General features: G+C 32.8%; 3 protein-coding genes across 7 annotated transcripts; 2 read left to right on the plus strand and 1 right to left on the minus strand.

The window, feature by feature from the left end:
* Window positions 1-12,242: 12,242 nt before the first annotated feature.
* On the minus strand, window positions 12,243-15,739 carry LOC18440577 (uncharacterized). Its single transcript, XM_088850611.1, has one exon. The coding sequence runs from the start codon at window positions 14,875-14,877 to the stop codon at window positions 12,721-12,723; it is 2,157 nt and encodes a 718-aa protein (XP_088706737.1). The 5' UTR covers window positions 14,878-15,739; the 3' UTR covers window positions 12,243-12,720.
* Window positions 15,740-38,173: 22,434 nt separating this feature from the next.
* LOC18440575 (uncharacterized) lies at window positions 38,174-53,348 on the plus strand. Of its 5 annotated transcripts, none has more exons than XM_088850624.1 (9): window positions 38,174-38,463; window positions 39,735-39,796; window positions 41,297-41,351; window positions 41,639-41,737; window positions 46,501-46,627; window positions 46,781-46,897; window positions 51,957-52,049; window positions 52,531-52,561; window positions 52,881-53,348. In XM_088850624.1, the coding sequence occupies exons 5-9, from the start codon at window positions 46,601-46,603 to the stop codon at window positions 53,057-53,059; spliced, it is 447 nt and encodes a 148-aa protein (XP_088706750.1). In that variant the 5' UTR covers window positions 38,174-38,463; window positions 39,735-39,796; window positions 41,297-41,351; window positions 41,639-41,737; window positions 46,501-46,600; the 3' UTR covers window positions 53,060-53,348. The 5 variants fall into 5 exon arrangements, 4 of the variants coding, with proteins under 4 accessions (XP_088706750.1, XP_088706742.1, XP_088706745.1 ...); XM_088850616.1 differs by having other exon boundaries at window positions 46,501-46,587; XM_088850619.1 differs by lacking the exon at window positions 52,531-52,561 and having other exon boundaries at window positions 46,501-46,587.
* Window positions 53,349-59,156: 5,808 nt separating this feature from the next.
* On the plus strand, window positions 59,157-60,362 carry LOC18440574 (RING zinc finger protein). The gene has a single exon (XM_011627389.3). The coding sequence runs from the start codon at window positions 59,515-59,517 to the stop codon at window positions 59,899-59,901; it is 387 nt and encodes a 128-aa protein (XP_011625691.1). The 5' UTR covers window positions 59,157-59,514; the 3' UTR covers window positions 59,902-60,362.
* Window positions 60,363-67,606: the final 7,244 nt, after the last annotated feature.

The raw sequence follows: 67,606 nt of genomic DNA on the forward strand, positions 1-67,606 counted from the left end.
CTTCCCCTACCATCCAGCCGTTCAATTTTGATCGAGAGAGCCACTCACAATTCGATCTTAGATCCGACGTCTCAAAGTATTTTATTTTTAGTTTTTTTTATACAAATTGCATGAATATATAAAATTTGGTACGTGCCATATTTTCATTGGGGCGCACCTATAAAAAATATTAAAAATAATTTTTCGATAAAATATAATGACTAAAATACCTTTTAAAATTTTTAAGGGTATTTTGATTATTTTATTTTATTGAAAATATTTTTTTATATTGTTCGTTAGTGCGAGTTTAATAGAGGATTGGACATAAAAAATTTGATGTCAAAATAGTTTATAGAAAAAAAATTAAAAATTAAATAATATAGAGACGTGACTTTTTGATTTGACCAATCTTAACCCTCCAATCAAAATGGACGATTGGATAAGGGAAAGTACGTAAGTTTTATGGTGCAGGAGAAGTATAGAAAGCTTACCCACTCTCTTGAAGTGGTAACAACCATACGCGTTAAGCTTTTCTTGTACTTCACATCACTGTTGGAAGATGAGTAGGAGCTTCATCAAATAGGTTGGTAGTACAAGGCAAACGGTGTATGATATGGAATCTAATGATTTTGTTTTACTTGAATATGTTAGTTGCTAATGTATTGGCGCTATTAGTTGCCAACACATCATATATTGAAGGTACATTTTTTATTTGTTTACTTTCTCCTTTTTCTGTATTCTAGGCACGTTCTCTTTTGCTTTGCTTTCATAATTTTCTGTTTAATTTTTATGGCTTAGATTTATAGTGGTACATATCTATAAATTTGAATAGGTCATAGAAGTTCTCTTTTTCAAGACAATACTTGCTACAAAAAAATATTGAGGGCCAATATTCAAACAAAAGAAATAAAAAAGAAATATATTATGGGCGATCCATAAGAATATTGAATACTATTTTTAAATTTTTTATTTTTTGACTTCTCTCTCTTCTGATTATGATGTGATGGTCAAACTATTCTTGCATGTCAAAATGGTAAAATTAATAATATACTGCCTTGCAAGTAGGTGATCCTTTGGAATAATACTCATTTGTTATAATTTGCAATATGTTGTCTCGAGAGTTAGTGGTTCTGGTTTCCTTTTAAAAAATTTTGATATATTTGGGTCACATAGTTACATTATCAGTTACACTTTTCTATACGGATCATTTGCACATTCATCTTATTAAAGGAAGGCAGTTCAGAAGATGAACTGGCCTTTAAGTTAATATGTGACTTCTGAGTAGAATTTTGTTTTTATAATGCATATGCTTATGCCATTAAAGTTCTTTGATGCATGCTTACTAGCAAAACTAGCAATTAAAATTCATACATAAAGTATATGCATGTTTCTATGTTATGTATGTATCAATGTGCTTGGATATGCATGTATGTATCATGTGTAAACTTGGAAAACCATGAAAATTGTCAAGCATTTAATTCACATAATATTTAGTTTAAATATTTGGTTGTCTTGAAACATTCAAATTAAATTGGATGTTTGTAGTTCTAAGTTTTTGAAATTTTATAAAATAATCTCATGCATGGGTCTCAAACTATTGAAATTTTGAAATGAAATCATTCTGATCTAAGCATGAAAATTAGTATTCATTAATTAATACGTAAATTAATTTCATTTAATGGATGAACATCTAATTAAAAAGCCATAACATAGTACACTTGGTTGAGGAGAGAGAGAGAGAGAGAGAGGATTCCATAGAGTAGAATATAATATTTACTATTTTAAACCTGAAACATTTTAAAATCTCATTTCTTTCTTTCTTTTTTATTGTAAGTTCGATTTATTGCCATTTTTTATTCATCTGAATACCATATAATTTAAATTCACTTGTGATTAGTTTTCTCTTAATCTAAGATTTATAAAGAAATTATTCAATACTAATTTTCATACTATCCACCCATGCATGCCATAATTTTATGATTGCATTATTTAGTTGCAACCTATAAACAACTAAATTTTCACACTTTGAATTTAATATTTTGAAATGTTAAAATAAATAATGTTTTTTTTACTATTAAAAGAAATAATTATAATATGTGATACATTTTTAAAATAATGTCTCATTCACTTTTTAAAAATTATAAAAATGATTAACGTTGTTCTTCATAAAAAATTTCATAGTTCGTAAATAATTAATGACAAATTTCTTATTTTTTCAAAATAAATTTTTAAAAAATCCTTAGAAACTATGCATATATTTCTTTCACTGACAATAATATTGTTGTTTTATTGCTATGATGTTATATATTTCATTGCATTTCTATCATATCTTTATATGATTACTTACGTGATCGTTTATTTCATTCTTATGTGCGTTTGCAACGCACATGATCCAACTAGTTAAATAACTAGTGTCACAATAATGATAAGAGACCTGATTCAAAAAAAAATTGGATTGTATACCATGAGACCATTCATTTTTTTGAATAAAATCGTCACAACCTTTTTAGCCATTGCATGTGAAATCTAACATATTAAAATGTATTACGGCTTTTGAGAAAATTTGTTTTGGACTTTGTGCTCAATTAATGACACATCACCACTGTCCAATTTCACATCTAGTGGTAGACAATAATTGTGACGTTATATAAAAAATAAATGGTCTCATCATATACATTTTCATAAAAAAGAAGTGTCATTTATGTGTAGCTCTACCCACACTTATGCAAATGCTATTCCCAACTGTCTGACATGAATGATGGTTGAAATAACTAGTCATAATATGCCTTGGAGCATCTGATTGTGATCGAACAATTCAGAGTGTTTTATTTTAAATTTTTAGTTCATATATCATTTTGACATGAAATTTAGAGTACACTCTTTTATATAGGGTTCACCCTATCAAAAAAAAAAAAAAAATATTTCACAATAAAACAATTGACATTGACTCCCCTGAGACTTGGAGGAGTAATTTTGTTATTTTATATAAAAATATTTCTCTTTTATTTTTACTAGGTGTATCTCCAATAAAGAATGGACACATCCCAAATTTCATATCAAGGTAATTTATATAAAAAAATTGAAAGCAAAGTAATGTTAGGCACGACATTCTGATAGAAATTACATCCTATTCGGATGCACCGCTAGAAATAGCAATCATGTATGTTTATATGCAAGTGGTGTATCAAATAAGCGAAGCCCTATCTGACCATTGGACAAAATATGATCTTTACCATGTTTCCCTGATAGAATGATCATGACCATCAAAAAAAAGATGCTCCTTCATCGAATGGCCTACATCACTCCCATGCTTTGGAAAAATGTTTAGGAAAAGAAAAGCGAGAGATAGGAAATAGGAGATAAGGATGGATAGTCATCCCGATACAGATTCTTGTTGAAAGCTTGACTTCCCGGAAACGCAGGCTGCAGGTGGGGCTGTGCCCATTCCCCCTCTTCTTCCGCTTTACAACCGGAATAAGGAACAAATTCACCCTACCTGTCGATGAACAGATTTGATAGGAACACCTGCTAGCAAAACGAGAAAGCAATGTCCTCCTCCTGCCCGATCAACCAATCCCCTCTTTCATTTCATCGACATCTATGTTAAATAAGGAATTGCCTACAAAGAGACCATTTACCTTTTAGAGCGGTTTGTATAGAGCCGAGGCTCTAAACAATTAAAGTAAAGCCCACTTTTAAATAGTGCCGAGAAATATGGTTTTATGGAAATATTTGTGATAGCTTTAAAATACATTTTCATTTTTAATTATAAAATTTAAAGCTTGAAAAATAATGCTGATGGAGCTGATCTATAAAAACTTTAAAATCTTGAGAATTGACGGTCCAAAAATGCGTTACAAGATGCACTATTTTCAAAACTTGAAATTCATTTTTTTTCTCATGTCCATGCAGCTTGATGTCGAGATGATCAATTTGAATATATTTGGGTAACAAAACAACCTCTTCTCGTGAAATTTTTTATGTGGGCTCTAATTTGATTGTTTAGAGCCTCGGCTCTATATAAACTTTTTCCTTTACGAATTTTTGTACAAAGAGATCACAACTATTCATATCAAATTGGATGAGTTTGTGTTACTCATCAAGTCCAAGAAATTTTTTTTGAACTATGTGTATAATCAATAACCCTCTTACAACCACCCATTTTAAAATCTAAAAGAAAAAAATGATTGTGACCCCCTTTACAAGGTGTGTGTGTGTATATATATATATATATATATATATATATATAAGTCTTCCCAACATCGATAGACGAAAATGAAAAGTAATTTCGCCTACCATCATCACCGTCTAAAGTTCATCTCGTGATTATGATTGTCCGGTAGTATTTTAATTTTAAATTATTTTCTATAAATCAAAATGATATGAAATTTAGAGTGTATGTATCACCTAATAAAAATATAAAAATAATAATAATTCATAAAATAACCAAAATACCCTTGAAAATGTTTAGGAGTATTTTGATCAATTTATTTTATGTAAAATATTTTTTTGATATTTTTTATAGATTCACTTCTTTTTTTTAACACATGCTCCAAATTTCAAATCATTCCGATTTGTAGAAAAAAAATGAAAAATAAAATACTACCAGATAATCGTGATTGTGCGATAAACTTTGAACGGTGATGAGGGTAAGCAAAATCATTGTTCATTTTCGCCTATAAGCATTTTGTAATATCTTCATATATATATATATATATATATATATATATATATATATATATATATATATATATATATATATATATATATATATATATATATATATATATATATATACGATCCTGTGAGCTAGTGGGCTTATTATAAAAAATGAGCCAAATGGCCCAGCTGATGATCACGAATGCACGATAGTGTTTGAATTTTAATATATTTTTTATAAATCCAAATCACTTGAATTTTAAGCATGCGTTCATTAAAAATTGGTGAATCTTCAAAAAATATCAAAAAAATATTTTACATGAAAACAATTGATCAAAATACCCCTGTAAAGTTTCGAGGGTATTTTGATCAACTATTTTTATGCGGATTGTTTTTTAAAAATTTTTATTAGGTTCGTCTTGATGAGAATAACATATGCCTAAAATTTCAAGTGCTTTGAAATTTTAGAAAAAAAATTAAAATTTAAACACTACCAGATATCCGTGATAATCAGATCGGCCCATATTCAATCTGAACCGTTGGGCTCATTTTTCTTGTGAGCCTAAGTACTCACAAGATCATATATATATATATATATATATATATATATATATATATATATATATATATATACAGGAAAATATGAGCCTAACGGCCTAAATTGAATATGGGCCGATCTGACGATCACGGGTGCCTGATAGTGTTTGAATTTATTTTATTTTTTACAAATCCAAAATGCTTGAAATTATAAGTGTGTTCTCATTAAAAATAGGTGAATCTTTTCAAAATATATATAAAAAAATATTTTATATGTAAAAAATTGACCAAAATACCCCTGTTCGGGGGTATTTTGGTTAATTTATTTTTTTCGAATTAGTTTTTTTATATTTGTATTAGGTGTGGCTTGATGAGAAGAACACACACCTAAAATTTCAAGTGATTTGGATTTGTAAAAAATAAAATAAAATTCAAACACAAAATAATATCGTGATCATCAGATTGGTCCAAATTTAATCTAAACCGTTGGGCTCATGTATTTGGACATTGTTATTTCCACACGCACTTATGTACACGGGATTCTTGGTGTTAGATTCGATGAAGCTCAAAAGATGCCATACTTTGATAAGGTGGGGACTACCATTATGGTGAGCCGCAACCACCACATGGAGCTACATCAACCCAAATGACAAATTAAAAAAATATATATTTCATTTTTCATTTATATGAGACTGCACGTGGAGAGAGATTTTTCCAAACTGTTGTTGTTGAGGGAAACATAAACATAAATAAATAAATAAATAAATAAATAAATAAATATATATATATATATATATATATATATATATATATATATATATATATATATATATATATATATATATATATATATATGGTACAAAATGGTCATTATAATGAGATCATTTGTTTTTGGTATAAAGTGGTCACAATTAATCTTGACCATTAGATGTGAAATTAGATTGATGCATTTATTCCATTGACCAAGCTATCAAATTTCACGTCGGATGATTGTACATAATTGTGACCACCATGTATAACAGGTAAATGATCTCATTGTATACAATCCCCAAAAAAATAGTTTATATCTCCAATGTCGTATTTTACCCTCTTTCATCTATTCAACTTATGTTTGTGTATGTTAATGAGTAGCAAGAAATTAAAATAAAAGATATTGGCAATATGATAAATAGTGACTCTCTCATATGCATTTTGATAAATTTCTCTAAAATGAATGAGAGTATGGTGTCTATTTACTCCCTCGGATAAAATCCCACCTAGAATTAATTTTAGGACCCCAAATGTTTGGGATGTAATCTCTCCAACCTATAGATTAATTTCAATAAAGAAAAAATCATAATTATACTGTCTATGTACTTAAAAAATAGAAAGCATGAAGATTGAATAGAGACCATCCAATTTTTAGATGGTCACATCTAAGTGTTAGAATCCTTAAATTTTCAAGTTTTCTTCTGAGAATAATCATCTACTAATTCTTACATAATTTTCAAAATTTTATATTGAAAAAATCGTCCCAAATAGATCTTCTGACCGAGGGAATAAAAGTAAATTGTGCTCCCTAGGAAGCATAGCAAAGATATTCTTTTCTCATTATATCTTGGGTTCTTCCTTAAGGGGTTATTTGGGTACGTGAGAATCTATTACATGAAAATAGATTACAATAAAATATGACATTTCCATTTGGATACACTTAATCATAAAAAAATGGAAAGAGATTATGCGAGATTTCCCAAAATCAGGAAATCCATTATGTATGATGATAGGTTAAAATCCTATTACGAGAAATCTTTCACGTGCGTTTTTGCTTACCCTATCCTTGTTTCAAAAAATCTTCTAGCCATCTCTTTTCATAATAATTAGCTGATCCTTCCCTTTTTAAGCTCGTCTCCTTTATCTGAAGGCATCAGCTATCATATGAAAATAAAAAAAATAAAAATAAAAATCTGTAATCAATGATAAATTACACAACACAATCATAATAAAAAAATTTACATAACATACCCTCCCTTTTTAAGCTCGTCCCCTCGTCTCAAGGCATCTATGTTATATAAAAACAAAAATAATAGAAATAAAAATAAGTAATCAATGATAAATTATACAACACGATCATAATAAAAAATCATCATAAGAGATTACTAAAATCTCAATTGAAATAACATAAAAAAATTTACACAACATAATCATCATAAGAGATTACTAAAATCTCAATTGAAATAACATATATCTTTAGTCTCGTCAAATACCTCAAAATTTTATACTGCAATTACCAAACCTTCTAGTTTACTAATGAAACTTCTTCCCATTTTTTAACTCGTACCTGACAGATTTTGAATTTAGTATCATAAATTTATTATTTATTTGAAATTATATAAAGAGACATTTAAAAGACTTCTATAATAAATAAATAAAAATAAGGCTTATCATAATAAAATCAAGTTATTCCAATCATATTGTTCCAATGACTTATCACGTTGAAACCAATGTCATGTTAGAAAACATATGATTGCATATAAGTGCCAAAGGCACTTAAAATAAGTAGGAAATAGTGTCATGACCGTAGAATGGTACAAGTTATTAGTAGAAAATATTTTTGGAATGGGGATAATGTTATTATTATAAATCTTTTTAGAATGGTGTGATGATGATTTTAATTCAGTATTTTAGTGGAATTTTGTGACAAAAAAAAAGGAAATGATAATTCTGAAGTTTAGTGGAATTTTGCGACAAAAAGGAAAGAAATGATAGTTTATAGGCACGTACTGGTAAAATGTCGGTAATGCATTTTCTATTTTTCTTCCGGATATAGCCAAACAATAACAATGTATTTATCAGGTTGCATCTAAATACTACCAAAACAGTAACAATTCATTTACAGGTAATGTATTACACGGTAATGTATTACGTCAATAATAAATTTCACACACAATATATTTCCAGGTATCCAAACGGCCCCTAAGTGTTTATCCGATGAGAACTGGCCCCTTGGCCTAAGCGATCAGGGTAACAAATTCCACATTGTGACATATATAGTTTCATTCTCACATAAGTTAACATTCATAAATGAAAAATATAAAGATCGGATGGATGTGGATCTCCCAACATGTATAGCTATAAGGCTTGTGGAGGCACATGGAAAAGGTATCATACATAAATGAGAAAAAAATCCACCTCTTATTAAAAAAAAGACAAAAAGACTACTTGTTCCAGTAATAATCATTCGATGTGCTAATCAAATCAATATTATTATTTGCAACATAACATATAAATAGTTTATAAACAATTCAGGTAAAAGAATTGAGAGAATACAAGGAAACCATGACGCTATAAATAATAAAGCTATCGCTGACCCTTCTTTTTTAAAAGTAGAACTAATCCAGAAAGCAGAGGGACCGATTTTGGGTACTTCACATGGGAGGGTGCATATTCCATAAATACCAAATTTTCTCCCTCCCAACTACCCAAAATTTGACCATCAATTCCAACCCAGTAAAACAATTTAATTTATATGAAAGAAACAAATAAAGCATTTTAATAAATAGGATAGAAACAAAGCACTCTATTTTTCGCCAACTATAATTCCGGTCCACAATGAAACATACAAAGGTTGAATACAATAACCTTTTATCATATTTAAAAAAAATAAAAAACAAAAATAAAAAGGGGGATTGATCTATATTTTTTATTTGTATGATTTATATGTTGTTGGCAAAGATTGGTCAGTGTTTTTATGTCATAAATCCTTGTTTTTGACATTTTTCCTTCTTTTTTTTTTTTGGTGGATTTTTAAGATGCCTCCAACTATAAATCTATTTTTCAATTATTTTTCAACTTATTTTAACTCCTTTAGATTATCTTTTGTTATATTTTGCTTTTAATATATTTTTTCTTTTTAAAAAATTGTATCTTTCTTTTTCCAATTTATTGAACACTTAGCCATGTGTAGCTAAATCCTGAATAACTCGACTTAACCAATAGGCGAGTTCCTTGGCCAAAGCGAGTCTGAGTACACTGTGTGTTCTATACAAGAAAGTAATAATCGCCCATATCCATAACTATCACACTTGGAATCAAGCAGCTAGGTGTATGACATTTTCCTGCAAACAGTTGAACGCTCAAAAAGATCTCATACGTTAAGAGCAATCCAAGACAACCCCTAGCTGCCCCAATTTATGGGTAAGAAGGGAATTTCTTGTACCACAAGTAAAAGGTCTAAATTTTATACCTTCACAAAAAATATCAATAAATATTTTTTTGGTAGAATTTTGCTGATCATTGAGCTTATATTGTTAATATAATAAAGGTACTGTTTCTATAAGGTTGTAACTTTAACCAATCCAATTAAGGCGTACCTTCAAATTTTATCAGAACATGTAATTTAGGTGTAAACAATTTTTAGAATTATCTGAAAATCTATTTGTATATTTAATTATAAAATTTTAAACTCCAAAAATAATTCAAATCAAGTAGATTTATAAACATATGAAAATCTTGAAAATAGACGGTCTAGATAATGTACTGCAATATGCACTATTTTTGGGGGACAAGCTTTCTATGCTTTCCCTACAGCATAAAACTTCTATACTTCCCCCTATCCAACCATCCATTCTAAATGCACGGCTTAGATGGCCGCAATCACAATGTCACCCTCTATACTATTTTATTTTTTATTTTTTTATAGAAAACATTTTGACGCCAAAATTTTGGCGTCCAATCCCTCTTGAACTCCCACCTATAAAAAATATTCCCATTAAAATAAAAGTACTAGTGGCTCACTAGATCTAAATTGAACAGGTAGATGAAGGGGGAAGTATGTATCTTTTATGTTGTAGGGGAAGCATATAAACCTTGACACAAAATCTTTTATTTTTTCGTATTCATACATCTTGATGTCGAGATGATCAATTAGAGGGTTTTCCAACATTTTTCGATGGATTTTTTAAGTGCATCTTTAATTCTACATTTTAAGGTTGCAATCTTATATAAACTTTTTTCATTTAATCATAATGGTGCTTTTTCATAGTATTATTGGGATTAAATTGGATCAAGGGCAGATCTGGTCTAATTAAAAATCGGTCTAATTAAAAACCGGTCAATCAAATTGGAAAAACCCCACTTTAAAAATAAGAGAAAACATTGAACAATAATATAAAAAAAATGTATACGATGAGACAATTTACTTTCGGTATAAGATCACAATTATCATTTACTGTTAGATTTGAAATCGGGTAGTTGAGGATGTGTTATTGTTTGGGCACAAAATCTAAACTACAATTTCTCGAATGTTGTGATATCTATTGGATTTCACTTCAAATAGCTAAAAGTGATTGTGATATCTTTGTACCAAAACTAAATCGTCTCATAATAATACAATCCAATGCAACCACACTTTTAGAAAGTAATGTTTGTGGTATTTGTAGGACCCAAAATTTTGCATACACAATCTCTTTATCTCAATAATCAATCTAAAAAAAAAAAAGTTTGATTTAAACCCTAGATATGGTCAAAATGAGTTACCTCCAACAATGAATCTCGACCATTCATTTGGTGAATTTCAAGATCTTAGCATTTACAAACTCAAAATAATGTTTTTCTTTTTTCACATTGTTGATCTACTGATGATATAGCTATCTAAAAAAATTGGAAAAGAAAAAGTCTTTCTAAGGCCTAGATCTAAGCATCTCACAAAAATAGATGGCCTATGTTAATTGAGCTAAAAACATACTTTCTAGCTTGTGTTTTCAATTTTTCCTTTTTTGTGGTTGTTCATTAGAATGAAAAGAGTGTATATTTCAAAATTTGGATAAAAAAAAAAATGTCCTAACATGATTTTTGAAGGTTGTTGCATCATATTATTATACAACTTTCATGAAATCATACCCGGTTGCATTATACTATGATATAAATAACATGGGGTTTCTATGAGTCAACCGACTCATATTGTACACATGCAGGCTCCCAATTAAACCATATTAATAATAGATTTTTAATCTAAAAATTTAGGGATTCATGATCTAGATTAAGATGATCATGAACATGAAAAAAAGAAGAATATGATCATGAACATGGAAAAAAAAACAATTGTACACGATATAAGCCCATTGAGTTTTTTACAACGTTGTTGAATCAGCAACCTCTTGCACTCATGAACGACTTTTTCCTAAAAATGTTACAAAAAATAAAATCCAACTTTGGCGCCCACTAACTGATGAACGATTTTTTCCTAAAAATGTAACAAAAAATAAAATCCAACTTTGTCTCGTCAGAAAAAACTGGTCAAAACCAACTTCTCCAATAGACTAAATTGGTCAAACATGGGTTTTGATCGATTTTTAATCAAGGACACATGTTTTATACAGGCTAGCCCGCATAAAATCTCCACCCTCCAACCAATTTAGAGGGTGCTAGCCCGCACGAAACAATTTACCCATCAGACCCAATTGGTCCAATTCTAACTACGGAATTATGTTAATGAGAAATAGACAATGAGCCACTGAGCTGGGCTCATCTAGACCATCATTTAGTGAATGGGAATGATCTAGACCTTCACACAGAAATGTGGTCCCATACCAGTAACTATAGTCCATATTATTCTCATCCACAGTAGTAAGATCCAAAAGTCCAAATGGATTAAATCATTTCCCCAAATGAAAATGTTTCGATTCACGTGACAGTTTCCGACCCATTAAAGGCCTTAAAATTCCTCAAAAAAAGAGTTCTAATCCCGAGCCATAAGAATCCAATGACTCTGAATGAAAGTTGGTTTCTTGAAAGAAAGAGGAATCCACTATATTCATACATTCATACGCACGATACATAATAAAATTTGGAAAAGGACTCTACATATTTGACATTCGAGATAATATGACCAATAATCCCTGCAAATTAAATTGCAAAGTCAAACAAACAGTTGGGAATGAGCGGTCACTAAAAAGAAAAAAAAATTTAAAAATACGACATGAATGATGAATAACTATAAAAGATAAAGCGACAAGGAAAAGTGGGATTTAACATGTATGACAAAGACACAATAGGATCCAAGTGGCCACAAAAATAAGGAAAAGGCAAAATAGTAATAATAATTTCAGTATATAAAAAAGAGCAATGTATTACAAAAAGTTGCCCAACATTATTAGTTGATCAGCTAAAATTATTTTTTAACTAGATTTCAACAAAATTTGGATATTATTTTGGATTAGAAAGTTGGTTGTGTTTTGGATCACACTAGCCAAAGACAAGACACGTTGAATTAATTGTGTGTATTGATAAATTTATCAAAAATAATTGAAAATTGGGAATAACAAATTCAATCCCAACTCAAATTTTCAGTTTTCACACGTTCACGAATGCCCCGCCGGGCATAACCGTGATATCCGGACCACTGAATGGCAATTAATTCTGCACTGCCTATCCCTGCGCAAACCCAAAAAGAGCAGGGAGTATAGTATCCACGAACGAGCTTGTGTATGGGAGGGGGATTCAATTTTTTGCACAAAGGGCAGCAGGGAGTATAGTATCCACGAACGAGCTTGTGTATGGGAGGGGGATTCAATTTTTTGCACAAAGGGCATCAAGCAGCACATGGGCGAGCATCAGGTCCACAAAGTACTGGTGGCCCACGAGCCCATCGCGCCACCGGGCTCGAGCTGGGGCTCGGCCGTAGTGCACCCCATCGCTGCACCGGTTGTCATAGTGCCATGGATACGTCATATCGAAACCATCCACCACACCATTGACGACCCCTCGCTCTCTCAGCTTCTCCAACGCCATCCAATTGTACACCTCCATCTTGTGGGGGTTGAATGACAGGGCCCTGGCATGGCCCCCAGCTGCCACCGTGGTCCTATAGAACACCTCCACATGGCGCCCAACCAGCACCTCGGCCCAGAATGCGGCCGCCATCGTGGCCGCCTCGGCGAATGCCTTTGGGTTCCGGTAATTGACACCGTCGTGGAGGCCCGAGTTCATTACCATCGCATCGGGGACCGATTCTCCAGTAAAGTACGAGCGGAGAAGGTTCCGAAAGTTCTCGTTGTGCAGTGAATCGAGGCCGAGGTAGTTCGACGTCTCATTGTGGTGCCCGTTGAAAATGCTGGTTATCCGGACCGTCTCGGAGGGTTTGTCTGGGTTGGTGAAGTTCAGGTCGAACCTGCGCGCTACAGACGCTACATCCGGCCGGTTCAGCACGAAGTTAAGGAGGTTGCGAAGCGTGTCCACATGGTTCGAGTCACCCCAGAAGAAGATCCACCGATTCCTTAGACACTTCCATGCGTCTTTGGCATTATAAAGCCGGAAAGAACAGTGAGCCGAGTAAACCCACCCGTTACTCTCAAGCGAGCCGAGTGGACCAGAGCACCACGGCTTTCTGCACGGGTGACTCGGTCTCAGGCACCTAAAGCGGCCGGAAGCGTCAATCTCACAAGGCTCAGACCGGGAGAGTCTGGTCCAACGGCCCGACCACAACCCTCGCCGGAAATCCTCCTTCCCGCAAGTTTTCAGCGCTTCGGGGCCGTTGTTCCGGAAGCCGTTATTTTCAAATCGTAACGTTTTGTTGAAGACCTCTTTCCTAACGGCCCAACGCTCTGGAAAACGCTTCATGCCTTGATAGTTTCGAAAGAGGAGGACGATACTTAAAACGTGATCGCCAGCGAAATCGGGGTGGACTTGTAGAGAGAGGGTGTAGGAGCCGTTACCGTTATCTTGGAGGGGCGGCCGTGATTTCCAGGAGGCGCCGGAGAGGTCAGTTTCAAAGTAATCTCCGCCAGAGCATCGCGGTTTTCCAGCGATATCGTAGGCCGAGACGGCAAAGGTGTGGATTTTTCCGGCGGTGAGTCGCAGTTTCCCGGCAACTTCGAGGCCGGAAACGGTGACGGATTCCGTCTTGGTGTCACGGCAAAATGCGGGGGCCGTTGCTCCCGACATGCTCTCCAAAAACCTCGCCGTTACGTTATTTTCCTCAGGAAACGATATCCACTCGAAAACGCCGTTCTCTTCTGCTTTTTTTGCAAGGACACTAGCCGGAAGTGTCAGATTCCGCCCGTCTGACAACGGTAGAAACTCGTTGTGTGTCAGATTCCGGCCGTCCAATGCCGCAAAATCCTCCTGTTGGGCCTCTGAAGAAGCTTTAGATATTGAGATTACGCTCTCTGACAACGTTATGTTCGGGCTATCTTCACTTGATGAAATTACTGGAAATGTCAGGTTCCGGCCATCTTCACCTGGTGCAATCTCCGGAAATGTAAGATTCCATGCATCTTCAGCTGACATGGTCATTGGTAAAGTTACATTCCAGCCCTCTTCCACTGACGAGGTCGCCAGAAAAGTCATATTCCGGTCATCTGTTACTGCAGAATCAATCGGAGAAACCGGATCCTGCGGCTCTGAGGACGGAGAAACAGCCATCTGCGTCAGATTCCGGAGGGATTCAGGCTTTGTAGTGGCCGAGTGTGTCAGATTCCGGTGCGTTTTGAAAGGGGCACCGATGCTGTAATTCCATCGATTTTTCCACACCATGACTGCGTCATCAATGGAGGAACTATCAGCCGCCCATACAATAACAACGACCAAGAAGAGAACCACTATCAAACTCGACAGACTTCTCGGAATGAAGGAGCTAGAGCGAGAAAGAATTGGAACTAAGGAGGTAGAGCGAGAAAGAAGGGGAACTGGCCTTGAAAGGCTAGGAGACAGGCCCTTTTCCGGCATCTTTTTGCCGGAAAAAGGTTACAGAGAGAGAAGGTTCGCAGAGAGAAAGAGTAAAGCTTTAGGGCACAATCATTGAGAAATTCGACCTGTGATTCTCACCAAAATGAAGCAACGAAAGTGGCCAAAACAAGCCCCCTGGTCTCTGAGAATAATCACCTATAAAATCAAGCGCCTTTTCCCCCTGAAACTGGTTCTTCAAGCCCAGTAAGCTTCAGAACCGCTGTTTTTTTCTCAAAACTCTAAACCTCGAAAGCACAGAGCTCAAATCTTCATTATCTCACCTGGAGCCGCAAAAAAAGCTTCGACACTCATCCAAGCTTTGAATTCCAGGATTTTCCACTGGTTTTTTTCCGGCCAAATTCGAACTTGTTAAAAACAGTTCAGCCCATTTCACAGCGCCAGTAACGAGCTTCAATGGCTACGGTTTCAGAGCTAGGGTTTCGATTTTCACTTTTCCACTCTCCAAAAATTCACAGGGAAAGCCAGGAAACCAACTATAGAAATTCCATGCGATTGGACTGCATAAATACGATGGGATCACCGACGATTGAGGAGAGATCCTGACAAATTCGGACACCCTGTCGTGATAAGCAGGGGATATTCCATAATTGGAAAATAACAAAAAATTGAAAGAAATGATTAAGGTTGTTAATATTAGATGGAAGCTTCAATGTTTATTGGAAATTTAGTCAAAAAATAGTCATACAATCTAAGAATATCAATGAGGCAGCTAAAAGGTTGTTGATCTTTGAACAATAGCTAAAAGGTTGTTGATCTTTGAAAAACTATCTCCATTTAAGCATGGAAAAAAAAGTTGATATAAGGTTGCAACTTTAAAATATAGAATTAAGATGCACCTCAAAACCCTATCATGTTTTGATGTTGGAAGACCCTCTAATTAATCATCGAGATGTATGAATATAAAAAGAGAACAAAAATTTGAGTCCTATAAATAGTGTATCTTGCAACAAATTATTTAGACGGTTCATTTTCGAGTTTTCAAGATTGCCTAAGTGTTTATAAATCTACTTGATTAGAACTGTTTTTGGAGTTTAAGATTTTATATTTAAAGATGAAAATTGATTCTCAAGCCATCCTAAAAATATTTTACATCAAAATTTTATTTACAATAAAATTAGGAGATACGCCTTAATTTGATCGTTTAAAGTTGCATCCTTATACAAACCACACCCTTTTAAGTATAACTCTTCTTGATCTGTGCTCAAACTAATGATGCTGTGTACTTCAAATTCCGAATTAAGCGATGACATTTTGATAATTTGCGAGTTGAGTCAATTAACTTGGAAATCTAATTCTATAAATTCTGAACTAAAACATGCGTTACTGCAAATTTTGTCTAGCATGATCAAGAAGGGGAAATTGGTCTTTCAGTCCAATTCCAGGCCAAGGTGGTCAAGGTAGCTAATGTAATGCGTTACAAGTTTGATTCTCACCAGTTATCAATATTCAAAAGAAAATGAGGCTTGTGTAACCTTACACACTTTATACAAGTAAGGGGGGACTTTAAAATTAAAATTTTAAAAGATTGCGGATTGAGAAAATCTAAAACATTTGAAAATTTATTGAAAATATATTATCTAAATAACTTGTTAGAAGATGCAGTATTTTAGGACTTTGTTATTTATATCCATACATCGGATTCAGCAAATCTATAACATTTGAAAAATCTTGAAAACACATTGTCTAAATAACTTGTTAGAAGATTAACTATTTTCAGGATTTTATTCTTTATATCCATACACCAGATTGAAAAAAAAATCTAAAAATATATGAAAAAACTTGAAAATAGATTATCTAAATAACTTGTTATTATCTTCAAGATTTTGTTTTTTATATCCATATATATCAACGTCCATATGATTGCTTTTTTAACTTCAAAACATTATTGTACTGGATTTTTTGAAGCACACATTATTTTTTTTGTGCATGGTTGCAACTTTATATAAACTTCTTCTAAAAAAGAAAAAACTTTAAAATACATATGCTAAAATACAACAAAAATACATCAATACATATCTTGTTATGTAGCTAAATATGATACTTTATTATTGTGCGCAGAAGCTCTAAACCCAATGGGTTTATTTTTGACAAATAAAGTATGAGAAATAAAGCATAAAATACATACTACTAGAACACAAAGATTTTGATTTTTGGTCAATAAAGTACGATAAATAAAGCATGAAATACATGCCGCAAGAACACAAATATTTACCCGATTCACCGCAAAAAGCTATATCCACGAGCATGACAAATTGAAATCTACTATTTATGAAAATTATATCAAAGATTTTGGGATATAAAGTTACCTCTCTAACCTCGACAAAAACCAAAGCGAGCCAACAACACCCATACAGACAAGAGAGCAACAATAAATTGACCTTCTCTTTAACTACAATAGGAAATTACCGAAATCTCTAGCTCTTCAATTTCTCTTTAACTAAAATAGGAAATCCTATTACCGAAATCTCTAGCTCTTCAATTTCTCTTTAACTAAAATAGGAAATCACCAAAATCTCTAGCTCTTCAATCTTGAGGATAAGAGAGCACCATCACAAAGTTTCTATACATTGGAAGAAGCTTTATTCTCTCTAAGTACAAATTCCCTACAGTTTCATCATATATATATATATATATATATATATATATATAAAGTTATGAATCCATAATAAATAGATAGCTTCTTATAAATATTACATATATCTCAACAACCACCAGATATATATCCAAGAGTCTTAATTTTTTTAGATTTTTTATTTTCTTTAAAAAACTTATCCATATCAATCTCAATCCCAAATGAGGGATTTCTTTACGTAATTGATTTTGGATAACACAAAAATATGCCTTGAGTTTGAAATTAAGAAGGACTACGAAGATTTAGATCATTCAGCTCGAGTGCTTGTCTCATTTTAGGGTTCGAAACTTTTAAGTTTCAAACTACTTCATTCATAATACAGTCGGTTCAAAACTTCAAGCTCTAAGCCTGATATCGATAACTGGTTTGAAGTTTGGTGTTTCGAACTTATGAAAAAAAAAAAAAACACAAAAAATATGAGCACCAAGTACAAAAATATAAAAAAATAAATGTTACTGATTATAGGAAATACTAAGAAAAACTTCCTATATACACTGATTGAAATTTTTTTAATATAATTTAATAAATATAAAATTTTAATAAATGACGAAACTACTTCCACCGTTTTCGGTCAAAGTAGAAGTTGGCCTCAAAAATGTGCTTTAGTCCATTCTATGATGGGCACACTTCCGATATTTATGAGGATAACAGGCGTATTTTCTTTTGGAGTTTCCTTCTTAAGTCGTTGCCAAATCAATAGGTGGTATGGAAACGTGTCGAGATCTTGTGCCACGCGTTTTCAAATAGAGGGCCGAGCTTCGTTCTTGCACCTATTTGCGGACAGCGCCAAGACGACGGCGATGGAAACGGCGAGACGAAGAGGAGCGCCGTTAAATGAATTAATTTATTGATAATTAAAAAATAGGAGAATGAGGAAATAAATAAAAATAAATGAGAAATGAGGACAATTCGGCAATGGGTGGTTGAATCGAGTCGTTTTGTACACACACGGATCTCTTTTTTACCGATATTTTAAAGGAAAACGTTTATATAGAGCCTAAGCACTAAAGTCTATACAATCAAATTAGAGCCCACCTCAATAATTTTACTAGAAGAAGATGTTTTGATTTTCAGGTATCCTTAAATTGGTCATCTCGGCATTAAGATGTATGGACATAAGAAAAAAATAAATTTCGAATTTTGAAAATAGTATATATTATAACACATTTTTTTACTAATATTTTTCAAGGTTTTCGAGTTTTCATAGATTTGCTCCATCTATACTATTTTAAAGCTTTAAATTTTGTAATTAAAAATAAAAATATATTTTAAGGCCATTACAAAGAATTTCATTATTGAAGCCACATTTCTTGATACTATTTGACGGTGTACTTTACTTTGATTGTTTAGAGCCTCAGCTCTATGCAAATTGCACCATTTCTAAAAAACAAAAAACCAAAAAGGACACACAAATTTGAGATTTTGGCCGAAAAAGTCTGGCCGATTAACTCGGACTTGAGTATTAGTCAAGTTCGAGTAGTCTTAATTTGACAGGTCACCCTAGACATAGCCCTAGGGTATACGAATCGGCAGATTTATTGTACAAATCAACCAATCTATATATTAATCGGTACTAATCAACCAATTTACAAGATTAATTGGCAAATTATAAAAAATAATTGTGTGACTATGGCCTAAGAACTTCACACGGTAGTATTCCTACTTGGCAAGGAAAAATTGCTGCCCTTTTTACAGACTCCACCGGACGATGATTTTTTTCCAGTTAACTCTGATAGCAAAACTCAAAAAAATTCCAAAACCCATTATTGATATTACTACTTTTGAAGTATGTTTTTTACTATTGTGTAATATGTAATGGGTGTAGTTTCTATAATGTTGCAACCTTAAACAATCCAATCAAGGTACACATCAAAATTTTATCATAGCAAGTAATTTTGATGTAAAAAATTCTTAGGATTATCTCAAAATCTATTTTCATATCTAATTATAACTTTTAAACTCAAAAAATGGTTAAAATCAAGCAGATCTATAAACATATGAAAATATTGAAAGTTGATGGTCTAGATAATATGTTGCAAGAAGCATTGTTTTTGGGACCTCAAACTCCCTTTTTTTTTCCATAATCATACACCTCGCTTTGGAGATGATCAATTAGAGGGTTTTTCAACATTAAAACAACATTTTCCGAATAATTCTACATTTTAAAGTTGCAACGTGATCTGAACTTTTTCCATATGTAATTTCCTTTACTTGTTCAACGAAAAACTACCGCCTCAAGTGCCTAAATTTTTGTCAAGAGTCCAATTATGTATGTAATTTTGTTTCACTTGTTTTATGTGATAATATAAAAAACAACACGTATAAAATTTCAACATTTTTTTACAAATTTCTTGTAATTTTTTTGGGTCTTTTACCCTCAGTTTTTTAACATTACAAAACTTAGCATTAATCGGGCCGGCTAAGTCAAACTCAGCCCGACTAATTGGCTCAAGCCATGACCAATTAGTCAGCCCGACTCGATCTTTCCTATACTAGATTTTGGAACAAGGGTAAGGGTCGTCTCAAGCCATGACCGATTAGTTGGCGCGACTTGATCTTTCTACACTAAATTTTAGAACAAGGTTATGGTTTGTTGGAGGTTCACATCTTACGGTGCACTTTTAAAATTTGAGTTCTGAATTCCTAATGGTGGCGTTAAAATTTATGATCAATTTTAATTATAAAATGAGTAATGATACTATGAGACCCTTCTACACCCATTTGAATAGGACCCCAAATGATCATCATTAAAATTTGACACAGATCTCTAAAAAAGTTATCAATATACCCATTCACCTAAGTCTCATACCTATGTAATAATTTTTTTAGATATCTATGTCAGAATTTAATGGCGATCCTTTGAGATCCTACTCACATGGGTGTAAAACAATATAGATCGAGCTTATCTATATACTCTTAAAAAATATTGAAAACAACCCTTCCAGAAAACTTGTTAAAATATGCATTATTTTTAGGATTGATTTTTTTTCTTTTTATATGAATTTGGTATTCGTATATCTTGAAGTCGAGATAATCAATTAGAAAGTTTTCCCATTTCATATCATTCTTTTTTATTAGATTTTTGAAGTATACTTTACTTCTATAGTATAAGGTTGCAGCCTTATATAAATTATCCTAGACGCTTTCCTTCTTTTAAATGCTCATTTTTCAGCATGATTTTGGAAGTTTTCTCTTCCTTTCTTTACAAATGGAAAATAATACAAAGAGATGGGTACGTTTTCTGCAGGGCCTCCACTATTAATTTTGGTTTTGTAGAGCTGCACCTCATAAAAGATAATTATGATACTGGGGGTTCTCATGATGGTCAACAAACCTATTTTCGCTGTAACTATGGTACAAATTTTTATGGGTACAAGACGATTTGAAATGGATAATCCAAATAATGCATAGCAAAATGGGCTATTGTTAAGATTTAGAAAAAAGTTTATACGGCTTTAAAAGATCAAATTCGAACGTACCTCAAAAATTTCACTATAAGAGGTTGATTTAATGCCCAAATATCCTCAAATTGATCATCTCGACCTCTGATACGTGAACATGAAAAAAAAAATGGATTTCAAGTTTTGAAAATAAATACATCTTGTAATGCATTTTTTGACCGTCATTTTTCAAGATTTTCAAGTTTTTATATATTAGGTTGATCTACACTATTTTTGAAGCTTTAAATTTTATAATTAGATGTGAAAATATATTTTCAGGCAATCACAAAGATTTCCAGTGTTGAAACCACATTTCTCGACATTATTTGCAGGTGCGCTTTACTTTGATTGTTTAGAGCCTCGGCTCTATGCAAACGGCACCCATTTGTATTTTCAAGAAAAAATGGATTTACATCTATATGAAGCCATTACCCATGAAATACTTTTCATTAGTACAGACCGCACCATAGTTATAAAGATTAGACATTACCCATGAAATACTTTTCATTTGTACAGACCGCACCATAGTTATAAAGACCAGACCGGACTGGCCAATCGTAAAAACTAAGTTTTAAAGACCGGACCGGATCGTAAAAATTGAATTTTAATTCCATCAAACACTTTAACACATGAGATAGCCGACTCACCAAACACACATTTTCCTTGTTTCGTTGTGAAATCACTAATATGGTATGGGTAACCAAACAATGGAAGAATCATTTGAACTTTCACGTCCAATCAATTGGAAAGCTATGAGAAAGCCTTAGTGGGGATGATTGTTTGTTGTAGAGGCGCATTTGGGCCCTCTCAAACATGTAGTCATTTGGAATATTGGAAAGTTAGGCTATCGAAATTATTGAAGTAGTATACAAAGAGACCATTCACTTTTAGTATAAAAAGGTTACAATCCATCAAACTTTAAATCGAGTGGTTAAAAAAATATCATTGACTAAAGTCAAAGTTAAAAAAAAAAAACGATTTATTGACTTCGTGACATACCCAAGTCATCTAATTTTACATCTAATGACTTAGAGTAGTTGTAACCTCCTTGTAGGATAGATAAATGGTCTCATAGTATACAATCCCAAAATTATTTAGTAAAAATTACCTAATTGGAGTTACAGTCTAGCACGGTTTAGGAGTTAGAATTCTTTTGTTATATGTTACTTTAATATATATATATATATATATATATATATATATATATATATATATATGAGTAATTATCTTATAGGACCTTTCCCCCACCCATGTGTGTAGGACTTCAAAGGATCACCATTAAAATTGTTACGAATCTCTAGAAAAGTTATCACATAAGTGTGGGACTTGATTTTTTTATAAATTGGTACCAAATTTAATGGTGATTCTTTGGGGCCCTACACACATAGGTAAATGAGGGTCTTATAAGATCATATATATATATATATATATATATATATATCTTATTTGATAAAAAATTGAAAGATATCAAAAGATGGGATTTTGTTGCTTTAGCTAATGCATGCAATCTCCTTCAAATATCCTTATGCATAAATTTTAGACTTAAAATATCACCGGTTGATGAACTTGACTGCCACGGTTATGAAACTAAAATAAAGAAATATCATTTTGAAATTAGGAAATAATCAATTTTTAATCTTTGTTTTTTTACTGTTCGTCATTATCCTTTTTTTTTAGTTTCTTCTCATATCATCGTATGAATACTATTTTTTGAGTTACCAAATCATTGATCTAAAGTCGAATTGCATCTAGGGTAATTTCAGATGTGCTTTCAGATCATAAATCCATGTGTATTTTAGATTTTTAAAAGGATACACATTTGAGCCGAACCACACTTAAAAAGTTTATGAAATTGAAATATATTCAACAACATAATTGGTTAGACCTAACTAAATTCTACTTCCTAAATATAGTAAAATCCAATATTATGAGTTATATCCAGATTTAGTGAAATTGATGAATTTTCATAGCAAACATCACGGATACCTAACTTTAGGAAACATGGTAAAGCTATGTCTATTATTAATGTGTTCTAAACAAATGGTTTTCCAAAAATAAAACCCCAAAATATTAAGATATTGAACCGACCATGCTCTTCGGCTCAACACAACCTTGGACACTCTAGACCAATATTGACATATGTGTTCGAAGGCTTCTTTAGTTTGGTGAGAAAATTAAGCAATTTGGTACTTCGACCGATTCAGGAGAAGACTTTGAACATTTTTTTAAAAAATTATATATGGGTGAGGTTTCTATAAGGTTGCAACTTTAAACAATCCAATTAAGGTGCACCTCCAAAATTTACCATAACATGTAATTTTGGTGTAAAACATTATTAAGATTATCCAAAAATCTATATTCATATCTAATTATAAAATTTTAAACTCCAAAAATGGCTAAAATTAAGTAGATCTATAAACATATGAAAATCTTAAAAATGGACCGTGTAGCTACTATGTTGCAAGATGCCTTATTTCTGAGACTCAAAATATATTTTTTTGCATATTTATACATCTTGATATTGAGATGATCAATTAGAGGGTTTTTAAACATTAAAATTGGATTTTTTAAGTGCATCTTTAATTCTACATTTTAAGGTTTCAACCTTATATGTTGCAATCTTATATAAACTTTTCCCAATATATATATATATATATATATAAAATGAAAATTTAAAAAAATTTAAAAAATACTTCTATATAGATTTTTCTTTGCTTTGTCCGGATCGATCAGAATCTGATCCCGAAGCAACTCGAAATGGCCCAACTCTGACCGAAATTGCAATACTAGGCTCTATGCCCAAAATCCAAAGGCTCGGCCTCTTTGACCAAAATGAAGAGAATTTGACAACACTACTTCCGACATTGTTCAACGGATATATGTGTTGCTACATGGCATAGAACATCTGCATGATGATAGTTTAGAAACCCAAACACTTAATTTTAATCAATTTTTAAAAATTTTCACTATAAAGTTTTATTGTTATTTGAAATTCCACTTTGCCCTTTCTTTTAAGGGTGCACGGATGTATTGTATAGACACGTTTATTTTATTTGGATAAGGAGAAAAAGTATACCATCAAATTACTTACTTTTCGTATAAGGTAGTTACAATTAATCTCGACTACTGGGTGTGAAATTGAGTTGATGTATTTATTTCATTGATCAAAAGTCGATGTTCAAAAGGAATAATTTCGAACTTGTGACATACCCAAACTATTAAATTTTACATCCAATGCTTATAAGTAATTGTGATTAATTAGAAAAAATGAGGTGCCACGTAATGATTAAAAGTACATAAACAATCAAATACTAAATTACATATAAATAAGGATACATAAATAAGGATGTGTGTCATAATATTTACGTTAATATTTGATTTTTCTGATTAGTTAAATAATTTGGTACGTATAAAGTGAGTATGATTATTTTATCTATTTATTCCTTTATTATCTATTTATTTTTTGAAAATCACTAACTACGTTGAGGAGGTTGTATTGCCAAAATTTGACGACCTACGATACTCGAGCGCATATGGTATTCTCCAATTGCATTTACTGTACACCTATACACCTACTCCCTCATTTGGTAGCTATACTTTCTGATTTTGTTCATTCCAAAAATTTTGGGAACGGCTTAAGAATCACTATGATGATTATTTTTATAAGAAATTTTTGTCTTTTGAGTTTTTTCACACTTATATCTCACCTCTAAAAATTGGACTCCAATATTAAGATTTTTTTTTCGAGTGCATAGAAAGTGTAATTTAGAATTTCTTCTATTGAGGGTAATCAATGGGAAAATTGTTTCATGTGGCAGGGACTGCGTTTCTAATTTGTGGTACTTAAGGTATAATAGGTGGTCCATATAAAACCAATTGAAACGAGCGGTCCAAATTTTCTCTTCATAGAATTATTATTTTAAATATTTAAAATTTATTTATTTATTTCATATTCATGATCTCCATGTTAGAGATTACATGTCTTTAAAAATTAGTCAAAAAATTCTATCTCAAAAATAGATTTTTAAGAGGCGACTCATTTCTACATGGACTCATAGAAACCGTTCCTAATCAATGGGTGGAAAGGTTTATATCTCTGAAATTTAAGGTCTTAAATTATTCATAGATTTGGTTTTACTTGAGGGATACATAGTCAGTACATTCTCTTGGGAGTATAAAATCTTTCGGCATTACTCAATGATAGAGTTTTACAATAAATACTTAGTTTTTCACTAGAGAGGTCTGCACAAGCAAAACAAAAAGAAATAGGCCCTTGGCTTGCGGTCCAATTACCAGCCTTGGGCAGCGGGACTACTAGTTATGACCACAGTAAACTATAATAAATAAAGAGATTGTATACAATGAGATCATATACTTTTCTAAAGACGTGATCACAATTATTTACAATCATCCGATGTGAAATTTGATAGCTTGGATGTGTCACAAAGTTCAAATTTTTTCTTTAAAGTTTTAACTTGGTCAATGAAATAATTACAGCCTCCCAATTTTACATCTAATAGTCAAGATTAACGTAACTACCTTGTACCAAAGGTAAATGGTTTCATTCTATATTTTCCCATAAATAAATTGGCTATCCTTGACTCGATTGTAGTCACATAAGCAAAAGTAATAATTTCTAAAAAAAGGTCTATCCTTGACTCGATTGTAGTCACATGAGCAAAAGTATTAATTTCTTAAAAAAGGTATTTTATCTAAACATCGAAATGCAAAGATACTAGGTTTTGGAATGTGTGTTTTGCTTTAATGGCTTTTAAAGGATAAAGGAAGTTCAATATATATTTATTTGACATCAAGGTAAATGGTTTCATTCTATACTTTCCCATAAATAAATTGGCTATCCTTGACTCGATTGTAGTCACATGAGCAAAAGTATTGATTTCTAGAAAAAGATTTTTTATCTAAACATCGAAATGCAAGGATACTAGGTTTTGGAATGTGTGTTTTGCTTTAATGGCGTTTAAAGGATAAAGGAAGTACAATATATATTTATTTGACATCCAGAAATAAGGCTATTAAATGGTGTACACGTGTTAAGGAAAGCTTGCATTCCATGTATTTTTAGGGATAATGGTTTGGGATTGTATCGTGACTATTTATTTATGGTACAAAAATGTCACAATCACTCATGACCATCAAACCATCAGATATAGAATTGATGGCTTGGAATATGTTACAAAGCTCGAGAAATTTATCTTTGACCTTTGAGCTTAGTTAACAATATCCACTCGATTGGGATGGACAACCTAGATGGACTTGTGTCAAGTGATTCAGATGGCTAGCACTTGATGACTACATCAGGCATATGTGGCTCTCTTTTGTTGCACATGTTTGTTTTTTTTTATTTAATGTGCTTAGACCAAGTATGCATGCCCAAAATTTTAAGAGTGCATATTGTATTTTAAAATTATTTAATTTTTATACATTCGATTAAACTCAAATTTGGTGACTTGATACTTTTTACCATAACGTATTTGTAAAAAATAAAAAATTTATTTAAGGGGTATTTTGATCTTTATTTTTTAATTAATTTTAATTGACTATAGTTTAATATTTTGTACAAGTGTACTATGAAGATAGGTATGGATAACCCAAATTAGAGCGTAATCGTATATATAGAGAAAATGAAATTAAAACAATATTCACTATAAAAAAGTGGGGGCTTAAGTGTAAATAACAATTGTTTCATGTGGGTCGAATAGGTCGTCCATCTAAAAACAATTGTAGCTGAAAGTCCAAATGTTTTCTTAATATAATTATTATTTATAGTTTTCAAAAATTATTTATTTTTTCATATTCATGATCTCCATTTTAAAGATTACTAGTTGGATTATGTGCGTTGCACGTAAGAATAATAAACTAAGCAATCGTGACTTTTCTCATATATATCTATGTGCCTTTTGAATCACCTCACGATCTATCAGTATGCTATGCATTCTATGGTAAAGGTGGCGACTCTATTTAGAAATTTATAATAAAATTTAGAATAAAATTTATAATAAAATTTAGAAATTTATAATAAAATTTAAAAGTTACTATAATTTTAGAAAGCATAGCAACACAAAAAAATTACTTTTTAAGAAAATTGAAATTAATAAATTATAAAAATAAATATATTATTTAAAAGTGATAATAAAAAATTATTTATTTGAAAAAAAATTATTTTGATAACTTTAAGAGTTTTTTAAAAGATTGGTCATGTACATACATTCATAATTTATTCTTTAAAGAATTTTAATTTACTAATGAGTCTTATATCAAAGAAACTGTTACTTATTTCACTTTTAAAATATATGGGAAAAAGTTATCATTAAATTATAATATAGGACGTAAAGAGCAAATTATTAATATTACAATCATACTTATAATTATTAATAATTATGAACCTTGCAGGAACTCTCTTTCTTTGGACTACGACCCATAAAGTTTCCCTAAAAAAAGAAATATGCAAACCATTTGAAGAGTAAGTACAAAATACCAAAAAGGAAAGAATGATGGGGAACCATTACCTCAAAAAAAAACTTAATATCTTAACCCATATAACCAAACCTGAAAGAAAACCAGCTAAAGAGAAAAGAAAATGAGAAATAAACCTAAAAAATTAAAGGAAAAACCAAACAATAGAATGAGAGGTGAGAGAGAGAAATATAATATTGAATGTAGAAAGAGATAGAGACAAGTTGGAAGAGGAAGGGACCACGTCGAGAGGGAGTGGGAGAGATAAACCACATTGAGAGAGAGAAAAGGTTAATTTTAAATGTTATAAGAGAGAGGGGTAAAAAAAAATAGTAGCTTGCATTCATATCGAACAAAAGATCATTTTCAAAAAATTTGCATGTATATCTAGCATGGTTTTCTAATGATTGACTACTTTTTAAAAAATCGAATGCATTTTATTAAAAAGAAAAAGACAATGGAAAAAAAAAATTGATATGCGTACTCTCTCTTCCTTAGATATTTATCTATATCTCTTTCTATCTCATATCTAATAAGATTAAAATCGGAGAGAGACCAAGTTGAGAGAGATAAACCAAGTTGAAAGGCAAGGGAGAGAGACCACGTTGAGAGAGAGAGACTAGGGTTACTAAAAAGGAGAGAGCGAGGCTACTTTTTAAATAGAAGAGACCTAGAGAAAAGGAGGGGCCATAAAAAGAAGAGCTTGTATGCCTATCTAATGATGGATCATCCTAAAAAAAAAATTACATGCATATGGTTTTAAAATGTTAATAATCCCATAAATATGGGAGCAATGAGATCATTGGTAAGGATTGATTTTTGTTGACATGGTAACCATATGAAATATGGTACATCTAGATTGGGATTGATTATATTGATACGTAAATATCTCCCTCTTGATTGATTTTGTTGCTATATCTCTCTAAATGCAAAATAAATTTTTTTGAACTTGTGACACAAACAAACTATTAAATTTTACATAAGTTATAAGTAATTGTGACTTCCTTGTACAATAGGTAAATGGTTTCATTGGATATAAAAATCAAATATTAAAAAAAATCAAATACTAAAATGCATATAACTAATGATACATAAATATGGATATGTGTGTTAAGATTTACGTTAATATTAGATTTTCTAATTAGTTAAATAATTTGGGTACTTATAAAGTGTGTATAATTATTTTATCTATTTGTTTTTCCAAAAATCACTAACTAGGTTGAGGAGGTTCTATTGCCAAAATTTGAGGACCTACAAATACTCGTGAGCGCATATAGTATTTCACAAGGATCATTTACTATACACCTACTCCCTCGGTCAGAAGATGTACTTTGGATATTTTTTCATTCCAAAAAATTTGAGAACGGCTTAAGAATTATTTGTATAAAAAAATTATTGACTTTTGAGTTTTTCAACACTTGTATCTCACCTTTAAAAATTGGACAATCTCTTCGATATTGAGACTTTATTTTTTTTTTTAAGTGCGTAGAGAGTATAATTTGGAAATTTCTTTTATTGAGGATAATCAATGGGTTGAAAATTTTATATCATTAAAATTTAATGTATTAAAATTACTCATAGATTGGGTTTTACTTGAGGGAGTAAATAAACAGTACATTCTCATGGGAGTATGAAATATTTCGGCAAACAAAAGAAAATTGGCCCTCGGCTCTCGATCCAATTACCATCCTTGGGCTGCGGGACTACTGGTCATGACCACAGTGAAAAATAAATTGGCTATCCTTCACTCGATTGTTGTCACATGAGCAAAGGGATAATTTCTAGAACAAGGTCTTGCATCGAAATGCAAAGATACTAGGTTTTGGAATGTGTGGTTTGCTTTAATGGAAGGGATAAAGAAATTACGATATATATTTCTATGCCATCCAAAAATAAGGATATTAAATGCTGTACCCACGTCCAATGGAGCTTGCATTTCATATATTTTTAGGGATAAAGATTTGGGATTGTATCCTATAAGATTATAAGAATGTTACAATCACTTCTAATTATTAAATGTGGAATTTGATGGCTTGGAGTGTATTATAAAGCTTGAGAAATTTTTGTTTGAACTTTGAGCTTAGTTAATTATAGCCACTTGATTTTACATCTATTACGTAGGGGTGCGGTTTGTATAGAGCTTAGGCTCTAAAGAATCAAATTAGAGCCTACCTTCTAATAGTGTCGAGAAATGTAGTTTCAATAGTGAAAATATTCGTGACAGACTTAAAATATATTATCATTTTTATTTATAAAGTTTAAAGCTTAAAAAATAGTGTAGATAGATATATCTATGAAAACTTGAAAATATTGAAAATTGACGGTCCAAAAATGCATTACAAAATACACAATTTTTAAAACTTGAAATCCATTTTTTTCTCGTGTCCATGCAACTTGATGTCGAGATGATGAATTTGAAGATATTTGGGTATGAAAACAACTTCTTCTAGAGAAATTTTTGAGGTAGGCTCAAATTTGATTGTTTAGAGCCTCGGCTCTATATAAACTTTTCCCATTAAGTAGTTGTGACCTCCTTGTGTAAAAAAATAAATGGTCTTATCGTATATTTTCCCTTGAAGATTTTATGAGCCGCCAAGCTTATGCAAGAGAATAGAATGGATAGAATAGGTGGAATTGCACCAAGTGATTCAGCTAGCTAACACTCAATGACTACTTCAGACACATTTGGTTCTTTGTTGCACATCTTTTTTATTTTTTAGTGTGCTTAGACCAAGCGTACATGCCTAAATTTTAACAGCGCATATTGCATTTTAAATTTACTTTATTTTATGAATTGGATTAAGCTCAAATTTAGTGATTTGATACATCTTATCATCTAAAGTTTTGTAAAAAATTATAAAAAGTATTTAAAAATAAATAAAATGACCAAACAATCTTAAAATAATGAATTTTTATGAGGTATTTTGGTCTTTTAATTAATTATAGTTTAATATTTTACAAGTGTGTTATGGTGATAGGTATGGATGGTCCAAATTTGAGCTTAGTCGTATAAATATAAAAACATGAAATTAAAATAATATTAATTGTAAAAAAGTGGGGTTTAAGTGTAAAACATTAAATATGTGGGAATTTTAAAAAGTTTAAAATAAAAATTGTTTTCCTGTTTAATTTCCCTGAAAAGATAAAAAAAATGCTAGCACACAGTACATCTATCAGATGTTCATATTCAACTGGAGGTATCCAAATTTTTCTGCTTTTAGAATATTTAATCATGGTCGAGGTTTGCATAAGGTGTCCACCTTCTACTTCCAATTAACGCGCACCCTTAAATTTTGCCGAAAGTGGTTGTTCGAGTGTGAGAAACCTTACAATGGCTTGAAAAATCATATTTGTCTATGATTATGAAATTTAAAATTTAAAAAGTGATGCAGATTGAGTTGTATACATAAGGGTGTGGTTTGTATAGAACCTAGGCTCTAAACAATCAAATTAGAACCTATCTTCAAATAGTATCGAGAAATGTGGTTTCAATATTGGAAATCTTTGTGATAGCCTTAAAATACATTTTCATATTTATTTATAAAGTTTAAAGCTTCAAAAATAGTGTAGATCAACTGATCTATGAAAACTTGAAAATCTTGAAAGTTGACGGTCAAAAAATGCGTTACAAAATACAACATTTCCAAAACTTGAAATCCATTTTTTTCTCATGTTCATGTATGTTGATGTCGAGGTGATCAATTTGAACATATTTGGGCATCAAAACCTCCTCTTCTAATGAAATTTTTTAGGTAGGCTCAAATTCGATTGTTTAGAGCCTTGGCTCTATATAAACTTTTTCCCATCTATAAACAATACAAATTCTCTTTTCCATGTGTGTGAGAAAAATGCAATCCTCTTTTTGCATTCATTTAAAATCGATTTTGTATTGCTTCAATGAGGAGTTAGGAGGTTGCACAAGTTGGTTGGGATGATCCGGACTGGCTTCGTTGTTGGAGCAATGAGAAAACAACACAACGTCTAAGGGTATGAATCCTCCCAGTGCCACCGGAGGGACAAGAAGTTGCATGGGTTATTTGCATTCGCCAAGAGCCCACTCTCGGGTCGGGCCGGGTCTAAAACACTCAAAAAAAAAGAAAAAAAGAAACTCAGGGCCCAACCCTAGCAGATCCCGAGTCCCCTAATTTGAGTAGGGCACTTTGGGAGCCAAATACCCACTCCCCCAATTTTGACTCGGGCATACGTCAATCCGACAACATTGCTAAAGGAAAATGGCTTGATAGGGTGCGGCCCTATCAAAATAAGTAAATTCTCACCTTATAACTCATTGAAAATTGCAATTCAAGCATTGAAAAAACGTTACATTGATTATCTCGGCGTGAATATTGTGGTTGTAAAAATAAAAAAATAACAAAATTTCAAGCTCTAAAAAAAGTGTATATTGTAACAAATTATCTAGACCGTCCATTTTACCTTAAAATAAGTATTCACAGTTCCACAAGATCTATACCATTTTTTGAGTTTTAAATTTTTTTATCGGTGTTGGAAAGTAATTTTAGAGCTTCATGAAGATTTTTGTTGCTGAAAGTTCTTTTCAAACTAGAACTTCAGGTGGGGCTTTATTTTGTTTTCATAAAGCCCAAGCTTTATAGAAACTTCATCTATTGCTAAATGGCCATCACTCTCAAATGAGCGGATTAAAAAAATGGCACTATCACTAAAATTTAATGCAAAAAAATAAGATGTCGATATTTTCTTCGATATTAGATATAGCCATGTACTTAAAAATCACCGATTCAGATTAGGAATTACCGAACTAGATTGGGATTTGTGACTAGCCGCCGATTCACTTGCATAATAGAGAATCAACTTCATATAAAGCCCAAATTTGAAGAATATTGTTTTTTTCTCTCATTCTTGAGACATAATCAGGTAAAATTTCTTCCAAATCGTTCCTCTCATTTTGATTGACAATGACCCAAAAATGGAAAAAATCAAACCCTAAAAGCTATGAGAAATAAAAAACGAATTCAATTTTTTTTTGCCATTTATGACCCAATCAGCTATTTTTATCCATATCTCTCAAATAAAACCCATTACCATTGTCCTTTTAGTGATTTGAAATCTATAGCGTCTTTTGTATCCAAGCCCCGAAATATGAAAATGAAAGTGGGAATTCTTACATTAGTCAAATTTTTTATTTTTTTAATTTTGTAAAAAAAAAAAAGGATTTTAGATCAATATAAGGAAAATATCAATTAAATGGTCGAACCACCTTAAAATATTATCAAAGTAGTCAAATCATCCCATTTAACACTATGATTATTGGTTTTCCAATTTCATGTCACTCAATTATCTCCTAAAAAATATGGCAGAAATGATATGATTACCCTAACTCAACATTTGGAGCTTTGGACAAAGGATATGCATTTAAGTAATTCGGCCCCACTGAAAATGGTAAAGTTAAATGATGAAATTACCCCTCGTTTGTTTAGTGTTATCAACACAAAGCTACCAAATGATGAACAATACCTCAACTCATTCAAGGTTAGCAATCCTTAACTTACTTTTTTTCAAGTGTAATTGTCGTTTTCTTGAGTTTGAGCAATTAGAGGTATTTTTATTATCTTGTTTGACTTATTTGAGTGAGGCTAAATTATCAAAGTCCCCTGCTATTTTTGCTAATTTTTAATAGGGTGACATAAGATTTAATATCAGAGTTGAAAATGAGATGATTTGACCACCTTATTGATTATACGAGGCAGTTTGACCATTTAATTCAAATATTGAACTTTAATCTCAAAAACAAAAGTTAAACATTTGCTTTAAAAAAATGATTTCAAAATCATTTTCTATTTTCTGTTCTTTCATTTTCAGGTCGACCAATTGCAGCCCACCCAAACCATTCCAGCTGGTGCCCGGTTCAATCACTCACTCATGGATTGGACCTCCATTGATATTGGTCTTTTTTATCTGTTTTTTTTATCCTCCATTGACATTAGTCATACAACTTTAAAAAATTCCTTCTTTCGGCACAAGTATATAATTGCTAAACTTTATGCTTATTATCAAACATTAACAGGTCTCTGAAAAGCAAAACTTTGAAAGGAAAATTCGAAAAAGAAATGATCTTTAGTTACTTTTACAATGTGGGCCTCATCCGTGATAATGCTTCATGATGCTTAGAGTTCGATTCCATCCTCTAGGATAAATGTACACAAAAGCTCTCGAGGCAAACAATGAAATAAGAGAAAAATAAAAAGATGAGAAATGGTAAAACACAAGATATATATTGGGTTTTTCTTTTTAAGTATACGAGGTTAGATTATCTGTGTCTTTTTAACTCTGCATTTGCACTGACTCAAGTCAAATTTGTTAAAAGGACCCTCACACACACACTCCATCATCATTTAAAAATAGAATAAAATAAGAGACTGATCTTTACTCAAGTCAACGTTGAAAAATAAGGGTAATGTATCGTAAATATCTCCTTTTTTTTGGCGTTTAAAAAATGTGTTTTTGGCAATGTTTTAAAAAACGGATCGGTGACTCGAATCAAGCTCCCAAAAAACCGATCCGGATCGACGAATCGGTGATTCGGATCGGGAATCGGGTGAATCGGTCATATTAAAGCTTAAAAAAAATCCGAAAAAATTATTAAAATTCATTATAAATATTGTTTTTTAAGAATTCAATAAGAAATGAGGGTACTCCATTAAGAATTTTCATGTTTTTGAATGAATATGCGAATATTGATATGTTCTTTCCCTACATGAACCGCCATTCAGCATTTAATTTACATCGCACAAAAGGATAAACATATAATTATCATGGAATAAGTATATCAACATACATGGACTACAATAAAGCATAAAATTAGTAACATATGATCTAAAAATAAAATGATAGACGACGTTATTGTTCTTCTTGGTCACGCTGGTGCCATTGATTGAATTCGTTTAACAATTCATTGATTCGATCTAAAAACGAATCATCGATATTAGCAGGCGTCTGACTATTCCCAAATCCCTGAGTGTTAGTGTTTTATTGTGTTCTCAATCTAAAATTCCCGAAGATTGTCCATCCTTCATGCTCACCTGCACAGTCGTGCTCATCCCTACACTGTTGCTGTTGGCACTCGATATGTGAATAATATGGCTAGGATAGGGTGGCCTCATAATCATCATCTCTCTCATTTTCTCTTTGAATAATATGGATTAAAAATAATAATAACAAATTTTCAAAAAAATCAATCGTGCATTAAAAAAAAAAATTACAAATTTTCAAAAATTTCTATCATGGATTACAAAAAAAAATTCGATCATGGATTAGAAAAAAAAAATCACAAATTTTCAAAAAGTTCAATCATGGATTACAAAAAATTCGATCATGGATTACAAAAAATTCGATCATGGATTACATAAAATTCGATCATTGATTACAAAAAAAAACAAACAAAAAAAAATAAAAAATTCAATCGTGGATTACAAAAAAAGGAAAAAACAATTCGATCATGGATTACAAAATATTCAATCATGGATTACAAAAAACTCTATCATGGGTTACAAAAAAAGCAAAAAACATAAAATTCGATCATGGATTACAAAAAAAAAAACAAACATTTCGATCATGGATTACAAAAAAAAAACAAACATTTCGATCATGTATTACAAAACATTCGATCATGGATTACAAAAAATTCTATCATGGGTTACAAAAAAAAAAAAAAAAACAAAAAATTCGATCATGGATTACAAGAAAAAAAAACAAACATTTCGATCATGGATTACAAAAAATTAGATCATGGATTACAAAAAATTCTATCATGGGTTACAAAAAAAAAAAAAAAACAAAAAATTTGATCATGGATTGCAAAAAAAAAAAAACAATTCGATCATGGATTACAAAAAAATCGATCAAGTATTACAAAAAAATCTATCATGGATTACAACAAAAAAAAAAAAAAAAAAATCCGTACGGGACTCGCCGATTCCCGTACAGTGAAATTGGCGAGTCACTCTACAGAATCGTCCGGTTCTCTCTAGAACCGGACCATTCCCGTTTTTTTCGTCAATTCGATCCGTCCATGACGATTCCCGAGTCGAACCGGGCGAGTCCGGTTCGACTCGGCGTTTTTTTAAGTACTGGTTCTTGGTAATTTATCGTTAATATCTCTTATTTTTTTTGGCTTTTAAAAAATGTGTTCTGCTTTTCATATTATTAGCTGATAATTCGAGTTTTTAAATTTTTATGAAATATCATATTTCATAAATATACTTTGAAATTATTTATGTTTGTTACGAGGATGTCGCAAATACTTCTATCCACAGACATGAGTATTGTGATCTCATTCTATTAAAAGTAAATCGTCTCTTTATATATCTTTTTTTTAGAAAAATAACATATTAATGGAAAACTAAAGAAAAATATATATCTTTCCTTTATAAAAATAACATATTAATGGAAAACTAAAGAAAAATATTTGAAACATGAAAGTGAGTGTAAAATATGGAAAATGTAAGAGACTTTCTTAATATTGAAAATTTTAAAATATATCTACCAAAATTCCCTAAAATTATGGTTTTTATTTTTTGGTTTCATTATTACATATATACCATACATTAGCATTCAAATGCCTTTTTTGCACAATAGTATATCTTTGGGTGGATTTCATGTAAAAACAATATATTGTATTTTTTATTTATTTATAATATTTCGTATGCGGGCAGTGATTTCATGCAACGGTTGTATAGTAATATAATGCAACAACCTTCAAAAAACATGATAGGAATATTTATTTGATCCAAATTTTTAAATATATACTCTGTTCATTAAAAAAAGAAATTTTGAAAACACAACCTAGAAAGTATTTTTTTAGCCCAATTAATATAGGCCATCCGTTTTGATCATATATAGGATGCAAATTAGTTTTTTTTTTTAGATTGAGTATTGAGATGAAGAGAGAGTGTATGCAAAATTTGGGTCATACAAATACCAAAAACATTATTTTTTAGAAGTATGATTGCATTATACTACAATACAACCGTTGCATGAAATCACTTACCTATCATACATTATTTACAAATTTTTAACGGTTAGTAGTGGAAAAGCTCATTATTAAACATCTTCGCACTTCATTTATTTGTTGGGGGTGGGGTTTGTGTAAGGTGCTTGCCTTATACATCGCAACTAAGTCACGCTTTAAAGTTAGTGTAATATCTTACAATGGTTATAATTATGAAATTTAAAATTTCAAAGATAATGCAAATCAAACATATCAATACTTTTGAAAAACTAAAAAATAGACGGCCCAACTAATTACGAGATACACTATTTTGTAGAACTTATATTCATTTTTTTTTTCTCTATACCCAATTAGTTTGGGATCAAACCCTCAAAGTTTGCCCCAAAATACTAAACAAACCTGACCTACATTCTAAAGATGTACCCAACCTTTGGTGGTTAGGGTGGTGGGGCACTATAATATGATGTATTGAGTTCCAATCCTGCAAAAAGATAACTCCTTCATATTTGAATTATCATAAAAAAAAACCAAAAAAATAAAAAATAAATCATGCTATGAAGTTGTAATTTTGAAATGCCGTTTATCGTACAGGATTTGTACCCAATGAGACACCCTATAACCCTTTTCAAGTGAGAAAGGGCAAATTTGTTTTTTCGATATTTTTGTACTTTCAACTAATAAATCCATTTCCTATTGAGTTTTGATTGAAAGGGACAAAAATCAATCACTTTTTGCCCCCAAAATTGTTTTGGATCAAAAGTTGCATTTGGGCTGAGATATTTTACGAGGGGTGGTATACTATGGGACCATTTATTTTTTTAACAAGATCACAATTTTTTTAAGCCATTGAATTTGAAATCTAATGTATTAAAATATGAGATTGTATACAGTGAGATTACTTACTTTTGATATAAAATGATCACAATTCTTTACAACAATTTGATGTGAAATTTGATAGTTTGGATGTGTCATAAAGTTGAAAAAAAGTTATTTTGAAGTTTGATCTTGGTCAACAGAATAATTGCAGCCACTCAATTTCACATCCAACGATCAAGATTATTGTGACCACCTGTACACAATTTTACCTTAAAAAATATCACAACTTTCGAAATTTTTTTTTTAGAGTTTTTGCTCATCCAATGGTTGACAATCTATACATATATGTGCTCAATCGCTTTTACCAATCCGAAAGGTCTAAATTGGCGAATTGGAAAAAGTAAATAAAAAATAAAAGAGGAGTAAAATATCTAAAAAAATATTACATAAGCTAAAAAAAAAAAAAATAATATTAAGGCGGGTGGAGGTTATGGGTCCAACCGACCTGCACCCATTTATTCCCTAACCTAGTTTGGTCCCGACTAATTCCACGAGCAATTATTGAGTCAAATCGCCTAGTTTTCAAGCGCTAACCGGACCGTTGGGAACCGGTTTGAACCACTGGTCCAAAAGTTTAAAAACTTGTTCCCAACAAAATCGAAAATGAGGGGTACGATGGTCATTAAATCAATCGTGGAGGGTTATATAAAGCGATAAACATCGGTTAGAGGGAGAAAGAGGAGAGAGAGGATAAAGTGGGTCGAGAATAGAGAGAGAAAGTTGGATTGGCGCGCGGGAAGTATTAGGAAAGGTCAGATAGAGAGAGAAAGAGGAGAGAGAGATGAAAGTAAAGCTTTGATGTTATATCGGCATTGCAAGAGAGAGAAAGAAGCGTGGTAAATAGCGCATTTCAGGTGAGCGATAAGAGAGGGGAAGTGAAGGTCATGGCATAGGGAGAGGGGGAAGGATTCCAGAGAGACAAGTGTGGTGTGGCGGTGGTGATAAATCTGGCAAACCTTGGGGGGCTTAGGGCACGGTCGTCGTGGAGGCAAGCAGTTGAAGAGGGGGGCGACGAGGAGGATTGCAGGCCTTGGCGTCGAAGGCTCAGGCTCGTCACCACCATGGCCTTCACCCCTATTAATGTCCTCCGCCTCCTCCTGCTCCTCCTCCTCTTATGCACCATCACTGTTGCCTGTCTTACCCTGCCCATCGAAAAGGTAACCCTAATCATATCTCTCTTATCTCAATTTATAGCTTTTTTTTTTTCATCTTTATTTCATTTATCTAAGGGATTACCATTCCCATTTTGTATCTGGAGTTATTCACTGGTTTAATTCGTTGAAACTGGTCGTTGACCTGAGAATGTCCATTTTGTTGATTTGCCATGAACGTGTCGGGTTTCCGTTTTTTCTGTTTGCTCTATGGGATTGGAATTTGGATTCTGAAGTCTTGAATTTAAATGTCTAGGTGGAAATTGGCTGTTTGCAGTATTATTTTTTGTTGGTTTTGGGCTTCTTTGTGTCTTCTTTTTGTATATTAATGTTTATTGATCTTGTTCCATATTTGGTTTTGCGGTGATTCTGTTTCCCTAATTGGTTTTTGCTATTGTATTAATGCGATTGATGCTATTGAAAAGGGCGACTTTGGCACGTGATTCTTGTGATTTTATCCTGGAATGTTAGGTTTGTGTTTTTGTTTTTATTTTTATTTTTTTGCTGGTGAGATATTTCTATAAGGTTCCCTTTTTTCAAAATTTTCCATTCGCGATATTCATGTGATCATTTCATTTTTCTTTTCCTGTGTTTTTTTTTTTTTTTGGGTGTTTTGTTTTGCTGGCTGTATGCGTGTATCAGGTCTAGTCGGTGTGTGTCCAAGTATGACACTGATAATCAAGCTTTATATATCTATTATTTTATGAACCCCCTTTTCATGCTTTTTCCTTTTGGGCTGGACTTCTTATTCTTCTGCCATTGCAAATCTGTAAATCTGGATAAAATTTAGGTGATCACTTATTTATTGCAATTACATTCATAGAAAATCGCATAGATAAAAAGTTTTTAAAAAAGGAAAATACACTCAATTTAAGGATTAGGATTACAAACATTAAAGCCTGTAGCAATAAAAGGAATAGAACGAACCCAAGATTTTTTAGCATTAACTTATTCTGAAATCAAATGCTATGGACTTGATAATTCAATTAGTCATCATTCATCATCACTATTATTACTGATTAATTAAATAATTTGTACTATATTTTTCATACTTTTGTACTGTGACCCTATGAATACACATTTATGTGGTGTGGTGATATCGTTTGGGGTATAAGCGTTTTTTTTTGTTCTTTTGTGTGGGTGCACAAATGTGTGGATGTGTAGTGGCACATGTGTATTTCAGGTTTATTTTGCATTTTATTGTTATATATTTTACTTTCAATGCTTACATCATACTTTTTTTTTTTTTTATGTTAATCTGTTATGTGAATCTGTAGATTTTGAAGGATTTCCTACTTTGGATAGAGCTGAATCTTGGAGCTTGGGGTCCTCTTGTTTTGTAAGTATCAACTGTCTAAATGTTTTTTGTTTAAATATGTTTGAGGTTTTAGGATTCAATTTAGATTGTAAATTTTGCAAATCTTTTATTTCTACCAGAGCCATCTGTTTCCTTTCTCATTTTAGCTTTTGAATCTAATAATATAGTGGTTTCCTTATGCATTACATTTGACGATGGATATAAGATTGTATACATCTTTGGGATGTATATTAGGCTTCGCTGCATATACTTGTTCATTATAACCTCTCAAATAATAAGTTAACAGCTATGCATTTTGCAATTATTGCAATTCAAATCTGTTCATCATGGAGCATGCTATGGTAATGATCCTCTGGTGTTGTTAGACATAATTTTTCTTCGATGCAAGCCAACAAAGGCGAGTGATACTGCATGATTAGAGAGGTTGGTCCTCATGACACAATCTAGCCACTCAATGGTCTCTAACATTCAAACTTTCTAGTTGGTAGATACTATGTAGAGTATCTAGTTCACTAGTTGGAAGTAGACAAGCGCCATGTTTAGGCACTACAACTGTGTTAAGAAGATCTAATCCATGGGCATATTAGGAATATGAAAAAATTATTCTGATAATGTACGATATGGCCAGTGGGATGCAGACACAGTTATATTCACAAGTTTAGGTTCCCTTCTGATGTGAACATGCTTTAAAAATAGGATCTGCTGTTTGATTTGAGGCACTCGATTAATACGGGAACAAGATTTTATTGGGATGGTTATCTTTTAATATAGCTGGAACCTTTTAAATTTGTTGAACTAACTTTTTTCTTCTCTATAATTCCCTGAATTACCCTTTGGTAACATTGGTTTCCACTGTGAAGTCATATGGCTCATTTGATATCTTATGTTAGTTTCACATTCTTGATTGGAACTTGCAGATGGGTTTATTATATATTCATGTGTTGCACTGGCCAAAAATCCATAATACCAAAATACCTTTACGATCACAATGATCGCTCTGGCCTTTTTCAAAGAGAAGGAATACCTGAAAGCACAATATACTCAGGACCTGAGGGGGGGATTGAAATTTCCGAAGGGGTTCACTTAAGGCGCATCACCCAAATCAGGGAATCAAATGTCAATAACATTGCCAAGAAACTCTTGGTTATAACTTACAAAGCATGCCCCTGAATCCTGATGGTGTATTAAATGTTAAGGCATCTTGTTTTATAAACATATCTTGAAGTTGGCAGCAGTATATTATCTTTATGTATTTGAATTTTTTCTGGTAGAAGTCTTGTTAAGACCTAGCATGAGAGTAGCAAATTTTAAGAAATGATCATGCATGCGATTGAGTACCAAATCAAATGGTCAACCTGTTTCATTTTGCACTCCATTCGCAAGTGATATTTTATGGTTAAATTCCTTTTATTTTATTATTTCTCTTTCCACAAAAGGATGCTGAGATGTATCTCTGATTTGCACAAAATTGTTAACCTTTTGCTCTCTTCGTGTTCTTTGACTAATTTGGAAAGCATACAGGGCTGTAGCATACATTCCTTTGACAGTACTTGCAGTTCCCGCATCAGTACTCACTGTACGTGTCGAATTTTATCATCTTTTTGCCATCAGTATTATACCCTTTTTATTCTTATCTATTAGACATGATCTTTTACGAATGTGTAAATATTTTATTGGTTCATAGCCCTCAACATCTATCTTTCTAATCCAAAACTTTCCTAGAATGTCATAGTTAACGATTATTTGAAGAACTATTAGTTACTTGTGATATAAATTTTTCCTCTGGTCTTTTTTTATGCATTCCCTGCTCATGCCACAGCTCTTTGGTATTGCCCTCTTATATTGCTGCTTATGATTTTGTAGCTTGGAGGTGGATACCTATTTGGGCTGCCTATAGGTTTTATTGCGGATTCTATTGGAGCTACAATTGGTGCAACAGCGGCATTTCTTGTTGGCAAAACGGTCTGTATTAAAACCTTAGTGTTGTTTGACTTTTATATGTGGACTTTTAAATGACATGGCAGTTTTATAGATAGCTGGCCGGTCTCTTATGAAAGGCTCCTTTTCTCTCTTGATAGGGTCGATTCCTTTTTTGTTGGGTGTTTTTTAATATGATATTTTTATTTGGACATGATCCATATCGACATTATCAAGAAATAGGACGTTTCGTGAGGTCCTTGAACTTTGAGCTTGAGACCTGTTTATGGTATTGTTTGAGCACTCTAATTTGAATAAAATTCCCTTCCTTTTCTTATTAGAATAAGGAAACTTCTCCATGTGAAGTATAGTTGTGCCGAACTCTATACTCTTCGGTGCTTATTACCGTGCTATGTGCGCTATACCTGGTTTATTTATTTATTTATTTTATTTTGGAGAAGGTGATGAATATATATTGCTTACAAAAATCCGCAAGGCATGGGTCTATTTGGGCATCCCACAGGGTGGTACTGTTACCATTAAACACAGCTCATTAATGCCTTTAGCATATACAAACATGAGAGGCTACTGTAAAAAAAAAGAGAGGGTAGTTTGGGGGGAGCTAGAGCGAGAGAGAAGGGAAGGTGAGAAGAGGGGAAGGAGAAGAGAGTGAAAAGAAGGTTGTGGGAGGAGAGAAAGTAGACATGAGCGAGGATGTAGGGAGGGGAAAGAGTGTTGATACAGAAGTATAAAACATTTAGGTGGAGTCTGCGGTCCCCACTGCAGCCCCCCCTTTAGCTAGCTCATCAGGAACTGTATTGGCCTCCCTCCAAGAATGTTGAACATAGAGACCTGCAATGATGGAAAGTGTGATTAAAAATATGAGTCTCCAAGGGCATTGACTTCTTGGAAGCCCATGAGATTGCAGTCTTTAAATTCCCGTCCGCTGTCAGGTGGGACACCATGTAGCTTTAAATATTTTGCGACCCTCTAAGAGGGGCCAGGGAATCAGTCATGGTAGAGTGCATGATACCTAAGTAGCCTGATAGAGAAGATATGGTAATTCCTAGGGCATTTTTGAAAATACTGCCAAATCCATTTCGGCCTGGGTTACCGAGAAAACAACCATCATTCTTGAGTTTCATGTTGCCTGGGTGGGTGGAAGCCAGAGATTGGAACTGGGAATTTGTTGGGTCAATAAGTAAGGATGTCTTTCCAGTTATATTGAAAAAGTTTCTTGGGTCTTCTTTAGCTCTTTTTTGTGGCCCATAATATAGCTAGGCCTCTAATGTGCTGAGCGGTGGTCCATATGGTCCGCTCCTTCTTGTGGAAAATTCTCGAGTTTCATTGTAATAATCCTAAAATTTAAAAAAAAAAAAAAAAGAAAGAAACTTTTAATAAGTGACGGTCCATATGAGCATGATGGTCCTTAGGGACCATCACTACTTTCAAAAGCTTTTGGTTTAAGCTTTTGCTGCCTTGCCACGTCCTTTGGTGGACGTGGGCTTTAAACGTTCAGGTGTAATATAATTGTTACACCTCATGTATGAGGTGTAACTTAATAAGATAATATAATAAGGTATCTTAATAATTTAAATAGGAGAGGCGAGGACTCCCACCCTAAAATTTTTTTGAGATCTTTCTCTCTCTAGTCAAAACACAGTGAGCTCTTTCTCTCTCTAGCCGAATTTTTATCAAAAGCTCCTTCTCAAATATTTTAGGTAAGTGACTTCATTATCTTGAAAAATAATCCGTTTTTCTTAAAAATGAAATGAAATAATTACTTCTGCTTATTATCATGAATTTTAGGCGCGATAAATTTTATGCGCAAGTGACCTCATTATTTTGAAAAATAATCTTTTTAATAAAATTGTGCTATTTTATCTATGTTAGAAATCTTAAATGCTGTAAATTCTTAGAAAAATAAATTTATTTATTTTTCTTGTCTATTGTTAGAAAATTTTAGATACTGTAAAATTATTAATAATAAATGTGATGTTCCTGCTTTTAGTAAAATTGTGAGATTTCTTTCTACTGGTTTTGAATATTTAGACATTGTAAATTTCATGTACAAATGACTGCCTTATTATTTGAAAGTTTATATTTTGCAATTGATTATAGCATTGTCTGTGAAATGTTTATTTGCGAATTAACATCCCATAAATTGTGATAATTCCGTATTCTTGAATTTCTATAAGAGTTTTTCTATACATATTAGATTGGCAATTATGCTAAAATGTCTTTACGAACGGCTACCTTTCTAAATTTGAGCCCAAAATATTTGACTGGTTATTTTTGAAATGTTTTTGAAAGTGACTGCTATTAATGGTTTCAGTGAAATTCATATTAATAATTTCAGTGATACGTTGAGTACATGATATTGCTGCTTTCAAATGTTTAAAGAAATTTAGAAATAGTTTAAGTATGCAAGTGGACTCATCTGGTTCGCCGGTGAGGTATAAGTGGACCTATCCGGTATGCCGGTAGGGATTAAGTGGACTCATCCGGTACGCCGGTGCGGTATAAGTGGACCTGTAGGGATTAAGTGGACCTATCTGGGATGTCGATAGGGATTAAGTGGACCCATCAGGACGCTGATGGGGTATATAGGTGACCTACTTGGAGCGCCAGTAGGGTAATTTGTGAAATCCTTTGAATTATGCACTGCCGTTAAAATGTTATATGCATTTCAATTATTCGGATTATACTTAATTATGCATTTTTGAAAGTGAAACTGTTAATGCATTTCTGTTAATAGATCTCTTTTTTGAAAATATTGATATCTTTCAACCATGATTATTTTTAGGATTATGATGATCACTTACTGAGTAGCCAAACTCATCAAATTATGGTAAACATTTTTTCAGGATAACTGCAGTTTCATTTTGAGTGTTCGTCAGGATCAACTCTGGAAGATATTGTAGTTGTGCTTAAACTTTCTTTTGTTACTTTGTAAGAATTTGCCACTGTAATTTGTCTTATCAAGAGATGTATATATGTTTTGACTGTCACATCTCAGGAATATCAGTATTGTAAATTCTTGGGGCGTGACAATCACTCAGTCCATATGGTCCATTGTGTGGCTAGGACTGAGAACCTCCAAAGGAAAATGCCTGTGGCAGGATGAGGAGGGAAGAAAAATGTTGAGAAAAGTTGGATTAAGCTTGTAGTGACCCATACCCATTGGAAGTATTGGAGAAGTTTACTCCAGAGGGAGGTGGCAAAGGCACAATGTAAGTAAAGTGCTCATGGTTTTCTTCCGCTTCCCTGCATAGGATGCGTTTGGTGTGGGAGGTTGGAGCCCCTATTATGGTGATGATCTATGGTGAATGTGTGGTTGGGTAGAACCAATCATGTGAAAATTTGTACTTTGTGGAGGTTGGGGTGAGATATGCTAAGGTGTACCTGGTTTATTTTACCCTCAGTGATTATCTGCATAAAGTCATGAGGTCTTTCTGATGATCTTTATTTACTTATTTTTCCATAAATATGTTTCCTTATGACCCATGTTACATGGATTATTTTGTTCGGGCTCTGTACCCAATATGGGACCTGTAGCTGACTCACACAATGACAAGATTCTTTCAGATTCTTTTTCTTGTTGGCTTGCAATTGACTAAAATCATTCATATTAACTTTGATCTTCTTTTTTTAATTCGGCAGAAATATCTACTTTGAAAATCAGTATGAATTCTGCCAAACCGTAATTGATTTTTGTTTTGCTACTTATCATGAAATAAAATATTAGTAAACAATGCTGGATATTGTATTCTATTTAAAATATAGCCACATGTTCTCTAATCTTGTTTTTCATGGCATGATGAATGTGACAACCCATAAATGTGTCTTATGCAAGTACCTATGTCCATGGCGACATGGCTTCTGAATATTGAAATTTTTATGCATGATGTTTCCTGAAACTTTTGAACATGCTTTTGGAAAATGTGGTTTTCTTTTTCCAGCTAGATGATAAATATTTTTTTGATAAATAAGCTTTATGATGTCGTCATATTGAGATAGTGGTTCACGGGCTTAGACTAGTCTAATATTCTTCAATGCTTTTAGAGTGAACTTCACTGACTTTGGGATGGCCATGGATATCTATGCATTTAATTGTTTGTTTGATTGTGGGACCTTGGTAATTGTATTATGAAGTCCCTGGTGGCTAAGGTGGCAGCCCAAATTGGGCGACCGTATTTGATTATTTTGGATTTACAAAGAACTTATAGATTCTTGGAAACCTTAGTGCAAAGAGTTAAATGTTCTACTATAGCGTGTCGCAATTGGTCCATGTAAAAGTCTCTGCAAACCCTTGTTTCTTTGTAAAGATTCTTTGAAATGGATACATCATTTACTTGATAGAAGTTATTCGGATCTTTCATCTTAGGTGGCACTACTGTTCTCATAATGTTGTTTTATGGTCTAGGAGGTAATCTTGTTCGCAATGTGTCCCCATTATTTTGGGAATGCATTCCCTCTTTCCTTAGGAACTCTTCCTGCTAAATTTGTTATAGAAGAGCCCATCTCTCCTTTGGAGGGCTTTATTGTGGACCAACCAAATGCACATATTTGAAAGAGATTTCAAACATCAAAATCCTGTAATTTATCCTTTTTCTAAGATTTATGTTTTTACTATTTGATTATTTATTGTATTGGTGCTCCCATGCAATGAAATTCTGTAAAAGACATTATTATTTTATTTTATTTTTGCAAAATACAGTCTAGAATTTGTCCTTTAATTTTTAATTTTTACCTTAGAAGGCCTCAATTTCAATATCCATACTTAAAAGTTGGTGCCCTCTATACAGATTGGGAGGGCATATGTTATTTCCAAGTTGAAGGATTATCCACAGTTTCAGGCAGTTGCTATTGCAATTCAGAGATCTGGCTTTAAGGTTTGACTGGTCTATGCTTGGAATATGTTGCCTTACTATGGTGACCTCAATATCTCAAACTATTTAGTTAGTGGATTTCTATAGTGAACTAATGATTTTCTAAGTCATGCACAGAGTATAAAATCTAGGGTGTTTGCCTCTCTAGTATTTGTAGAATAATTATCTTGTGCTTTATTTTTTTTGTCCTCTCTAGATTGTGCTGCTGCTTCGGCTTGTCCCCTTACTTCCGTTCAACATGCTGAACTATCTCCTTTCTGTGACTCCTGTTAGCATTGTTGAATATATGCTGGCTTCTTGGCTGGGAATGATGGTAAGCGACTTCCTTGTGCCCGTGTTTCCCGTCATATTATGGCTTAATTGAGTTCTGGTTGATAGGATCACCCAGGCCTTTTGACTTTTTGGAATTAATAAAATGATCATATTGTATGCATAGACGGTGTTTGTATGCTAACGCTGAGGTCTAATTTATGCCTTGCATTAGAATGTTTCTTTTTGAAATTTAATACCACAAACTTGAATAATCTTAGGTTAGTCTATTCTTTTTCTTCACATGGAAATTTGGTAGAGACTTGCGTTACCATTTTTAGATGCCATTTATAAGTTGAAAGAATATTTCTTTTTGATTTTGTTTTTCATGTGTTGGCACTAATTGGTATTGTATTCAATGGCCCCTGTGGCTACCTGATCCTCTGATGATGAGCATCAAGCGTCACTTATTACCATGGTCCTGTACTTTTCTCATTGTCAGAACCACTTCTCTCAACATTACTCCTGAAATTTCTATTATCCTTCTCCCTCCACACAATCTAGATGATAACCTGGCAATGACAAAACTTGGTCCCCACTGCGTAAAAGGGTCAGCAAAGATCCACTTGGTGGCCCAATAATGGACTCTCTATCCATTTCTTTATCCCTCCAGTTCGTTTAAAAGTTTCACATTAGTAATGCTTCTAGCGTGGAGCTAATCTTTCCAGGAGTAGAACGCAAGCCTGTATTATGTTATTGTCACTTCATAGTTCAGCCTAGAACTTCACTCTTGTATCCATACCATCCCCTACCCAAATCATTATCCCAAATTGATACAGGGAAGATGGGAAAGAAATAATTAGAATAATAAATAATAAATGGGTGAGAGAATATATTATCTCTCAATGTCTGCAAAGGAGTCCACTCTAAAGATCTCTTAACAAGAGCGAAACAACTTCTTTCTTCTCAATAACCAAGTTCTCTAAAAAGGATATTTTCCCTTTAAATACAAAACTGAAAGCTCTAATAAAAAAATAGAAAAAAAAAACCTCCAAAATCTTTCTCTCTCTCCCCCCTCCCCTCGGTTTTCTCTCTCTCCTCTCTCTTCATCTCACGTAAATCTCTATCTTTTTCGCTCACCCTCACATCATCATCGGTTACATGAATCTTGTTTATCCATTCTTCTCTATCATGGGCAATACCCTCAGTAAAACCAAAAGTTACGATATCTTTTTTCATTACTTCTATCGCTGACCTTTTGGGCATTCTTTTTGCCCTTTTAGAGCCTTCGACTTGAACCAAATCACATCTCCTAATCGGTGTTGTATTAGGTCTACGCTACACATGACTAGCCCACCGAAGCCTACTTTCCCTCATCGGTGTTGTATTAGGTCTACGCCTACACATGACTAGCCCACCTAAGTCTATTTTCCCTTATCTTATCGCCTATTGAAGTCACACCTAAGTTCCCTTGCATGTATTCATTTCGAATTCTATCCTTTTTTGTCTTGCTACTCATCCATCTCAACATCCTCATCTCAGCTACGCTCATCCTATAAATAAATTGTTTCTTTACCACTCAACATTCCGTCCCATAAAGCATGGCTGGTCTTACAGCCATCCTATAGAACTTCCCCTTTAGTCTTATTGGTATGCAACAATCATGTAAACCATCGGATGCACATCTCTACTTCACTTATCTAGCTCGAATTCTATGTGCGACATGTTCTTCAATCTCTCAGTTTTCTTGGATTATCGATCCTAGATATTGGAAACAATCTCTTTTAGGTATTTATTGGCCATCAATCTTAATTACTTCCTCATTTCTACTCTTACTATAACTAAACTTGCATTCCACATATCTAATTTTAAAACCTTTAGATTTTAGATCATCCCTCCAATGTTTTAACTTTGTGTTGATGCCGCCCCTAGTCTCATCGATGAAAACTATGTTATTTGTGAACAACATACACTACGATACCTTATCTTGTAGGTGCCTAGTTAACTCATACATGATAAAAACAAAGAGATATGGGCTCGACGTTGACCCCTGATGTAAGCCCATTGTCATTGAGAACTCACTTGTCTTTCCACTAGTTGTTTGCACACTAGTTAGCGCTTCCTTATACATATCTCTCACTATGTCAACATAATATTTGGTGACTCCTATCTTTTCCAACACCCATTAAATTAAATCTCTAGGTACCCTATCCTATGCTTTCTCTAAGTCAATAAAGGTCTTTTTTCCCTTTGTCCTAAACTTCTCAATCAGTTTCCTAAGTAGGAAAATGACTTCGATAGTTGACGTCCCTGGCATAAAGTCAAACTGGTCTTTACCTATTTTCTCTCTCTAGTTTTCTACTCACTTCATCTTAGAAGATAAAATAAGCTTTCAAATTCTACCCCTAAAATTTCTACAATCAGTAAAGACAAAAATAACCCTAAACCTAAAAAGTCTAGAAAATTACAAAATAAAAAATTTAAAAAAGTTATTGCATCATTCGCCTGGGGTTGGAAGAAGCTCAACCTCAAGCTTGAAAGTTCAAACTGGATTCAAAGATCGTCTCCTTCATCACCATGTGGAAGTATTTCTATGTCTTAATCTTGTACTTGAATTTCATCTACTTCTTTAGTCAAATTTACCTCCATCTTCTTTTTTGGGCATTCATATGTATGGTGTCATGTTTCATTATATCGATAACAAGTAAACTTTAAGGAATCCCTGTTTTCTTAAATTTTGGGTGGCACAATACCTCCTTCTGGGTGAAAAGCACTTATTAGTGCTCCATTGGAATTTAGTCTCTACTCATAAAGCAATTTGAAAAGCTTTGCTTAAGGTCCATGGCTGATGTAGAAAGACCTCATCTCTAACAGGTGGTTGGAGTCTATTTACATACTGACCAACCTTTTGTCCTTCAGTAACTTGGAGGTTGTTTCGAGCCAACAAGCGTATAAAATTCCCCGGAATAATCGTCCACTTCCTTTTCATTCTATCAAAGATTTTCGAGGTTTTAAAAGAAAATTTGCTCATGATCCTCCTGAAGAAAGTTTTTTTTCAATTTCTTTTTCATATTTTGCCAGTTCGAAATTTTGCCTTTCCACCGCAAAGTTGGGATTGTTGGACTTGTTCCTACCAGGCCACTACATACCCTCGGAGCTTGGTTACAACAAGTTTAACCTTACTTTCCTCATAAAATTAGGGAGATCGACTTTTTAGAGATCTCGTGGACATTCTGTAGGATGTGGGTCGTGCCTGAAAATTTGTTCGTTACGTTCGGGATCAACACCCCGAGTTGGTTGTAGGACTCGACTTGTCTCTACGGTGCATTTTGGTGTCAAATCTTCATGGTTGTGGGCACCCTCTTCTCGAAGAATGATTTCTTCTAATTGTTACAACCTTTGATTTATTTCGCTAACCTCTACCCGGATACCCTCCACAACTTTGTTTATATATTCTATAGTGTTTGGCATTAAATCACCAATCGTAGGACCAGGTTTTGGTGGCATTGTGAGTTTGGATCTTCTTGTTCTGGTACCAACTAATGTAGGGAAGGAGGGAAGATGAGAAATAAATAATTAAAATAATAATAGTAATAATAAATGGGTGAGATCATAACCCTCGCGCAAGGTCTGCAAGGGAGTATACCCCAAAGATCGTGTTATAAGATCAAAACTTCTTTATTCTCAATTAACCAAGTTCTCAAAAAAGGGACCTCTTCCCTCTAAATACCAACTAAAGGAACTAACAAAAAAAAAGAATAAAAAACCCCGCAAAAATTCTTTCTCTCTCCCCTATGTTTTCTCTTTCTCTCCTCTCTCTATATCTCATATAAATCTCTATCTTCGTCCCTTTTCTCAACCTCGCATAAATCCTATAAATAGTTTCCTAACTATTTCATCTTTAAAAATAAAATAAACTTTTCAATTCTATCCCAGAAATCTCTACATCTGATAAAGACAAAAATAACCCTAAACCTAAAAAATAACAAATTTTTTTTTTTAAAAGTCATTGCATCACGAACTCCTCAACCCCTAGTAATTTCCATGATCCGGACACCCTTGTAACCTGCATTTGTTATTCCTCACCCAAAAAAAGAAAAAGAAAAATCCTATCGTTTTGACCTTATAAATGAATGCGAAGATTATTGCCAGGTTCATTATATCTATTAAACACCGTTGATGCATGGACACTTGCATATACTTAATGTGCCAGTGTTGCCACAAATAGTGATATGGGTACTGCTTGGATACTTGAATGTTGTATAAAATGGCACTTAGAACATATAACCACTAATATTCATGCATTATGATATGGTATATATATGTGTCAATGTGTCGATGCACATGGTTCTACAAGCTTTAATATAGAGTTATTGATGTGTTAGATAGAGAAGTCTAGCATCTGCATCTATGTCCTGGACTTCTTGAAATGCTGAGGTGTATCCCTGTTCTCCTTATCATGTCTATAGCCATACCTATATCTGGGCATCGTAGCATAAAACATAATAGCTAGGAAATTTGAAGGCTCAAGCGATGATGGTATCCACTAAGATGTAGGGGCTTTTAAAAAGCCATCACACTTTCTAAGAAAGAAAAAGGAGCATGCTTCCCCAAAGAATCAGGGAAAAGTCACTCATAGAAGGCTATAACCAGAAACAAATGGTAGAATAACATCATCAAGGCTTTACAATTTCCACCCCCTAATGCATCTATACTTTCCATTCATGTGTACACTCTAAAAACACCTGGATCATGAAATGACTCAACACATCTCCTTAATATTAATTTATTGAAAAATATTCCTCCCTCAAGTGTAGACACCACATCACCTGTAATCCCCTCCTCTCATTGAAGCACACAAATCTAACTGCAGTGTTCATGGTAAGCAGCTAAAGCTGATGCTGGATAGATGTTAATGATGTATACATGATTTTCCTTGAATTCACCTTTCTATGTCAATATGTATTTCTTCAGAATTGCATCTCTCGAAGTTTTGGACTTGAGGATTTATGTAGAATGGCTTCCTCATTTTTGTCATGTGTTCCACAGCTTCTGTATTAGTGATTGATTTTGCAGTAAAATTGGTTTAAACTTAACAATGTTTGAGAGATTTTCATTTGCAGCCAATTACACTTGCCTTGGTGTATGTTGGGACAACTTTGAAGGACTTATCTGATGTTACACATGGATGGAGTGAGATTTCGACTACTCGTTGGGTTAGTATGGATTACCCTGTCTTTTTAGAGTTGATAAAATGCCATTATGAGGGATTTACTGAAGAATGGAAATAATGTAGCTCTTTTGTTTTCTCCAAGTCCATTTGATACTTTGCCCCTGTCAATTTCAAAATCTCCACTATTTTCTTTTTATTAGATTACTCCATATGAACAACGTATATTCGGGTATTTGGTCATTGTAAAAGTGATAATTTGTGAGATCCCAATGTGTTTGTAATCTTTGAATTATTTGTAAATGCGCGGAATGCTTATCTCTAGGTAACATGTATTACTGCTCTTAGTGCTAGCTGAATCCAAGTAATAAAATTGGGGCATCATGCTTCAACATCGGAGCTTTTTTTTTTTATCTTCTACATTTCTGGTTCTAGTGGCATTATAATATCAAGGTGCAATACCTGTACATGAGATGCGTTTTTAATCCACAGCATCTGATTATATGATATGGCCTATGGGAATGCAGGTGGTTCTTGTATCTGGTCTTGTAATTTCAGGTGAGTATTTGGGCAGTGCTTGCTTCCCTATGTTTTTCACTTGGTTTCTCCTGGATTTCTAGTAGCAAAAGTGGGTTTTGAAGTATGTAGTTTCAGTAGCATAATTGGGTTTTAAGCTTTCTAATTATCAAGGACTCAGGTTGGTACTCGCTAGACGAGCTCGAGTGACTTGGGTGAGTCGAGTCAGAGTCGTTGAGTTTTTCACACCAGCCTGAAGTATTAGCATTCACTTATGAGATGAAAATGTTTCAGCATATGATAAATGCTACCCTTGTTTCAATTTACATGATCCTTCTATTTCTTTCTCCTTTTTCTGCAGTGGTTCTTATGGTTCTTGTTACTAAAGTGGCGAAGTCATCTTTGGAGAAAGCACTGGAGGCAAATGCAGAGGTCGAGAGTGTTTGGACCCCACCTCAATTACCTACTCTTGCAGATGCTGCATCGGATCTAAATCAGCCCCTCATAATCAAGATTGATACTGCTGATCATGAGAAGTGATGTCTGTCCATCCATGTATATTCTTTTCTTCTCTACTACCTCGGTTCATTTCATATTAGCAAATATTGATGCCATGGTGAGAATGCATTTTTTTTTCTCATTTGTTTAAAGCATTGTCTTTTTTTCTACCACACCATTGTTATACAAGTGAAGACTATAAATTGAGAGAAATGATAAAAGAGTTCTACAGATCCAACTCAAATGACATGTATTTCAAGTTCTTCTAGGGAATATGCCCAGGAAGTGTAATGCACACTAGCTTCGCATAAAAAGGTAGCTATTTACCCCATGTTGTGGTTTTATGTATGTTTTGAAACCCAGCTATTTATTATCGGGAATTGCCTATCTGGATTGGGTAGGTGATCGGGCTCCCCTAACCTCCCAGATTTTGCTTATTATTATTGTCAAGTGATTTTTCACTCCTTTGGCTGATCCTGATCTGCATTGTGGGTGGGAGATCGAAAATGATTCTAGTTTTTAAAACACTGGGTTAATGAGAACTCTCTCCATTTGGGCTTTGTTTAGATGGCGCCAAAAACGCGTTATGGCACATTTTGCTTTGCGTGACAGTTCCAGCTTGATTTCTGAGGCAGCAGTGGAGTGCCCCAACAAATGCATTATGGAAATTAGGTTATGGTGCTCCCAAACGCAGCATTAGGTTAACATGAGTTTTACGGGTTAATGGCCCATGAGATATGTTGGATGCCATTTTTATCACTTCCATCCTAAATTAACGCTCTAACCTTGGCAGCTCTAGGGCAAACGTGAATGGAAAATTAGAATTTATTTCTATTGATAAAATGAAGATAAACGTTTACATGAGGTTGCACTTTTATTTGCACAATTAACACTAATCTATAACGTTCATTTTATTCAGACAGTCTAAAAGATATGCCATATTTTTACACTTTTACAAATGAAGTTGCAAGCTTATGCAAACCAAACCCTAAAAAAAAAGTGGGGTTAAAAGCAATAAATTGTAAGGGACTCAAATAACTATATTTTTAGAATATACAGTCCTTTGGCTCCGGTGGCAACTAGATCAATGCGTGATTGCCTCGAGAAGTTCCCGTTGAAGTTCAATATGAAACTTTGGGTATATATCATGAGATTCACGAGCACTATCGAATAGTAAATAGTGTAAAAAAAGAAATTGTTTGTATATACATTAGGATCTTCAAGCTCAAGGTTCATAGGAACTGGAACCTGGGATGTTGGCATCACTTTGGTACTTTTTCACCACTAGTTCTTCTTTAGTTGGAGGCTTGATAGCTAACTTTATCGAGATATTATTGGTAGAGTTTTACGGGGATATCATCGTTTTTGTCTTTTTTATTGGGAATTTATCAGCTAATTACTTCAAAATATTAATTATTTCTGTTATTGTTTATTATGAGTTTTGTATTAGCACTTGTAGTATGAATTCAAACAAGACAATTAAAACATAAAGGGTGGGGTTTGTATAAGGCTGAGGCCCTAAAGAATCAAGGTGCACCTTCAAATAGTATTGAAAGGCGGCGTTTCAGTACTGAAAATCTTTGTGATGTCCTGAAATTTATTTTCATATGTAATTGTAAAATTTGAAGTTTCAAGAATAGTATAGATCGAGCAAATATATGCATATTTGAAAAATCTTAAAAATTGATGATCTAGAAAATGCATTAGAAAACATGCTATTTTCAAGACTTGAAATTTATTTTTTCTCATGTTCATATATCTTGTGGTTCATATGATTGATTTGAGGAATTTTGTGCATCAAAACAACTTCTTCTAGTAATTTTTGAGAAGCGCCCTAATTTGATTGTTTAAGGCTTCACCCTATAAATTTTTTTCAAATAAAATATATTTAACATTTTGAAAATTATAGAGTTGACAATAATTTCGAATGTATCTCAAAATATATTGAGAGTCACTGTTCAAAATAAAGTTTTAACTTGCACATTCCTTATCAAATACTTACAAATTGCTCCCTATTTGCCTATTAGCATTTAAAAGCTAGGGGTGTGGTTTGTATAAGGCCGATGCTCTAAACAATCCAAGTAAGGCGCATCTTCAAAAAGTGTCAAAAGATGTGGTTTCAATACTAGATATCTTTGTAATAACTTGAAAATTTATTTTCACCTCTAATTATAAAATTTAAAGCTTAAAAAATAGAGATCGAACAGATCTATAAAAATTTGAAAATCTTGAAAATTGACGTTCCAAAAATGCATTGCAAGATGAACTATTTTCAAAACTTAAAATCCATTTTTTCTGATGTTCATGTATCTTAAGGTCTAGATGAGCAATTTGAAGAGACATTTTTTAGGTGTGTCTTAATTTGATTCTTTAGAGCCTCACACTTATATAAACTTTTTCCTTTAGGTAATGATGCATCTCTTCTCAAACTCAAATTAATAAACTTTGCATTTAAATTATATACATGATATCATCGTCCTAGAATATCGTGATAAATTGATTCTACAGAGGTGCTATGGGAGTTATTATTGGCACCAAAACTTATGGTCATACGATAGATATAAAATGAAACCAAACCCTTTTTTTAGAATAATGCATTTCCAATGTCAACTCTTATCCGCCTTCTGCTTTTCCAATTCGTTTTGTTGGCGGGGCAAAGCAAGAGGGGAAAGAAGGAGAACATCAGAGATCATAAGTTCCAGCATTTAAACTTAGATCCTTTTAAACCTTGGATTTCTTATCTTATCCACTATTTTCCTCTTTAAAACAAAATAAAATTTATAAAAGTATCTATAAGATATGAACTATTTAACATTTTATCCATGTAGAATAATATAATTTTAGGATATCATAAAAATATACATGATCATGAATTGGAATAGTGATAAAATGCAAAATGTTAAATAGTGCATCTCTTTTGGATAGTTTGATAAAATTTTCCAAAATCGGAGTTTTATCATCTGCTTTTGAAATTCTATTTATTTATTTATTTATTTGCTTATGGCTAAGTATGCACTCTTTGCTGTTTTGAAAATATTTTATGCTCCTGTAATTGCAAAATGTGCATTTTCTCCCTCAGTTAAAACCCTATTTAGGAGATTTTATGGACCCTGAATAATTGAGGATGTAATCTATCTGACCTAGCAATCAACCTTAGAAAAGGAAATTTGAAAAATGTGCTCCAGATATGCCTCAGAACATGTCATTTTAAGATTAAACAGAGAACATACAATTCTTTGATGATTACGCCTAGGTGTTCATGAACTCAAAATCCTTCCTTTCTTTGATTGAATTGCCATGATTTTAAATTTGATCCTTAAATTTCATATCAAAAAGATTTTCCAAGGCAGCAGATCTTCTGCCCAAGGGATCAAGTGTACATATTGCTCCCTAAGGAGCACACTTCACTTATTCCCTGAGTTTTATTGCATATATATATATATATATATATATACATATATTTTTTTTTTTTTGGGTGCATGAATCAGGTATGCTTGCATGTTTTAGGTAGACTGTGACCGTCCTAGCCTATGGTGTGATAATCTCACCTTACGCACTTTAACAAAAGGTTAGTTGAGATAAAGTTAAGTTGATCTACTCTACCAAGAAAAATAACCTTTCGTTCCCCTGTCAAAATCAAATGAAACTTACCTAAAAAGACATTTATACATGTCTCCACAACCATATAATCTATGTGTCGGGAGACAATAGCTGTATGAATGTTTTCGGATGGCTAAAGTGTGTTGCAAATAGTATCAGAAGTTGGTACCAGTTTTAATTGTTAGGCTAGAATTAATATGCGATATTATTGTCAACGTGTTTTTAACCATTCGATAGAGACTGAGTTGATAATATCTTTAGTTAATATGTTAGTAGATACAAGCAAAAATTGTCCAGAAGAAGTCAAATGAATCTTATTGTTAGCAAAAATACAAGGATGAGGTTTTGTATAAGGTGCCACCTTCTACAAGTAAGCACCCCTCGAAAGTGTCAGAAACCTTACGATGGCTTAAAAATCTATATTCAACCCTAATTATAAAATTTTAAATTTAAAAAATGATACAGATCTGTAAATACTTGAAAGTCTTGAAAATAAACGATCTAGATACTTGTTACAAAATGCACTATTGTTAAGACTTGAAATTCTTTTTTTTTTTTATATCTATATATCTCGAGATTGAGATGATCTATTAAAAGTTTTTTCAACTTCAAATCACTCCTTTCTACTAGATTTTTTAACAGTAACTTACCCCTAATATAGTGGCAAAGTTAAATAAACTTTTCCCAGTGTAATTCAACTCAAGGCTATAACTAGATGCTATAGAGCTCTATGTTTCTCGTGATGGTGTCCGAGTTTCTTTGTTGTTTTGTTTGCTTTTATAGATTAATTTATTTATTGTCGTCCTTTCTTTAAATAAAATATAAAAAATTCTAGAGTTTCTAGGAGACAAATTATCCTTAAATCTCTCGTATTCACTCCTTTAGCAACTAAAGGCGCTTAAAATGTGGGTTTTGTCTTTATTTTCGCAAGGTAATGTGGCCACCTAGGTTTTTAGCAATCCACCCCTATGTCTTAGTTTGTCCACCCAAAATGAACTACTCATAGTCGAAACAACCATTTCATTTTGATTGGGCCTCTTAGTGTTTTCCTCTTTTATTTTATTTTTTTATGTGGGTTTTTTAGGGCATGGGTGTGCAAACTAGTCCCTTTTTTTCAGTGCATGAATTTCAGCTAAGTTTTTTGCATAAGAGCATGGATTTCAACATTACATTGGGATTGTAGCACATAAAAATTGTCACTATCTTGGGGCTTGTATTTTTACATGGAGACGCAAGTCTGTGCTATAAAGACACAGATAAAATGTCTGATGTGGGTGGCTAAAATGACAATTTGTCTTTTAGATAGATTCAGATACATGTACATCACTAAAATAAAGAAGGATGTGAGATTTTAAAATAATTGTTGTGATGTTTCTATGAGAAAAAGTTAATAAAAGGTGGTTCAGTATCGTTAGGGAAATCTTGTCTTTGATGCGTCTAGAACATGTAAGAAACCATAAATATATATTGACCATCTTTGAGATGGGTTTTAGATCTAAAGTTTTGCTAGTTTATCATCGAGATTGTGAATGAAAAAGAAAAGGACCTTGAGCCTTAAACCTATTTTCTTTTGTAACTTTTCGGACTATCAATTTAGACAGTAGAAATGTATTTACATTGATTCATTTGTTTTATAACTCCAAATTTATGGATCGAGGGTAAAAATAAATTTAAAATCATTCAATAAATAAAGGAAAATTATGAGTAAAGCCACTCAGAAAATACTCTGTCCAGAAATGTTATTTTCCTAAAGAAGATAAAATATGAATGAAAATTTATCAAAACACACTCAATGCATCAACTATTAACATTTTATCTATTTATCAAAGTATTCCTAAAATATCAACTCTACTGAATTATGATTATAAGTCTTTCTATGGATGCTCGAAACTAAATAATAAAACAGAATCAGATGTTAAATAGTTGATACCTCGAGCACTTTTTGATGAATTTTTGTAAAATAAAATATATTTATGGAGACCTTTATTATGTCCCCACATTCATCATATTTGCTCTTCCCCAACCTCTAACTTTACCCATACTGGTGGCGACAAAATGATGACGGGCCAAACTTAAAAGGACTCTTCCTAAAGTTACCAAAATATCCCTACATGAGGTTTGATTTATCTCACTCCCTCCCTGTGTTCGAACGGCCCCCTTGCCAAGGGCCGGGTCCGGCTTAACCGGGCACATCCCACCCGATCCAAAAAGTATTAAAAATAAAGAAAAAATACAAAAAGACATAAAAAGTATATTTTCCACGTGATTAAACAAAGCATGTCTAAATGAAATTGAAAAGTAATGAAAAAAATGGATTTTAAAAAGTCGAAATATGCTCAAAAGTATTTTTCAAAATTTCTAAAAAAAAAAAAAGAAGAAAAATATAAAAATAAATAGTCATGACCAAAACACGTTCTAATGTTTGTCAAAAAGAAAAAAAAAACACATTACAACAGATCCCATACTTTTTTGAGATTTTATGTATATATATTTTGAATACCCGGCGAAAACCAAATGAGTGGGTGGTTCGAGTTTGACGGGTCGGTTCCAAGTTGGAGCGGCAGAGGTTGAGGTTGGGAACATTGCTCCCTCCACGTGTGTGGTCAATCTCTCTCTCCCTCCTCTATGCCTTTAATCTCTCTCTCTCACCATCACCGTACAACCCACCCATTAGACAGCGATCACAAAGCCTTCCCATCACTTCCTTACACAGGACAAAGCCACTGTATTTTTCTCTCCCCCACCTCATTAAACAATAAGAATTGCTCTCTCTCTCTCTCTCTCTCTCTCTCTCAAAGCATTTGCCTCTCTTTCACCCCAACTTTATCTTAAACCCACTGTTTTCTCATCTCCCAACCAACTTCCAATATCCCTCTCCCTCTCTCTCTCTCTCTACAATGGACTGCTTCTGCTTCTATGGAAGCGTAGGGGCCGGATTATCGACAAAGATATGGAATTTAACAGAGAAGCCTATCGACTTGCAGATAAGGGTTGGATCCATTTTGAAGAAGGCTCACACAGTGAAACCAGGCAAGTATAAGAAGTTGGGGTGCAAAAGCATTTACAGAACAACAATGGCTACGGAAGATGGGAGCCTTTACATGTGCGATGAGACTTGCAGGCCTTACGTTTGGGTTCATGAGAGAGGAGAATCCACGAGAATGGTGAAGCAACAGTATATAAGCATTGAGGATCTCAGAGATCACTCTGATATTAGGGTTTGCAGAGACCATGTCAAAGGGATTATCACAGTGCAAAAGAAGCCCAGGTTGGATTTCTGCTGAATTTTCATGTCGATCCTTTTTCTTTTTTTTTTTTGCAATTTTCCATATCATTTTCTTTGTTTGGGTGGGGTGTTATAGTAAATGTAAGAAAGGAAATGTATCCTCTCTCTCTTGATGTTTTCTTGCTCTCTTCTCTCCCTCTGTTTTTCTTTTTCATCACCTCTCTCTCCTCTGTTGTTTTCTTGTTCAGTCTCTCTCTCTCCCCATGTGTTTCTCTCTCTCTCTCTCTCTCTCTCTCTCACACACACCTTCTTCATTTGATTGGGTTGATTTGTGAAGTAGACAAATTAAGCCTATAGAGGTTTTTTGTTTTTTCTTTCTCTCTGTAATGCTTTTGTTGCTTTTCCATTTTGTTCTTTTCCTTTGCTTTTGGTTTCGTGGGTTGTTATTGTTGTCCTAAAGCAATATGTAGGTTGGTTGGCTTGGTCAACAAGTCAAATGAGATAAGATGAGTTTCTCTATCCTTTTTTGTGGCTTCTTTCTCTCATCCACCACCAAGCAACTTTTTACATTTCATTTCTCCATCCATATCTATTTTATTATGGTTCTAATAACTTTTTATTTTTTTAATTAATTGGGTTGACTACATAAATATTGATCCGCCATTCTACATATTTAATTTATGAATGTATGTATCACAAATACTAATATTGAAACTAGCATTTAGTGCAACATATCTATATATTGTTAAAACAAATGAGAGGTAAAACTTTATGTGATATATAATGCTTTTGCAATGGGATTCCAAAGTGGAAGATTAACAAGTGTTTGAGTTCCTAAAGTATTAGACAAAATATCGTATCTTGGTGAGCCTACACAACAAAAAATTATAAACAAGAGTGTCTATGTCATGTTATCAAGACTGAACTGTCGTTAGAACGGCTAGACTGTCGGTTGGTGTTTTGGTCTGTTTGGTTTATAACAAGGTAAAAACCAATGTTAACCATTTCTAGCCAATTTGACTAATAGGCTTTCGACTGGCCAAATAAAGTTGGACAATGGTTTTTTAACAAGGTTCAAAACAACGACTCGGCCAAGGCACTCGGGCCCTGGCCGAGTCAAGCTCAAAATCACATAAAAAAATTAGTTATATATAATGAGGAGCAGCTTCTATTCAAAGTGTGTCCATTGGAACTCCTTTTATCTTAACTCTTAAAAAAATTTTTTTCTTACATCTCATTAATTCTAAAAACCCTAGAAGTGATAAAAATGCACGTTCACTCTAACAAAAGTGATATTTATTTTTAGAATTAATTAAATATGACTAATTTTAATAATTTTTCTTATTAAAATAATAATAATCATAATATTATTGTTGATAATTTAGAAAAAATATTAGATTTTACACAGTTTATCAATATTACCTCTATGATACAATAAATCAATCGATATTAAAAAAAACATAAAGCCATAATAGGGGTTTTCAAGTTATTTCAATATCTTAAAAAAATAATGATCAAAACATTATTGTTGATTATTAAAAATAATAATAATCAATATTACCTCTATAATTACAATTTTTTATTGTTCATCAATATTAGTTCTATCTTGCACGAAATCAATCAATATTGGGGCAAAAAAACCATAAATTTGCATAGGGCTTTTGAAGATGATTTCAAAAGCTTCAAAATAATCTCTCTATATATATATATATATATATATATATGGAATAATTAGAGAGAAATAATAGAATTGGTGTTTTTGTCATAGAGTAATGATGTTATCTATTTGATGCATGAAATCAGTCAATAATGGCGAAAGAAAACCACTTATCTGTATAGGCCTCTTGAAGCTAATTTCCAAAGCTTCAAAACAATCCAAAAAACTTCTGATTTGGTATAGAAATAAGCAAAGAACAATTAAGTTTGGTGGAAAAAAAGAAAAATCGTGCATAGAACCCTAAAACCGTAAATTTAAGGTGATTAAACATGATAAACACGAGAATCAACAGAGGGCTTTCGTAGATATATTCAATAGATTGAAAAAGAACACATAATCAATCAATTTCATGGATAAATAAGGGAGAACGGAAGAAATTGATGGCTTTTTTTTTGGATGAACGAAGAACCCTAAAAACCCGATAATTTCGTTATAAATTGTTGTTCGATTTGGGTTTTAATGAACCCAAGTCTTATCATAAAGATAATATTTTTTGTTAAAAACATGGAAAGGTTCCAAAATGCGATCAAAATCATTCCCAAATTTCAAATTTTCAGTTTACAAAAGTTTCCTATTATGAAAAACAAATTTAGTATTTTGAACAGAGTCTTTCGTTTTTCCAGCGATTCATGTTCACCCAATGGACCAGCAGCAACTGCACCATGGACTCGGGGCCCCTTGGCCTCTGCAGTAGGGCGAGGCCAAGGAACTCGGCCCAGGCCGAGTCGACTCACTTGAGCTCGAAAACTATGGTTTTTAATATAGGGAAATTTATCAAAATATCCATCAGAGACGATTTATTTGATAATTTACTCATTTGCAACTAGCCCAACTTTAAATAATGTGTTTTTTATGGGTATTTTGAAATAAAACCCAAAGATGAAAGTGTGAAGAGTCTCAGGTTTCTCTGAAGAGACTCCTGGTGTCCATTCATTGATATAAATATACAAACTTGTTTTTTATAGACAAATTACATATGACACTAATAGAAACTAAATCATAGACACCTAAACGATACTTACACTTACCATAAAATATATGACACAATATTTTATATTTCCTATATTTACTGATTACAATATACACCTTCTATATTAACCGGATATACAATATTTATTTTCCTTTCACACTTCCCCTCAAACTCAAGATGCTATGAAATAGAGCAGTTGTAGTTTGAACACCAAGTCATGGAAATGAGCAGTTGGATCTTCAGGTGCATACTCTGATTGCTTTATCAATCAGCACAAAAACAACGGCGAATCAACAAGCCTCTAGAACATATAGCTTTAGGAACTCTTGAAAAAGATCAAACAGATTAGAGAGTCGAAACATGACTCGACATAGAGACAGATCAGAGGCGAAACACGACTCGGCGCAGAGACATATTAGATAATCGAAACATGACTTGACATATAGGACAGATCAGCGATTCGAAACACTACTCGACATCATTTGCATTGACTGGATGAGCAACAGACTCGTCTTGAAATCGGCGACAATGCTTTAGAGAAGAGGAATGAATACAGTTAAGATGAATTTTGCTTTGATACCATGTGAAGAGTCTCAAGTTTATTTGAAGAGGCTCAGTGTCCATTCATTGATATGAATATACAGACTTGTCTTTTATAGACAAATTACAAATGATACTAATAGAAACTAAATCATATACACCTAAACTATACCGAGACTTACTATAAAATATATGACACAATATCCTACATTTCTAATATTTACTTGTTATAATATACACCTATATTAACCGGATATACAATATTTACTTTCTTTTCACAGCAAGATGTTAAATTGTTCATCTGTTATGGTAATTTTGATAAATTTCCCTTTAATATATTACATATTTTTAAGGAAAAATATCGTACAAGCCCCTAATTCTCCATCTAATTTCACAGGAGACCCTCCTTCTATTTTCCTTTGAAACGGCATAAAAAAACCCTCGAGTATTTCACTGTATCCCTCTTCTCTCCTACGTTTATTCACTTTTGGCTATAAAAACTAGCCTCAACAAATTGTTTTATTCCATCTCAATCCAAAAGTTTTTTTAACTATATTTTGTACTTTTTTAAAAAAACTTTTGAATTGAGATGAAATAAAACAATTTGTTGATGCTAGTTTTTGTGGACAAAAGTGAATAAACGTGAGAGAGAAAATATGATGGGTACAGTGAAATACTTGAAGGTTTTTTTATACCGCTTGAAAGAAAAATAGAAGGATGGTCTACCGTAAAATAAGATGGGGAATTAAGGATATGTACAAAATTTTTCCTATTTTTAAAATATTTTTTTCTTTTAATATTTCAAACCCAATAAAACTTGTTCAATTGGTGAAGAAACTAGTTTAACGAGACTAATCCCCTCATTATTTCAATAACCAGTTCCATCTTGGTAATACTTGCCAATTATTTCAATAACTAGTTCCATCTTGGTAATACTTGCCAATGTTAAGGGTATGTCCGGTTCGTGTGAAAATATTTCCTAAGAAATATCAATGTGTATGTGTCCATTCTCCATTGCCTCTTACCTGATACCGAAGGTTTTTAATTACTCAAAAGTTGGGCACATCCCTCCAAATTACAGAGCAAAACAAACCAAATCGGTTTGTAATTACTCACAAGTTGGGCACGTCCCTCCAAATTACGGTAAAAAACAAACCAAATCCTATTTTCATTTTTTGTTTTGAGGAAACAGTTGATGAATTGCATTTTCGTTCAATTTCTTTATAGTTACGTTGTGAATAGACAGATTAGAGAACCATATCACAAACAAACAATGTATATATTTTCTCTCTTGCCACCTTAGTATTTGCTTGTATATTGGGAAATTATCAAAAATATATTTTAATTGGAAAAAATTTTTAACTTTTATAAATCTCGTCTACACTTTTTTTTTTCAATTTTGATATTTTTTTTATCAAAATAGCCTTCATGACAGTTATATTACCGTAATGACTACCGTATCAAGGTACTTTATGATAGGACCTTCACAGTAGTATGACTATCGTTAAAGCTATTTTAGTAAAACGAGTCAAAATTAAAAAAAAAAAAAATGTGTAGACAAGATTTTTGAAAGTTGAGAGGTTTTTTTCCAATTAGACAAAAATTAAAGTACATTTTTTATAGTTTCTTTTGTATTATATTAAGAAAAATAGTTCTTAAAGCATTACTATTTAAAAATCTTTTGTTTGCTTTTCATTCTCTTATTTTAAACGATTATATATCCACACCCTCTAAAACCTTCTCTATGTAAGTGCTTTCATAGAAGGGCAAGGTTTCTATACTTCCTTTAATGTAGGATAATATATATTTTCCCTTATATAGCCATCAAATATGGTTGAGTTATATCTAATTACAATGTTAGATATCTACATTATTTTATTTTTAATTTTTTTATAAAATATTTTCACGCAAATTTTGGTCATCTACTTCTCTTTTAAACTCACACTTGCAAAAAATATAAAAAAATATTATTGAAAAAATAAAATAACGAAAACACCCCTAAAAATTTCAAAGATATTATGGTTATTTTATTTTTATTAAAAATATTTATTTTTAAATTTTTGAAAGTGTGCCCCATGTTAACGACATCCAAATTTTGCACTCATAAGACATTAGAAGCTAAAAATTCTGAAAATACTCGGTGATTTGAAGTGGATCCTAGGATTTCCATTCAAAAAAGCCATTCGCTTCTCCACTAAGAGTACATTATTTCTTAGTACTTTTGTTATTGTTATTCGTTATATATGAAATGCCCTTTTGTAAATTAAAAAAAAAAAAAAGAATGTACAACCACCAATTTTGAAATTTAAAACGCATTACAATTTGTTTGTATAAAAAAAAAATGGTATAAACAATCTCAATAAAATAAATAAATTATTGATACTTTTCCAATACTTTTTGTATCCCAACCTAATTCCAACAATATTTTTTTTTTGTATTTTTGCTCTTTCTTCTTTTATCTATGAAATTTTTTTTATTTATTTATTTTTAATTAGGCACATTTTTGTGGTGGACGGTAAAATTTATTTGGACCTGGCAAATACTCTTGCCGGACCGCCTTGGAATCTACAAAGCTTTGGGATTTTTTTTTTTTTTGTTGCGACCCAAAAAAAAAGAACTTTTGACTCCAACAACCACCCCTTATTGGGTCGGCCTCAGAGATTTCGGTTCAATTTTTGAGCTCATTTAGAGATTTGCAGAAGCTGGAAAGAAGTTGGGCTCTGAGCTTCACAGTTTCCTGCCATGTTTGAGTAAGACTTTACTGCAATTTTTTTGGGTGGCCTTGTTTGACTTCCTTTTCTTCCATAGAGATCAAAGAAGGATCTTTTTCTGTCAAGCCAGATTCTAGAGAGAGAATTGGAGCTTATGTGCGACACATGTGGAACACCTGCTGTCACAGAGAGAGAGAGGGTCATAAACAGAGAGAGAGAGAGAGAGACTGGGATTGGGGGTAGTTTGGAATGTTGAGAGAGAGAGTCCATGACCGGGTCATAGCTTACAAACAGAGAGATAGACTAGGATTGTGGGTAGTTTGAATCGTTGAGAGAGAGCGTCTGCGATTTGAGAGAGAGAGTTTGGGCAGAGGGAGAGAGAGTTTAGGCACAGTGAGATTTGGTAGGGAGAGATAGGAGGGCTTGGGAAGAGAGAAATTTTGAGAAGAAAACGTGAAAGTTTGGTAGAGAGAGATAGACGATAGGCACAGTGAGATTTCCTAGAGAGTGACAGAGAGGAGAGTTTGGGGAGAAAACATGAAAGTTTGATAGAGAGAGAGGAGAAACTCTGAAAACCAGAAAGTATTCAAATCTAATGGGAACTTTGAGAAGGGTTTTTTTATTTTAAATTTATTGTCTCTGAATAAATACAAAAAAAACAATATTGGGGTTTATAGTTGGAGAAAAATAGTATCAAGATGTCTATAAAGTTAATTTTGGAAATATCTATAATTTTTCCTAAAACATTTCTCTCAATTGGCCCACTCATTTGTTCTTATGCGTCCTCTACCCATTATTTATTTTTTACACCAATTTTGAGCCCATCTCTTAGGCATGTATTATCTCTAACGTATAAAATTTTAAAATTATGAAAGAACGTCTTCTAAATAATATGTTTGGATATTTAGTTTCTGTTTTTTTTGTTGAGTTCCCTTATTTGCGTCCAACTTAAGAGATGGACATTTGATCCTCAAGTAATACATTTGTGTATCGGTCGATTCCCTTGGTCACAACACCCACTTGGCAAGATTTTTTCAACTTGAAGTTTTGACGTTCATCTAAGAATCACTGGATCATAAATTTTAAAAGAAAATAAATAAATAAATTTTGAGTTTCTAACACGTAGATCTCACCCTTTTAAAGAAATTATCTACAAAAAGACCATTTATTTTTTATATATGGAAGTCACAATCATTCTTACTCATTAGATGTCATATTAGATAGCTTGGGATGAGTCACGAAATCTTTTTTTTTTTTTTTTTTAGTCTATTCAATGGTACTTTTACAATCATATATTTTAAAATTTAAAGGACAAAAATGATTGTAACCTCCACGTACAAAAGATAAATAGTCTCCTTATAGATAATCACACACACACATATATATATATATATATATATATATATATATATATATATATATATATGAGAAAAGTTTATATAAGGTGTCAACCTTATCGTGTAAAAATAAAGTACACCTAAAAAACCCACTAGAAAAGGTTGCTCTCATGCTGAAAAACCCTCAAATCGAACATTTGGACCTCAAGATTCATATACATTAAAAAAAAAAAAAGATTTCTCATCCTAAAAATAGTCATCTTCCAACAATTTATATGGCCAATCAATTTTCAATATTTTTTAGTGCTTATATATCTGCTTGATTGTCATCATTTCTAGAACTTTAAATTTTATAATTGAGAGCCAAAAATAGATATTCATATCATCACAAGGCTTTACAGTACTGAAACTGCATTTTCGGTATAGTTTTGAGGTACACCTTACTTCAATAGTATAAGATTGACACCTTATACAAACCTCACCCCACA

Source organism: Amborella trichopoda, chromosome 1 (assembly GCF_054954075.1).
Source record: "Amborella trichopoda isolate Santa Cruz 75 chromosome 1, AtrichopodaSantaCruz75HAP2 v2.0, whole genome shotgun sequence".
Taxonomy (NCBI): Eukaryota; Viridiplantae; Streptophyta; class Magnoliopsida; order Amborellales; family Amborellaceae; genus Amborella; species Amborella trichopoda.

Coding starts and splice junctions, on each gene's coding strand:
- LOC18440577 (XM_088850611.1), bottom strand. CDS start 14,877: ATGCCGGAAAAGGGCCTGTCTCCTAGCCTTTCAAGGCCAGTTCCCCTT.
- LOC18440575 (XM_088850616.1), top strand. CDS start 38,368: ATGGCCTTCACCCCTATTAATGTCCTCCGCCTCCTCCTGCTCCTCCTC. Junction 41,352..41,638: donor TTCCCGCATCAGTACTCACT/GTACGTGTCGAA, acceptor ATGATTTTGTAG/CTTGGAGGTGGATACCTATT. Junction 46,588..46,780: donor TTCAGAGATCTGGCTTTAAG/GTTTGACTGGTC, acceptor TGTCCTCTCTAG/ATTGTGCTGCTGCTTCGGCT.
- LOC18440574 (XM_011627389.3), top strand. CDS start 59,515: ATGGACTGCTTCTGCTTCTATGGAAGCGTAGGGGCCGGATTATCGACA.